The sequence below is a fragment of the Apium graveolens genome, chromosome 9 (assembly GCF_009905375.1).
Source record: "Apium graveolens cultivar Ventura chromosome 9, ASM990537v1, whole genome shotgun sequence".
Taxonomy (NCBI): domain Eukaryota; kingdom Viridiplantae; phylum Streptophyta; class Magnoliopsida; order Apiales; family Apiaceae; genus Apium; species Apium graveolens.
The window spans coordinates 266,975,171-267,047,259 of NC_133655.1; the positions used below are offsets into that span (position 1 = coordinate 266,975,171).

The following is a 72,089-nucleotide window of genomic DNA, read 5'->3' on the forward strand; positions in this document are numbered from 1 at the left end:
CTAGTTGTTGCTAATCACATGCATCACTCTGATGTTTGGATTCTTGACTCTAGAACGTCTTAACATATATGTCCGCGTAGGGAGTGGTTCACAACCTACGAGCAAGTAGATGGTGGAAAAATTTCTATGGCTAACAGTTTTGTTTGTGAGACGGTTGGAATAGGCCCGGTTAAACTTTGGACACATGATGTTAATTTCTGCACATTGAATGATGTTAGGCATGTCCGATCAATGACAAAGAATCCAATATCTTTGAGTATGTTAGACAATAAGGATTTCAGTTTTAAAGCTGAACGTGGAGTCCTATATTGTCTACAAAGGTTCTGATGTGATTCTGAAAGGTGTTAAACATAGTACCTTGTATCTTCTTCAAGGTCCTACATTAACAGGTTCTGTTAATGTTGTGTCCTCTAAGATTAAAAGGAAAACATGAACATGTTATGGCACATGAGGCTCGGTCACATGAGTGAAATGGGGATGAAAATTCTGTCAAAAGCTGATCTTCTTTGTTTTCATAAGGTCACAAGTCTTGAATTTTGTGAACATATGTTTTTGGAAAGCTACAGCGTAACAAGTTTCCTAATGCAACACACAAAACAAAAGGCTAAGTTGATTACATCCATTCTAATTGTTGGGGTCCTTCCCCGGTGGAGTATTTAGGTGGTCACAGATATTTTGTGTAAATTATTGATTATTTCCCAAGGATGACTTGGGAAGAATCAAACAGGGAAGAATATTAAGCAATGTAAGACGCTAGTGAAGAATCAAACAGGGAAGAATATTAAGAGGTTGTGAACTGATAATGGCTTGGAATTATGCTCATCTGATTTTAATGAATCCTGCAGAAAAAGGGGATTTCTAGGCATCATACAGTCAAGGATACACCACAATAGAGTGATGTAGCAGAACGTATGAATCGGACATTTTGGGAGAGAACTAGATGCATGCTCTCTAATGTTGGACTAACCAGAAGATTCTGGGAAAAAGTGGTTAGTACAGCGCGTTATCTGAAAAATCGTGGACCTTACTCAGGTATTCATCTCATAACTCCTACTGAGAAATGGCTTGGTAAGCCTGCTGATTACTCCAATTTAAATTTTTTTGGTTGTACTATTTATCATCGTGTAAATGAAGGTAAATTGGATCCACGAGCTAAAAAGGAGTATTTTAGGCTATGGGGATGAGGGTTAAAGGTTATTAAATCTGGTCTCTATCTGAAAATAGGTTTATACTAAGTAGAAATGTAGTCTTTGATGAAAATTATATGTTTAACTCTACTGTGAAGTCTACTGTTGTTTTAGAAATTGGTGGTGTTGAGAAACAGGTGGAGCAGGGAGTCACTCAAGATGAGAGTGAACCACAGCAGGAAGTTCAACAACCACAGTCAGAATCAGAATCATCATTTTCATCATTATCAGTAGTGAATCAGCACAGTTTGGCTCTTGATCGATCGAGGAGAGCTAATTATGGGGTACCTCCAAAGAAATATGGTTTTGAAGATATGGTGGCATATGTACTACAGGTTGCTGAAGAGGTAGATCCTAACTCTGATGAGCCATCCAATTACAAAGAAGCAATTACATGTACCGAGTCTACAAAATGGTTTACTGCAATGGGAGATGAAGTTGAGTCACCTCAAAAGAATAATACTTGGGAATTGGTCAAGCGGCCTCGAGACAGAAAGATTGTCACTTGTAAATGGATCTACAAGAAAAAGAAAGGAGAAACATTTGTTGAGGGTATCAAATATAAAGCTCGGGTTCACTCAAAAAGAGGGAGTAGACTACAATGAATTTTTTTGCCAGTGGTCATACATACTTCCATCAGGGTGCTACTAGAAATAGTTACACATCAGAATCTGGAGCTTGAACAACTCGACGTGAAGACAGCTTTTCTACATGTAGAGCTGGAAGAGGAGATGTACATGACTCAGCCAGATGGTTTTCAAGATCCTGATAAAGAAGACTATGTTTGTAAGTAGTTGAAATCCTTGTATGGACTAAAACAGTCTCTGAGACAGTGGTACAAGAAATACGACAGCTATATGATATGTATTGGCTGCACCAAGAGTCCGTATGATTGTTGTGTTTATTATAGTAAGACAACAAATGATTCTTTGATCTATTTGGTCCTGTATGTAGATGATATGTTGATAGATGTAGAGAACAAGTCTGATATTCAGAAGTTGAAAGGTCTTCTTAGTGCTGAGTTTGAAATAAAAGATCCGGGTGTGACTCGAAAAATTTTGGGAATAAAGATTTATATGGATAGAAGCAAAAGAAGACTCTTCTTGTCATAGAAGGGATACATTCAGAAGATTTTGTCAAGGTTTGGCATGTCTACAGCAAAGCCATATATACTTCTATTACTGCAAATGTACATTTATCCGTCGCTTATGCACCTAAGTCTGCAGAGAAGGAGGAGTGCATGTCTCGAGTTCCCTATGCTAGTGCAGTATGAAGCATGATGTATGCAATGGTCTGCACTAGACCCAATCATGCATAATTTGTCAATGTTGTTAGCAGGTTTATGGGTGATCCAGGTTGGGAGCATTGGCAAGCTGTGAAGAGATTTTTTGGTAATTAAAAGGTACGTCTGATGTTGGTCTCATTTATTGAGGTGATACAGAGTGTTTGGTGACAGGCTTTTCATACTCTGATTATGCTGGAGATGTTGACGGTAGAAGATCTATGACTGGTTATGCTTTCACTATGGATGGTTCAATTGTCAGCTAGAAAGCTACTCTGCAACCTAAGGTGAATTTGTCTTACATAAGCATAGCACATGGCATGGCAATAGTCGCAAAAGAAGGAATCTGGTTGAAAGGTTCGGTCAGTGATTTGGGTCTATATCATGATCAGGCTACAGTATATTGTGACAGTCTCAGTGCAATCTATTTAGCCAAGGATCAGGTCCATCATGATCAGACTAAGCACATAGATGTAAGATATCATTTTATAAGAAGTGAGAGAAAAATCCAAGTTGAGCAAAGTGGGTAATGCTGATAACCCAGCTGATATGCTCACCAAGCCGGTTCCACATAGCAAGTTTGAACTTGCTAAATGTTTGGAGTTGTTGATTGCCCTTTTTAGGGAAAAATCTGAGGCATAAGAGTTTTCTGGTACATCTAGCATTATTATGGTACATCTGTTTTGTAAGAGGGTTCAAGTGGGGATTTGTTAGAATATGTCTTGAATCCGTTTTGAATATGTTTTTAGGGTGTTATCTGTTTTGGACCTATTTTTCTGGGCGTTTCTGTAACTGCTTAAAGAATATTTTTAGTGCATAACATAAACGAGTAATCTGTAATTTGTATCGGCATAACCTAAACATATGTTATAATCTTTATTTCTCGAGATCAATAAAAAAAATTATTTATGTTCTTTTTTTACGTTTATTATAATATTTATTGTTTCCGTTACAACATTAAGATACTTAATTTGTAATGAAGATAAAATTTAATATATAAAATATATATGAATAGATGAGATCAAAAATTATTTAATTTATTGAAAAAGTTAGGTATGGAAAATTATTATGTATGTTATTCGGAATGATTCTCGTTATTAGAATTAAGAAAGATAATACTTGCACAGTAAATTAGTCTAATAGTTTTAATGCAATTGTTGAAGTCAAATCTCGGAACTTGTATAAGAAATTGATAAATTCAAAAATTCGATAAAATTTCAGTAAGCTCGAAAGCTTGATAACCAAGTGATATTTTCTCCAATATATTTTGAGTTCAATTTTGTATTCATTTCATTGGCAAGTATATCACGTTTTTTTCTTCGCTTCGACAATTTCAAACTAAAAATGAACGTAAAATACTGTATCACAAGAAAGAAGATTCAAAATAAACAGATATTTGTTATTTAAAAAAAAAGGACAGATATTTGATAGACATCTTAATGACCATATCTGCGAGACGTGAACGGTCATGATTGATGAATAGATGATAAGAAATGAGTGCACAAAATTCCACAGCTAATTTATATATCTTCAATATTAGTGTTCATTTCATCACCAACCAAACCATAATATTTCAATGGCTGCATCATTATCTGGCGTTAGCCTTTCATCTCCAACACTCTTATCCAACATTTCTGATGCACCAGCCATCAAGTCCCCATGGGTAAAACTAAGCCAACCATGGAGCAACAAGTCGAACCAATACGGTTCAGGTCGAATGGTGGTCCGAACCCTGGCAACCAAACCAGACCTGACAGGGAAGGTGGCAGAGAGCATCAAGAGCGCAGAGGAGGCGTGTGCAGGAGACCCCGTAAGCGGAGAGTGCGCGGCTGCATGGGACGAGGTGGAGGAGTTGGCTGCAGCAGTTAGCCATGCAAAAGACAAGGCCAAAGATTCTGACCCCTTGGAGGAGTACTGCAAGGATAACCCTGAGACCAATGAGTGCCGCACTTATGATGATTGATTTACACAATTTGTTCGAATATTTTCGGGTTACAACTTCTCTATATCAACTTTGAAATACTGTTAGATGCTGTTAAGTTAATATTTTTTATTTGAAGTTTACCAGGTATGTGAGATTAATTATAATTATGAATACATACTTAATTACTTAAATAGTAACACATACATCCACAGTTACTGTATCTAATCATCAGTATTTTCTTATAATGTCGAATCTGATTATATTTTAATACAAGCAAGGATGTATTCATTAATCTCTCAACACACACTTGTGGTCTGTGGATTAAGAGCGATGTTAAACCGTATGAAGGACTGCAGGCGCAGAGCAAACTAATATGAGTTAAGGAAATGTTCGATTCATTGTTTTTTTGCAAGTACGAAGCTCAAATGCATAATTTTCGCCGCACACTAGAGTAGTTTTCATTTATTTGTAGTAGACAACACTTGGGTGTTTGGTTCATAGTTAATGAATTTGATTAAGGGGTAGGGGTGGACCATGGGCTGTGTTAAGGTCGACTCCAGCCAAGGTCAATTTTTCCCGGCCCATTTGATATTTAGTATAGGTTCCGGCCAGTTGTACATCCTCCTTGTAAGCCCAGTTACTCTACATGTTAAGCCCATTAATTTTAAAGACTCTAGCCTCGTAGATTTGAGCAGCCCATTAAACATAGGAAATTAAAATAACGTAAGAAGAAAGACGTGTGTTGCCTGCTACTTGCAGGAAAGAAAAAAAAACAATCCCCAAATTTGTTATAAACCTTGAATTGAAAATATTAGTTATGTTTAATGTAGAGGAAGTACAGAACAATAGAAGATGGAGAGAAAAGTTATATTTTATTTCATTAGCTAAATGAGCTATTTATAGTATTTGGTTAACAAGCTTTACTAAGTAAGCTATTCAATTCTTTATTAAGTATTACAAAACTTCCTCAATAAATTTTACAAGTCTTACTTGATAAGGTTTACAAGTCTTCCTCGATAAAATTTGAGAGACTTCCTCGATACATTTTGACAATCACTTTATATTTATTCAAATATTTTAACACTCCCCCTTGATTGTCAAATGCGAATTATTGCAAAGATTGACTGCCTTGTTAAAACCTTGCAAGGAAAAACCCAGTGGGATAAAAACCTTAACGAAGGAAAAAGAGTACAGCCTCCCCCTGAATAAAATGTCTCACATTCTGACATTTTGATGTAGCAAACTTTTTAACCTCCGCATACCCATATTATTTCTCAGCTTCTCAAATGTTGATGTAGGTAGTGACTTTGTAAGTATATCCGCCAGATTATCGCATGAGCGAATTTGTTGAACATTAATATCACCATTTTCTTGAAGTTCATGAGTGTAGAAGAATTTTGGCAATATGTGTTTATATTCTTCCTTAAGTTGTTTGATACAGGCCGAGTTATCCTCGAATAGAACAGTAGGACTGTCTGAAATACTTGATAATCCACATGATTCTCGAATATGTTGAATGACCGACCTTAGCCAAATACATTCTCTGCTTGCTTCATGAATTGCTAGTAATTCTTCGTGGTTTGATGAAGTTGCAGCCATAGTCTGTTTTGTAGACTTCCAAGAGATAGCAGTATCACAATATGTAAATAGGTAACCTATTTGTGATCGCCCAAAATGAGGATCTGACATGTATCCAGCATCTGCGTATCCAACTAGCCGTGATCTTGAATTGTTTGGGAAGAATAGTCCAAGATCGATTGTCCCTCGAAGATATCTGAATATATGTTTTATTCCATCCCAATGCCTTTTAGTAGGGTCAGAACTAAATCTTGCCAACAGGTTCACTGCAAATGCAATATCAGGCCGTGTGTTGTTTGCAAGATACATGAGAGCGCCAATTGCACTGAGATATGGAACTTCAGGTCCAAGAGTCTCTTCATCTTGTTTTCTAGGACGGAAAGGATCCTTTTCAACCTCGAGTGATCGAACAACCATTGGTGTGGTTAGTGGATGAGCTTTGTCCATGTAGAACCGATCAAGAATCTTTTCAGTGTAGTTTAATTGATGAACAAATATTCCTGAAGATAAGTGCTCCACCTATATACCTAAACAAAATTTTGTCCTTCCAAGATCTTTCATTTCAAACTCATTTTTCAAATAGTTAGCAGCATTAGTAATATCTTCAGTAGTACCGATAATATTCAAATCATCCACATATACAACAAAAATAACAAAATCAGTTGATGATCGTTTAATAAAAATGCAAGGACACACTTGATTATTAACATATCCATCATTCAATAAATATTCACTAAGCCTGTTGTACCACATACGACCAGATTGTTTCAAACCATACAATGATCGTTGTAATTTAACAGAATATAAATGTCGAGGCTTAGTGTCCTCAATATTTAATCCTTCAGGAATTTTCATATAAATATCACTATCAAGTGATCCATATAGGTATGCTATCACAACGTCCATCAAACGTGTTTCCAGTTTTTCCATACAAGCCATACCCATTAGAAAACGAAAAGTAACTCCATCCATCACAGGAGAGTATGTTTCCTGGTAATCAAAACCAGGTCTTTGAGAGAATCCCTGGGCTACTAGCCGGGCCTTATATCTCACAATTTCATTTCTCTCATTTCGTTTTTGTACAAACACCCATTTATTCCCGACAGGGACTACACCAGCTGGTGTTTGGACTGCAGGTCCAAATACATTTCTCTTGCGCAAGGATTGCAATTCTTCTTGAATCGCAATTTTCCATTTTGGCCAATCATCTCGGTGTCGACACTCTTCCACACTTTGTGGTTCAGGATCGGAGTTCATAATAATATCAGATGCCACGGAAAAAGCATATACATCATCAACCTCAATACTTCCACGATCCAGTAATTTCGCGTTATGGACATAATTCATTGAGATCTCATAATTTCCAGGTACATTTGCTTCTGTGGAAGCATTTGCCACTTCTGGGGCATGTGCCACTTCTGGGGCAACATTCTCTTCTGGAGGGAATCCCACGTCTGGGAGTTTTGTTACAGCCACTTCAGGAGCTTGAACCTCTTCAGGAGGCAATACCACTTCTGGGGTATTTTCAGAAACTTTTGCCACTTCTGGGGCAATTTCAATCAATTTCCGTTTTTGTGGTACAATATATTTTGCACTAATAGGTCTACCACGCTTCTGGCGTGGCTTTGAATCACCAATCAATTATTCAGGAATTAATTTCTTAGTAGGGATTTCAACTCGTGCCGGAGCATTAATAGCAGGTATTTGTGACCTTATAATATGTCTAGAGTCACTAAAGACATCCGGCATTTGATTAGCAATATTTTGCATATGAATTATTCTTTGAACTTCAGATTCACATTGATTAGTACGTGAATCAATAGAATTTAATCCTGACGCATTCCATGATATTTCGGAATTTAATTTATGCAAATCATTATCTTCCCCTAATTTAGGGAACATGGACTCATCAAAATGACAATCAGCATAGCGAGCAGTAAAAACATCACCAGTTAATGGTTCCAGATACCGTATAATAGACGGAGAATCAAAACCAACATATATACCAATTCTTCTTTGAGGTCCCATTTTATTTTTTGTGGTGGTGATATAGGAACATACACAGCACAACCAAATACTTTTAAATGAGATATATTAGGTACTTGACCAAGAACTAATTCTTGAGGGGATTGTTTGTGGTAAGCAGAAGGCCTTATTCTAATTATATTTGCAGCATGAAGTATTGCATAACCCCAAACAGATATAGGTAACTTTGCCCTTAGGAGTAAGGGACGGGTAATAAGTTGAAGTATTTTAATTAAGGATTCTGTTAAACCATTTTGTGTATGTACGTGAGCAACCGAGTGTTCGACTGAGATTCCTACTGACATACAATAATCATTAAAAGTTGCAGATGTGAATTTAGCAGCATTATCTAGTCGGATTGATTTAATGGGATGGTCAGGAAATTGAGCTCGGAGTTTAATTATTTGGGCAAGTAATTTGGCAAAGGCTGTATTTCGGGTTGTAAGTAGACATACATGAGACCATCTAGTTGACGCATCAATTAAAACCATAAAGTACCTAAATGGGCCAGAAGATGGATGAATAGGACCACAAATGTCACCTTGAATTCTTTCTAAGAATTTCGGGGACTCGGTTTGAAGCTTAACTGGGGATGGTCGGATAATCAGTTTTCCTAAGGAACATGCTGAACAATGAAGTTCATCTTGAGATATTATCTTTTGAGTTTTAAGAGGATGTCCCACAGAATTTTCAACGATACGACGCATCATAGATACTCCTGGATGACCGAGTCTTTCATGCCAAAGGGAAAGTAGTTTCGGGTTTATGACTTTGGGGATGTTGACATTATGAGATTCAAGAACTCGTATACTCGTAACATATAATCCTGAAGAAACCGAGTGGAATTTTTCTAGGACCCTTTTATTGTCAACGGTGTTTGAGGTGATGAGAAGGTATTCTTTTTCATTCTCATTAGTAGTTTCAACGTGAAACCCGTTAAGACGGATATCTTTAAAACTCAGTAGGTTTCTAGTTGACTTGCTAGAGTATAGAGCCTCTTGTATGAGTATGTGTGTCTTGTTTGGTAGAAGAAAACTAGCTTTCCCAAAACCTTCTATTATATTTGATGTACCCGATACCGTCCAGACATGTGAGTTGGTTTTAGTTAATTGTGAGAAGTATTTCTGACTCTGTAAAATAGTGTGTGTGGTTGCGCAGTCAACAATGCATATATCTTCCATCTCTATACATATATAAACGAAAAACATCTTTATTAAAAACACACCGAGTACATAGAACAACAACATGAAATAAGTACATAAAATGAGTACATAATGGAAATAAGTAAAACATAAAGGAAATAAGTAAAGCAAGACAATACATATGAAGTCTAGTCGTCTAAACCATAATAAAGATTAGCACCAGTGTCTATTTCATTTGAGGCCTTATTGACTGGTTCATTAACTAGATTATAATTAGCGAAGTTGGTTTCCAGTCTCTTTCCATTATTCCTTTTGGATGACTCATAGAGATCAACAAGATGTTTGGGTGTGCGACAAGTACGTTGCCAGTGCCCCTCAGATCCGCACCTATGACAGATGCCTCGGTTCTCTCCTTCTTGGGGTGCCTTTCTTTTATTTGGCACTTCACGTTGCCATTTCTGGTGGCCAGAGTTATAACCATCACGTTGCCACTTCAGGTGGCCAGAATGATATTGATTGTGAAATCGACCACGGAAATTTCCACATCCACGGTTTCGTCCATAACCCCGTCCTCCTCTATGCCCTTTCCCACGTTCATTCTTCAGGAATGACGTGTTATGTACTTCATGTAACTGGGTAGAGCCTATGGGACGTATCTGATGATTTTTCAGTAGCAACTCATTATTCTTTTCAGCCACAAGAAGGAGAGATATCAGCTCGCCATATTTCTGAAAATTACGCTCCCTATATTGTTGAGCCAGGATCATAGTGTTGGGGTGAAAGGTTGAAAGGGTCTTGTCAATCATTTCAGCATCAGTAATATTTTCACCACATAAAATTAATTTTGAGCTTAACTTGAAAAGAGCAGAATTATATTCAGCTACAGATTTGAAATCTTGTAATCTCAAATTAATCCAGTCATATCGGGCAGATGGCAAGTGAACAAGTTTCTGGTGATCAAATCTATCCTTGAGATTATTCCAAAGGGTGAGTGGATTTTTTATAGTGAGGTATTCAGATTTTAGATCTTCATGGATGTGATGCCTAAGAAAGATAATCGCTTTTGCATTTTGTTCAACGGTTGAGATTTTTTCCGGGTCAATAGTATCTTTTAGGCCATTAGCACTAAGGTGTAATTCCGCATCAAGGACCCATGACAAATAATTATTCCCCGAAACATCCAAGGCAACAAACTCTAATTTTGCAAGATTCGCCATTCTGAATAGATTTTAAATAAGATATAATGTCACATAATATTTAAACAGGCAAGTTGAAATAATAACTTTATACAAAAGTTACGACGGCATAGCCGGCCAGAAAACTTTTGATAATTACTTGACGGCAGCGCCATTTTTATAGTAGAATTACTTGAAGTATTATTTGACGGCATAGCCATCTTTATAGATTTCAATCAGTAACATAAATATGTAGTGATATTTAGAATAAAATGAGGAAAAGAAAACGTACCTCTTTTATGAAATAGTTTTAGTTGATAGGGACTCGTTGGTCAGAATAAGTCATAGCTCTTTCGAGAATAAAGCTTTAGTTGGCAGAGACTCGTGCCGATAACGTGTTATAAACCTTGAATTGAAAATATTAGTTATGTTTAATGTAGAGGAAGTACAGGAGAATAGAAGATTGAGAGAAAAGTTATATTTTATTTCATTAGCTAAATGAGCTATTTATATTAGTTGGTAGGCTTACTAAGTAAGCTATTCAAATCTTCTTTATTAAGTATTACAAAACTTCCTCAATAAGCTTTACAAGTCTTCCTTGATAAGGTTTACAAATCTTCCTCGATAAGATTTGAGAGATTTCCTCGATACACTTTGACAATCACTTTATATTTATTCAAATATTTTAATAAAATTAAAATATTACTTAGGTCATCCTATTTTTAGCCTTTCACGGAAGACATTGTCCCATCTTTGATTCACCTTTTCTTTACCGTTATCATCAATGTAAATTTATTAATTATGTTATTTGTTTAATTAGGTTGATTAGTTTATTTTTATGTATCAAGCTCTCATTTTGTTTTAAAGTATATAGGATATAAATTCAGTATAAGTAGTTAATTGTGATTGCTAATAAGTAATTAAATTAAATATGTCAATAATTTAAAATTGCTACATTTTTTTTAATAATTTAGATATAGTGTTTGTGTTTGGAACGAGTGATAGCCTTTAGGTAAAAAAAATTAGCTCTTAGTCCTCTTTAAAATCTAAATTTGATAGAAGACTAAAACCCCATAATTTCATAATGAATATATATTTTTTAGTTTTATGTGTTGATTAACAAAAAAATTTGATTTTACATGTATATACTAGTTTACTAACATCCTTCCATTAAGTTTTTTTTTTGGGAATTTGTTAAAATTACCAGATTTGAGGTATTTATTTACAAAAATACTAACATTTCAAAGTTGTTGCAAATTTACTATTTTAAAAAAACTAAATAATTTAAATTGCAACGTTGCACTCCTTTTCTAATACGCGACCCATTTTCCTCATCCTCCTCTTTATTCATTCTCTGTTTTTCTCTTCTTCTCTTTTACATAAATCCCTCTTTCTCTTACTTTTTCTCTCTTTTTTTCTCGATTAAGTTTTTTCGATCTGCTTGTATTACTTGTTTGAAACTCGCATAAATTGTCACTTTTGTTCCTTCCTCACCTCATCTTCCTCCACCACAACCTCCTCCTCAACCCTCTCCTCTTCCTTCATAACCACAACCTTCCTCCGCCGCCTCATTCCACCTCGTCCTTTCGGATTCACCACATACGGCGACACCGATTCCGACGACGAGTAGACAATCGGCATCGGCTCCGGCATTATATACAACGCCAGTGAGATATTTTGTTATTCTTGTTTTTGCAATTTGGCACATTTGTTGTTCTTTTAGTCTACTAAATTTGTTGTTCTTTTAGTCTACTAAATTATCTTCATGAAAATTAAATAGGCATAATAAAACAGAATTGAAATTAACATAAAAAGAGGCATTCAGATATTAATAGCAGAATTGTATTGATACAAAGGGAGATGGAGATTCAAATCGATACCTCTGCCGGTGGACAGGACAGGGTCGGAGCAGAGGAGTAATAACAAACTTAAGTATAATTTGCTTTGCTTTTAGTTGATTTCATGGTTACTTTTGTGATATTAGTATTGATCCCGCAGGAGCACTCATTTTTGTCATTTGCAACCACTTGGGCAACTTATTTTGCAACTAAATATAATTTGAACAGATTTTTTCAAATTTGCATTTGTGGTTGCATATATGGTTACTAGCAATTACAGATATTGTTGCAAATGTAACCTCCGTATTTTTGCAAATATTTTTTGAAAGATAGTATTTTTACAATTTGTTTTAAAAAATGACAGTATTTTTACAAATTTTTTTGTAAAACTTGCATATTTATGAAAAAAACCCTTTTTTTTACTTCAACCGCATGTGAATTTGGAATCATGAGTCCGCCCCTATTAACAGGAATAGAAATCTCAATCTCATTTGGATTAGTTATTAGAGACCATGGAATAGAACCTCATTTACTCAAGTGGGTAAATCATATACTCCACACCCAAACACCTCTCTAAGTGTTTTAGCAAAGTTCCATAATTTTTCACAATGTTCAGATCCCAAGTTTCTTAATATTCGTTACAAATAACAATTCATTTGGCCAAAATGAAGTTGAATTTGCGGGTAGTATATGCTGAAACGAGAAGACAGGTGCAGTTTCTTCCTGGCAGATAGATCCATTTTTTCGGGTACTAAATGTTGTAAAACTCACTAACAAGTATAGCAAAATAGAGGCAAGTGTATAAAGAATTTAACAAGTTTAGGCCAAGACCACAGTTAACAAAACAAAACATGCAGGTAAACAAAATCAGTAACTGAAATAACGAAGAGAGAAAGAAAGATGTACCCGAAACCATAGCTTTCAACAGTGACTGAAATAAAGGTTTACAGATACAAAATGCCAAGAAAATAATCACAGCTGAGTCACCAGGCCTTGCTCGAAGTCCTGGCTGCTCTTGAAGAGATTATTGTCCCCTACCTGCTGCGTTTGGGATGTGCGCAATATCTCCACCAGGATAAAACAGCTCGGAGTTTATGTTAACAGCAGCAACAAAACCTCCACTTCGACCAGCACCTCAGTCGCCGGAAAATATCAGCACTTCAGGACTTATGGGAGAGAAATGCAGAGAGGTTGAAGAGAAGAGATGAGAATGTAGTGTGTTATATTCATTCAGTTTAGCCTCTATTTATAGGAGAGGAAAAATGAAACTGTCCACACACTTAATGTCTGAATTAAACTGCTCCATTAATGAAAAAATCAAAACTGATCAGATTTTGAATTCATAAATGAAAAAATCAAAACTGAACAGCTTTTGAATTTAAATTATTTGTAACAGCTTTTCACATTAACACCCACATTATTATCAGAACTTAAGTTAAGTTCTGATTCGACTCATCAGTACTTAAGTTCTGATTCGACTCATCAGTACTTAAGTTCTGATTCTGATATCAGAACTTGTTAAGTTCTGATTTTATTCATCAGTTCTTAAGTTCTGATTCTTATATCAGAACTTGTTACAGATCAGATTATTTGCAGGTTCAATATATTTAGACTACTTAGCCTATTTCAGAACCCAGCCCAATAATCCAATCACCGATAAATAAATTCGAATTAAAATAATTCTCAAATAAATAAAATCCTCGCCCAGGTCGCCTCGCGTACGCGAGACGCCGAGACATTCGCCCAAATCGCCCTTCGACCCGGTCCGGTCCGGTGCGGTGCGTGGCGGGGCGGGGCGCGCGTGTGTGTGTGTGTGCGCGTGAAGCACACAACAACACAATGGACCATCACACACCTTAGTAGTTGTATACTACTCATGTGGGTAATACCATATAAAGCACACAACCCCCTTTATTTATTTCAATGTGGGACAAATATTCTCAAATTTTCCAAGCTTTTCCAAGCTACTTTCATCTCTCATTTCATATGGATTTCATTAAGAAAATTCTTAAAACCATACATGAAAATTTAAGTTCAAATATCATTGAACAATTTCCAATCATTAGATTTTAGGATTAACATCAAGAACATAATTAAATTAAGCTCTAAAATCCTAATTTTCTAACAATCCCCCACAAATTCATACAGAAATGTGATCAATTTCCCATCATGACTTGTTTTTCAGAGTCGGTACCCTTCCGGGTTTGAACCCTCCTAATTCCTCTACTTCAATGGCTATCGGACTCAGATGGAATGTTTCACCTTGAATCTTAATCCGTTTAGTATAACCATATTCCATAGACGACGACAAGTCAAAGGTTATGGTGCCAATCTACGGCTTTGAGACATTAATGGTCATGTCTTGATCCTGTTCGTCGAATGCTTCAAGGATTAACCCTATCCTCTAATTGCGACCACACAATTACATTCGCTTAGCTGGGCATCTCCAGAGATATACTGCCTCTATCTCGTCAAATGACTTGATCCCATTCAGAGTTTTAACACTCTTGCTTTTCTGGCAGTGTCAGTACCTTCTAGGTTTACAGGGGATAGATTCAGATACTGTAGTATCATCTATGTAGCAAAGGTACTACCAACTCATCCTTACAGCTTGTTATTACCCATTGAATACACTTCAAGGGATCTCCTCTCATGTGTATTGGGTTCCCACTGTTGATGAATTATGATGGGTTGACAATCCCATCCCCAACCTTGACTTAAGGACCACTGCAGGTTCCAGTCCTTTAGTAAGAGGATCAGCTATATTATTCTGAGTTCCTATGAACTGTATAGCTATGATCCTATCAGTCACTAAACCCCTTATAGACTTGAGTCTAACTTGGATGTGTCTCTTAGTTTTAGCATTATGTTTTTTACTGCTAATCTTGTCGATAGTTGTTCGACTATCACAGTGAATAGCAATAGCAGGAAGCGGTCTGCTTACTACAGGTATTGCAGACATAAGTCTGTGTAACCATTCAGCCTCCGTCCCTGTGGCATCAAGTGCACACAACTCAGTCTCAAAAGTAGATCGAGTAACTATAGTCTGTCTGCTTGACTTCCAGGATATTGCTCCACCAGCCAAGGTGAACACGTATCCAGTCACTCCATTGGAACCAGACTTCTTAGCTATCCAACTTGCATCACTGTACCCTTCAAGCACACCAGGAAATCTCCTGTAGTGTAAACTAAGGTACATTGTGCCTTTTAGATATCTAAGTACTCTATCAAGAGCATCCCAATGAGTTCTGTTTGGACAGCTTGTATATCTAGCCAATTTAGACACAGAATATGAAATATCTGGTCTAGTGCAGTTAGCAAGATATTGCAAGCTCCCAATAATCTGAGAATACCTTAACTGAGACACAGGCACTCCTGAAGTATTCTTGACAAGGGAAACTTTCGAATCATAAGGTGTACTAGCGATTCTACACTGTGAATAACCATATTTCTCAAGTATAGATTTCTCTATATAATGAGATTGAGTCAAGGTTATTCCTTCAGTGGACTGAACCAGTTTGATTCCAAGAATCACACTTGCCTCACCCATATCCTTCATTTCAAAATGTCTTTTCAAGAATTTTTTAGTCTCGTTAATAATCTCAATATTAGTTCCAAACAATAAAATGTCATCCACATATAGGCACAAAATAACACACTCATTACCTTTAACTTTAGTGTAGACACACTTATCACTTTCATTAATCTTATAACTGAAAGGCAATATAGTTTCATCAAACTTTTTATGCCAATCTCTGGGAGCTTGTTTCAAGCCATAGATGGACTTGATCAACTTACATACTTTCCTTTCATTGCCTGATGCAACAAATCCATCAGGCTGATCCATATAAATCTCTTCCTCAAGTTCACCATGAAGAAAAGCCGTCTTTACATCCATCTGATGGATGATAAGACCATGGACTGAAGCCAATGCTATAAGCATTCGGATTGTTACCATTCTTGCAACTGGAGAGTATGTATCAAAATAATCAATTCCTTCCTTTTGCTTAAAACCCTTAGCTACCAGTCTAGCTTTGTACTTATCTATTGAGCCGTCAGGGTTCAACTTCCTTTTAAAGACCCATTTGCACCCAATAGTAGAACACCCAGGAGGGAGGTCAACCAACTCCCATGTTCCATTGGAAACAATAGAGTCAATTTCACTCTTGACAGCGCCCTTCCAGTGCCTTGACTCAGAAGAATCCATAGCTTGCCGGAAAGTTAAAGGTTCGTCCTCGATATTGTAAGTGATGAAATCACCTCCAAAATCCTTGACTACTTTTGCACGCTTACTTCTCCTTGGTTCCTCTAATTCCTTAGGAATAGAGCTACTACTAGGTTCCGCCCCCACATTTGTCATCTTTTCCACATGATCAGGAATAGAACTTGATGTGTGAGTAGGATCTTCCTCAGAAGTCATTTCAGGTATTCCAGTCTTCATAGGGTAGACATCCTCAAAGAATGTCGCATCTCGAAATTCAACTATCGTGTTTGCCACTATACCATCTATGTCAGATTTTAACACTAAAAATCTCATAGCTGTAGTGGTTTCAAGATAGCCCAGAAAGATACAGTCAACAGTCTTTGGACCTAGTTTCTTTCTCTTGTGTTCAGGAACAAGCACCTTAGCAAGGCACCCCCACACACGAAGATACTTAAGACTAGTCATCCTGCCTTTCCATAACTCCAAGGGTGTTTTATCCATGTGTTTCAGAGGGAGTCTATTCAAAATATGGCAAGCCGTATTTAGAGCCTCTCCCCACATGTATTTAGGCAACCCAGAGTTAATAAGCATACTATTAATCATATCTTTAAATGTTCTGTTCTTTCGCTCAGCAACCCCATTAGACTCAGGTGTGTATGGTGGAGTAACTTCATGAACTATACCATTGTTTGCACAAAATTCATTAAAAGCATTACTCGTATACTCACCACCTCTATCAGATCTCAACCTTTTAAGTAACTTACTAGTTTGTTTTTCTACTTCAGTTTTATATATAATGAATTTACTAAGTGCTTCATCCTTATGTCTAAGTAAATAAACATAACAATATCTACTACTATCATCTATAAAAGTAATGAAGTATCTAAACTGGTCCTTGGTCAACACACCACCAAATTCACAAATATCAGTGTGTACTAAATCTAACAAGTCTGAATCCCTAACAACGTTATGAAAAGGTTTCCTTATCTGTTTAGCAGACACACATACTTGACATTTAGAATTCTTTTCTATGGTATATTTTGGAATCAACTCTAAGTTCATCATGTTCTTAAGAGCACCAAAGTTTAAATGACCTAGTCTATCATGCCATATATTTGAGGATTCAATACAATTAACAGTAGGAATAACATTATTAATCAAATTTCCCAAAACGGGATCCGCATTAATAACAAATAAACCATTTGACAAGTAACCCTTGCCAAAGAATGTACCAGTGTGAATAAGAACTACTTTATTACACTTAAACGAAATTTCAAAACCACTAGAAACTAAACAGCTTCCACTTATTATATTTCTACGCATGTTGGGAACATGATGCACTCTCGTCAGAGATAGAATACGTCCTGAAGGGAACTTCAGATCCACGTTTCCAACTCCATGTACTTGAGCAACACTAGCATTCCCCATCTTCACAGTCAAGCTATGACTCTGTTGATAAGATACAAATAAACTAATATTAGCACAAATATGTACATTAGCTCCAGTATCTATCAACCATTCATTTGACAGATAGGTAGAAAATATCACAGGGTTGTAGGATACATACCGGTCAACGTCGGTTTCAGAAGCCGTAGCCTCACCAACAACCATGTTCACTACAGGCCCACTTGCGGTTCCAAGCACAACATTTGCTTGTGCTACCTCGGTTTTCTTTGCTTTCTTCGTAGGGCAGTCCTTACTCCAGTGCCCAACCTGCCCACAAGACCAGCATGGTTTGTTTGCCTTGGGTTTCTTGGCCTTGTCCTTGTCACTCTTAGGTTTATTACTATTAGCTTTCTTAGCAAAAGCCTTCCTCTTTTGTCCTACAGTTGCTATGTTTACCTTCGAGGTACCTTGTTCAGTTGGCATCACATGTCCCTGTTTGGACTTGTGTTGTTCTTGCACCGAGATGTCCAGCATAAGGTTGGTCCAGGTGATCTCTCCTTTTTGTCTTTTCAGGGAGAGAGAGAACTCTTCCCAAGACTTCGGGAGTTTTTCAATCACACTCATCACCTTGAACTTCTCCGGGAGATTCATTCCAAACTCCTTCAAAGCATGCACTATCATCTCGAACTCATGCACCTGCTCAGTCATGGACTTATTGTCCACCAGCTTGAACTCGAGGAACCTTGCCACAGAATACTTTTCTAGACCTTGTGAGTCAGTATTATGTGTCTGGTCCAGCTTCTCCCATAAGAGTTTTGCAGAGTAGGCATCAGAAGAATAGACATCAAACAAAGTGTTTGTTAGTGCCGCCAGAATGGCCGCTCTAGCCACTCCATCCTTCTCAGCCCACTTCGCAAAAGCCTTAACTGTGTCAGCCTTCTCTTGATCCACTACTGGTTTCTCATATTCCACAACCGGCCACAGACCCTTTATAGTCAACCACAACTTCATCCTTTTCTGCCAGCGAGAAAAGCCAATGCCACCGTTGAATTTCTCCGGTAAACCGGTTAGTTCAACAGCCTGTGGAAAACTATAGGTGGTCCAATCAATGGCCCCAGCAGTTACACCCGAACTGCTACCACCACCAACGATAACCTCACTTTCGTTAACCATTATGCTAAATTCTATATAACTAATAATCTCTTCAAGAATGTTGTAAAACTCACTAACAAGTATAGCAACATAGAGGCAAGTGTATAAAGAATTTAACAAGTTTAGGCCAAGACCACAGTTAACAAAACAAAACATGCAGGTAAACAAAATCAGTAACTGAAATAACGAAGAGAGAAAGAAAGATGTACCCGAAACCATAGCTTTCAACAGTGACTGAAATAAAGGTTTACAGATACAAAATGCCAAGAAAATAATCACAGCTGAGTCACCAGGCCTTGCTCGAAGTCCTAGCTGCTCTTGAAGAGATTATTGCCCCCTACCTGCTGCGTTTGGGATGTGCGCAATATCTCCACCAGGATAAAACAGCTCGGAGTTTATGTTAACAGCAGCAACAAAACCTCCACTTCGACCAGCACCTCAATCGCCGGAAAATATCAGCACTTCAGGACTTATGGGAGAGAAATGCAGAGAGGTTGAAGAGAAGAGATGAGAATGTAGTGTGTTATATTCATTCAGTTTAGCCTCTATTTATAGGAGAGGAAAAATGTAACTGTCCACACACTTAATGTCTGAATTAAACTGCTCCATTAATGAAAAAATCAAAACTGATCAGATTTTGAATTCATAAATGAAAAAATCAAAACTGAACAGCTTTTGAATTTAAATTATTTGTAACAGCTTTTCACATTAACACCCACATTATTATCAGAACTTAAGTTAAGTTCTGATTCGACTCATCAGTACTTAAGTTCTGATTCGACTCATCAGTACTTAAGTTCTGATTCTGATATCAGAACTTGTTAAGTTCTGATTTTATTCATCAGTTCTTAAGTTCTGATTCTTATATCAGAACTTGTTACAGATCAGATTATTTGCAGGTTCAATATATTTAGACTACTTAGCCTATTTCAGAACCCAGCCCAATAATTCAATCACCGATAAATAAATTCGAATTAAAATAATTCTCAAATAAATAAAATCCTCGCCCAGGTCGCCTCGCGTACGCGAGACGCCGAGACATTCGCCCAAATCGCCCTTCGACCCGGTCCGGTCCGGTGCGGGGCGCGCGTGTGTGTGTGCGCGCGCGTGAAGCACACAACAACACAATGGACCATCACACACCTCAGTAGTTGTATACTACTCATGTGGGTAATACCATATAAAGCACACAACCCCCTTTATTTATTTCAATGTGGGACAAACATTCTCAAATTTTCCAAGCTTTTCCAAGCTTTTCCAAGCTACTTTCATCTCTCATTTCATATGGATTTCATTAAGAAAATTCTTAAAACCATACATGAAAATTTAAGTTCAAATATCATTGAACAATTTCCAATCATTAGATTTTAGGATTAACATCAAGAACATAATTAAATTAAGCTCTAAAATCCTAATTTTCTAACACTAAATAGACATATGGCAGTGAAAATTTCAAATTTCTTAATAAATGTGATTTTGTGAGCGAGTCCTGCACAGATAGTTTGTAACTGAAGCTGATCAAAATTCAGGATCAATGCCTGTAATGCTCAAACAAGATTAACAATAACCAGTAGCTACGGCATTACAAACTGACTGAAATAAATAAATTATCAATTTCATTATTCAAGAGTTTGACGAATGAATCAAGCAAAGGCCAAAACCTAACCTGCAAATCTTATTTCACATACATATATGATCAGAACTCAGCGCCATACATGCACGTACAATTAACACGAAACAATGACTAGGTCTTATTCATCGACAACAACACTGATTTCGCCATTATCAAGCATGTCATAGAAATGTCGTCTACTCTTCTTCTCTTCCAAGTGTTTCATCTTCCAGCAACTAGCTGCGCCTAATCCCAAGAGAGTTGCCACTACTAGCTCCTTTATCAGACTAGGTCCCCTTAATGTTTCATGAACAATCCTTGGTCCTCCCCCCATACTACGCGTTTCTCAAATTCGATTTCTATAGCTTATATGCAACTTTAATCCAACCCCTGCAATTAATCAAATTATCGAAAAATCAGTGATCAGTACTCTCTCGAATATCAACAGAACAAACAACAGAGAGGCATATAACATAAAAAGATGACAGACATTGTATACGAAATCACATTGTTAAAGATCTGAAACATTCTAAGCATAGTAGATAATGAAACAATGAAAATGCAGGAGATTAAGGTGAGAGAGTGACCTGAAAAAAGTACAGGAATGTAAATTACATGTAAAATGTGTGAAAATGTGAAGCTTAAAGTTTCATGGATTAGGATTTTAATTTCAAGTGTTTGACTGATTCTTGTAACATATACATATTTATGTGTAAGTGTTGGTTGAGACGAAATAGCAGGGATAGAACAAGTACTGGTGGAGTAAATTTCTACGGATGTAAAGTAACTGTACGAATTGGTCCAACAAACTACTTTTTTTTGTTAAAATTATTTTGTATTTTATATCCTGAAATTCAAATAAATTTACTATTAGTTATATATAGAATATAAATTGTTTTATATTTGAGGCAAATGTGTTATTTAAACTATAGGTTTAAATCTCAAAGTAGTCACTGAAGTGAATGTCATATATCAAAAAACTCACTCTAATTATCGGGGACTCGGTCGTACCACTTTAGTTGACGATAATGACAGCCCCGTTAGTCAGCTTATTTGACTTGACGGAAAATGACAGATTTTAACGGAAGTAAGCTGGAAAGATGTATACACCGTGTAATGATGTTTCACAAAAGTCTAATAACTGTTTTCAAACTTTTAAAATCAAATCATGTGTATTTATTTAAATATCGAAATCTTAAAATTTAATTTTGTAAAAAATATATTACATGTTAAATTTTTTTAAAAATTCTCGATTTAATTTTATAAATTAGTCACCAATTTCCTTCATCTTATATTTTTGAGAGATTCAAATTTTACATTAAATGGAAAACTTTACTTATAAATCTTAATCTTATTTAATAATTTTTTTTATTTTGAAATCAATCAAGATATAAATTTTAATTTTACAAATTTTCTTTTTAATGTTAAAAAAATTGCATTTCAACTTAGAATCTTTTAAATTTAAATTAAAAAATAAGTAAATTAAAATATAAAAAACTAGTAATATAAGAATAGGCATTGTTCTTTTAAAATTGAACATTCATTTTTTAATTTTAAATCTCGAACTATTTCCTTTTAACTTATAAAAAAATCAAAAAAAAAGTTGAAACTTTATAAAAGAAACAAAACATTTATGTGCAATTTTTTAAATTTGACAATTTAAGGACTAACAATAATATCTAACTTTTGTGATTATGTAACTGGAGATCAATAATTTTTTTAAAAAATAATAATTTCATAGAATTTTAAAAAATAAAAAATCACAGATCACGAATACTATATACTACGTATGCAACAGTGCAAAACACCACAAATGTATTTGCAACTCATAATTGATAATTATATGTACAACAACATATATTACTATCATCTCTTTATATTTCAAATACAAGATTCATTAATCAAACCCACTTCTCGGGCTGAGTATACAAAACTTAAACTTGTAAGTGTATAATTGTTGCATTAGTAAAAGATGTTTAGTTTGATTCCGAGTGTGTGTTCTTCATTTTAGGGTTTATAATTTTAAAAATTGGGGAAAGTTTTAATATGTAAATACGTACGGTATGTGTATATATGTATATATGATGTTGTATTAGTTGAGTTACTTATATATTTTAGACTGACTTAGTTGGATTTCACATAGCATTTCACGTCTTGCCAGGTTGTTAATTTTTTAACATCAAAATATTTTCAGTCAAGTCAAAGGTTTTAATTAACGACATTATCGTTACTGTCAACTAGAGTGGTTTAACTGAATTCCCGATAATTAGAATGAGTTTTTTGATATATGTCTCTCTTTTCAGTGACTACTTTGATATTTAAGCCTTAAACTATAAAGACCAGTTGATAACCCCCGATAAATATGAACTGGACGAGAGGAAAAATGTTTGTTCATGTTATTTGTTTGTTTTTTTCTGAGCAACTCTAAATTCATGTGTGAACGATTGGGTCAAAAAAGTTAGCACGAACCATTCCTTCAATACTGAGAGACTACTACATGTGTCTTTTACTAAATTTTGGTGCTTTTTTTACATTAATTACATTCTTGCTCCTTTTTTATATTCTAAAAGTAATTATCATTTTCGAAATTTATCTACTCATTGACTTCTTAATTTATGTAACAAAACTCATACTACATTTTAATTCAGATAAGTATAAATATGAAATTATTAGTAAATATGAGTGTCATTTTTTTAAGTTTTTAATTATTATTAATGTTGTTCTGTTTATGTAACTTTTAATTTAATGAACATTTTGGCATTTTTAATGTCTTATTTTCTTTACTTGTTTACTACATATAAAGGTTTTTATGAATTCGTATAAATAATCATAAGGTCTTCCAATAATTACGAATGTAGGTCATGTAGAATTATTTTCTATTTAATAAAAAATATTAAAATAAATATCTTATATATTTATGATATATGTCAAGAAATATTCATTCAAAAATATGATTCAGATTTATCAAATAAGTTACAAATGATATTCGTCCACAACTTTTAACTATGATTCAGATTTATTAAATATATAACCCCTTTAAATCTTAAAAGTTCCGGATAGTTGATGCAATATAATACGATAATATTATACTGAAATACAAGTGGTCTAAGGTATACAATTTAAATAGTTTACATTAAATACAACTCTTGTTTATATCCAAATTTCAAATAATTTTACTTTAGTCTATTTTTCTTCCTTAGATATGTGCATGTCTATTTTCCATTGTTATATTGTGCTCAGCAGTTTGAAGTTTTCAAAATTTTATTTTGGGTGTATCGTAGGGGTGAGTGTCGGGCGGATCTATTCAGTTTTTTACTAAAATCGAAATCGCGTATCCTCGATTTTTTAAATCGAGAACCTTAACCGCAATCGTCAGTTCAATTGCGATTAAAAAATCTCGGTTCGATTATAATCAGATCGGTTTCGGATTTAAAACCACATCATATAAAATTAATAAAATAAATATGACTTGTAAACTAAAGTCTACCCATTGCTAATAGGATTTACAAAACATTAAAGTGTCAAATACAATTGATAGCAGGCCTGTTGAACATCAACAAACCATGGAAACAAGTAGCACGGATGACAAATTTTGATTAATGCACTAGAGCTATACAATATATACTATAGTCTACAACTTTTAACAAAAACATCAATCTACTAGCTTAATGTGCTGCTTACTTTCTTTTAATATTAAACATGATTACTTATTAATTTAAAGTTTATATATAATAATAATAATAACAATAATAATAATAATAATAATAATAATAATAATAATTTATTACTCCCTCCATCCCGTTGATTTCACTACGATTACTATTTGCACGCATTTCGAGACCTCTATAAAATATAATTTCGTAATGTTTTTTTAAATTATTTTTTTTGAATAAAAGTTTAAACATAGAACTTTTATACAGAAAATAAAAATAAAAAAATATAATGCAATTATACTTTAAATGAGCATTGAAAAGCGTGTCAAAAAGTGATGTACAGAACTCAATGGGACAGAGGAGTAATTTATTTTAAATAATCGGTTTGGATCGGATTTTTATGGTTCGGTTTCAATTTTTAATTTATCGGTTTCGGATCGTTTACGGTTCGGTTTTTAGCGGTTTCGGTTTCAAATTTAGATATTTTCGATTTTTTGCTCAGCCCTAATATACTGTATGATGAAACGAATGGTGCTTAAACTTACTAACTACTAGTAATTAAAAAGTTAATCATGCAACTTGTTATGCCCAAAATTTGGTACGAATAATATTCATGTCAAATTCGAGTCAATTGGACAAAATTAGGATAAAATTATGAAGATCAAGTCAAATTAGAGCGTATCCCCTTTCTGAGAAAGGACACGCCCTCCGGGGCAAAGAGAACAGGGGCGCCCTAAAATATATGGATGTTAGGGCGCGCCCTATTATTTTGCTGACAGCAGATGAATTTTAGGAAGATTATTCGAAACTTCTTGAGGATAGGAACACGATGGATGATTATTACTAACATATTTTCTGCAGGTACTCTATTGAATAACTCCTTCCTATAATGCAACCACAGCAAGGCGGTGTCCATGGTCAGAGACCTTCAGGGGTATGCCTGGACGGAAGACCTCCTTCTGTAGTCAATATGTGTCTTCATTGGGGATGTGGGGTAAACTCTGGTATGTGCTTTGGGGGCTCTGTCTCTGTAGTCAACGGGTGTTTTCGTTGAGAAACTTCGGAATATTCTGTACTTTGCACCCAAAAGTTTGGGATCAATTATCCTGTAATCTGGTAGGGGCTCTTTATTCGGGGATAAGGATGCGTCCAATATTTGGAGTAAACCATGGTTATACCTGCATTCACGGACTAGAGAAACTGACGAGTCCTGGGTCTTTGTGCCTCATCGGCGAACATTCCTAAAACTAGGAGAAAAAGATTTCCAGTAGGTTTCCTACTGGGCCTTTGGGATGAGAAATCTAAGTCCATTAGATTTTTTGTTCCCAACAACTACGTTGGCTTAATTCTCTATAAATACGTAAGCAACTTGGAAGGAGTCAAAAGCAAGAGCTTTAAGAAGGTACCACCAATCCTAAGCAATCTCAGTCCCAATTCATCAAAATTATCTAGTGGGATGCTGTATTTCCAGGATTGGATTTCATATTCGAACAAACCTCGTAATCGTAAGAAAGTGGGTTTTTTAGCTATGGGCCTAGCAAAAGAAAAATTGGGATAGGATCCTCTATAGGATACCCCCTCAAAACGGGACGTGAAAGTTTTCTTTCATCCGGCTCAAGTAGGTACATCAAAAAAAGATAAGGAGTTCGAACTTTTAAATTGCAGAGCCCCCCAAAAAGTAGTTCTCGAACGAGCAATCGAAAAAATTCTGGAGCATCCTGAGGATTAGGTATTGCTCCTCCAATGATAGTAGTACCAAGTATTTCCTGGCGAGCTCTAATATGATCCGATTTATAAGTAAGCATCTCTTGTAAAATATAAGTAACACCAAATCCTTCTAGAGCCCAAACCTCCATCTCTCATACCCGTTGCCCGCCTTGCTTGGCCCTTCCACTAAGGGGTTGTTGTGTAACAAGTGCATTATATCCGTTGGACCATTCATGGATTTTATCATCAATTTGATGAATTAATTTCAAGATATAAGGCTTTCCTATTATAACAGGTTGTTCAAAAGGATCTCCCGTTCTTCCATCAAAAATTCTGTTTTTTCCCAGATACTCGGGTTCAAATACCCACGGAGCCACCGTTTGTTTACTGGCTTAATATAATTCAGAAAACACTAGTTTTCTCGAAGCTTCCGCTCACTTTTCGGGCAAAAAACCACCATTATAGATCTTGATTTCGATGACAAAACTCAAATTTTGTTGTTACTAAATTCCTCGGTCAACGCAACCACCTGCAAATGACAATCTTTTAAGCATACAGAAGCTACATAAGCACAGAAAAGATAAAAAGCACACACCAAAGTTCAAAAGTTCTTTTGCTGTCTTATTACTGATAGATATGCATCATCATAGAGCAATTGTTCTACATCTTATTCTGTAACATACCACGGTTTTAGGCTTTTCGCTTCACAAGAGTCTTAAAGGAGGGGAAAAAGAAATAGGGGGGAAAATGTGCCATGGGTATATGTTCTACATTACAGTTGAAATGAATTAGCAATAAGCCTATAAGCTATAATGCATGATATATTTGTGTTTAAATTGTGTATGAATCTGGTAAAAATCAATGAGACTGGTGTTTCTTGGCCCGGCCTTGAGAAACTGACGCATCATCTCCCTTCCAACCCTCAGGTCTACGAGCCCATTCTGGTGCTTGATCAGGTCCATAACGATAATCATAGAATAGCTCTTCGCTCGCTTCAATACGCTCATTCGCAAAAATGCCAACTCGATGATCACCTGCCACAAGCATAACCTGAAGATGGACTTTCTTAGATCAGCTTTATCGTAACAAATACACAAATACTTGGACATGATTATTAGTTTAAGTTCAATACCTTTGCGTAGCAGTTGGGATTTGATGAGTGGTTCGCGAATTTCAGTTTGTCTCCTTTGCGGTAAGCATCAAGGACATACTGCAGAAAAAAAAAGGCTGCATAAAGATTTTGGATAATACAGTACATACACTACAGTTTCATTGCTTGCAGTGTTTTGATTTCCTAATTAATGCAAGTTTTTGCAACTGTGAACATAATGGAACTTGGAAGTCGAAGAGGATTCACAAAAAAAATGTAATTAAGGCTGTAGAGTTGGTTATTTAAAAAGATCCTGTTGATGTTTTCCCGCTACTTCTTTCCACCATATATGTTTATTATGTTCTTTGCAACATAAGAACACAAAAAAATACAGAGTTGGATGGAAAATGCTGCACTCCTGTTCATATATACAACAAAATATATGCAACCATTTTCCTTGATTTATATACGACAACTTCTGTTCATATATCACAATATTTTGTTCAAACACTTGGTTCCAAGGTTAAAAACATAAAATATACAACTATGCAAGCTACACAATATTGAGCAACGGTGGATCCCAGGTTAAAATATAATACTATGCAAGATACAAAATATTTAGCAGTGGTAACTTGCCTGTTCATTTAAATCGAAAAGGAATGATGAGTTTGCACGGTCATAGATTTTCCCTCGCTTATCAGCTTCTCGGTGTGAGATCAATTCACCAGTATATTCCCCAAGATAATCATTCTTGTTGACGGAATTCTGTAACCAAGTGGATAAGTGATACATCCTGGAAAAAGAAAAAAAAATCCCAACTACTGAGAAACCACGAGATAAGTGTGCTTTCCTACCTTCAGAAAGGCTCCCCATCCGGCAACATCAGATTTCGCCAAGAGGATCTAAAAGACAAAAAAGAAAATATTAATATGTACAAAGCTTTTTACAGTGGTTGTTCATGTTGAAAATTCTATAAAATGGTTACCCGTTGCTGCTGTCGAAGAAGGAGTCTCATATTTCCACAATGGCCATCTCCTCGTCGAGGTGGTTCACCTAATGAGCCATCACCACAACTGCAAAATATACAATTAATTTTTCAGTGACAGAATCCGTATACAGATATATTAATGTGTAGTTGTTAGTCCTGAAATAGAATCAGATAGGCTCCTATAAATTCCAAACAAGTTTTCTTTAGCACATACTAGCATCATATATGCAAGAAACTATTATTCAATCGAAATAATTTACCAAGTGGAGGTTTCAAAACCAAAAGTAGATAAAGAGGAGACTAATTACCTAACCCAGCAATTACGGCATACATCTGGATCACATTCACGTCCAGCAGCAAAGCATGGGCACTGCCGACTTTTGCACTGACTCTTCGCACAGTGGCATCCTCTGAACCTATTTTTGCAGCTCTTTGAGCACCTGAAGATTACATAATAATGATATGTACAAGGCAATAGGAGTTAGTCTGTTTCGGATTATCTAATTAAAAAAGGTAGAAATATAATATAAATCCATCTAGCAGATGGAAGTGTACAAACATGCACTTGTCTATGTTGGCTGGAACTACACAAATCTTACGAGGTTCTTGGTGAACAAAGACGATTACTCAATTGCTTTTGTAAACTTGACTTACCCACAATACTTTTCACAGCAAGTTCCGTTTTGATGACAGGGGCACTGTTTTCCACATATGGTGTCGCATCCACATGGTATATATTGTTTACAAGACTGATTTTTTCCATCTGCAGTCCTTCTCCAAAATGATGGATGGCCAGCAGACTTCCAAGAGTACTTAAGCTTCCGTGTTTTGCCTCTTCTGCGAAATAAACGCGACCTTGCTGGAATACCTTGTTCCTGGGATACACAATAATCACAAACATGCATAACAATATATTAGGCAGATCAATTAATTTTATCAAGAACGTATTTGGTGTGAAGGGCACTGGGCACCAACTTCGACGCTTTGCATAATTGCAAACTAGATTAGTTCCAGGGCAGATGCCAGGATTATTCAAAATTTAATATATATAATTTTAAATATATATATAAATGATGGTATATCATATATATGAAATATGATATACATAGTTAGTCAAATTCTATGAAGACCACGTTTTGGTTGGAGACCATGGAGACCACTTATGTTCTGCAACTAAAATATTGCATAAAAACGTTGCAAAACGTATTATTTTGCGAATAATGTTCTACAAAAATCATTATTTTATTCAAAATCTTGAACATCATACATGTACTGCATGTAGAACATTACAAAATGTTTTATTCTACGAAACATGTTTAGTTTGCAGAACATTTGTTCAAATTGCAGAAGATACACATTATACTTATTACACTTAAATGATCTTTAACAATTTTAATTAATTAGTGATATTCGTAGAACATATTTCACAAAATAATATATTTCATTGTGTTTTGATTGCAGAACATAGGTGATCTCCGTGGTCTTCGATAAAAATGTGGTCTCAATAGAACTATTCTCCATAGTTATATACTAAATGTTATTTATAATTTCACATGATTAACTTATATGCGTTAATAAACGTATTTCATATTTTATTCAAATAGGTTGTAAAGATTTACCAATGATATTGAAAAAAAATAGGACAATGAAAAATCCAAGAGATATATGGTTGTTAACGGAACATACAAAGGAAAGGAAATGAAGAGAAAAGAGAATTAGTGGAAAATAAGATAATTAAGGAGGAGAGAAAATTATTGTATTATTAATTATTAATGGAATATAAAGAAATAAAGAATGAGCAAAAGAATCTAAACTATACTAAAATAAATTACAGCCGATGTCATATATGCTTATGTGTCACTCTATTATTAATTTGATGACATCATGTTCATGTTGTCAAGGTGTCATTATGTCATTTAATCTCATATTTTAATAACTTATATTAACTTCCCACTTCACTCCACTTATTCTCTCTCCTCTCCATTTCTTGTCCCATCTAATTTTCTCTCCTCTTTAAATTTAATTCTTTCACTAATTCTCTCTCCTCCCCATTTCTAACTCTTCCACAAACTATTTCTTCTCCTATTTTTTACTTGATATAGGATATATATACCTAAAATCTTGAATAAATATATTTGAATATTATATATAGGCATTTTTCAAGAGAGAACCCTCTTATATACAGAACCGTAGAGAACCCTTGTTCTATTATAGAATTTCAGCAAATTCATTGCTAATATAGAATAATAATTATATTTAAATATAATAAAACGTTTAACAATTGAAATTTGAAAAAAAAATGATTTTAAATTTGATTCTACTATGGAATAATTTTGGATAAGTGTGATTTTACTGTAATTCTACCACAGAACCACTTTAAACTATATCATAAAATTTCAATGATTTTTTAAATAAAAAATTGTGCAACTTCGTTTTTAATTTGGTAATTAAAATTTGTAACTATATATGATGAAAAATGAAATAAATTATGTATTTATGTTTTTTAAATAATTGTTCCCTACGGACCTTTATCTAAGAGAGCTCTCCATGGATTGCCACCAATATATATATTTATATATATAGCTTTTATTCCGTGGAGAACCATCTTATATGGTGAACCGTGAAGAACCATTGATTTTATATAGAATCTCATCACAAATTGTAAAATTTTATTTCAAAAAATATAAAATTCGATGCTAATCTATAATAATAATTATATTTGAATATAATAAAAAATTTAACAATTAAAATTTGATAATATTACTTGATTTTAAATTTGATTCTAAACTGGAATAAATTTTAATAAGTGTGATTCTACTATAGAACCAATTTAAACTTTTTCATTAATTTCAATGATTTTTTAAATAAAAAAATTGTGTAACTTCGATTTTTAACTTGATAATTAATTTTTTAACTATATATGATAAAAATAAAATAAATTATATAATTTTATATTTTTTAAATAACGGTTCTCCACGATTCTTTATATAACTTATATATATATAATTTATTATACATTTTTTAGCGAAACTTAAAAGGTTAAACAGTAGTATATATACATAATACTATATCAAACTATAATAACCGGAATGGGATATAATTTGGTTCTAACGGTTTATCCCATATTTTATTTACTAGAAATAAAAAAATATTAAATAAATAGTGTTATATACATCTACTAAACTACTCCCTCCGTCCCTTTGTTAACATTTGAAATAGAGTGACCAACACGTATTTTAAGACTCTTATCTAGTATAGTTGCATAAATTATTTTTAAAAAAATTCTTCTGAATATATATTAAATGTTTAAACTTTTATTAAAAAAAGAAAATTTTCAAAATAAGTTATGGAGCCTTAAAATATGTGTTGAACCCTCTATTTCAAATGTTAATAACCTATTGGGACGGAGGGAGTACTAAATACTAGTCTTCTAACTACGACAATAACTTCTTCAAATTATCTTATTATTTATGATTTAGTACTTTACAATAGTGAATATATACAAAAAAATTCAACCATCATTCTATCTTTTACATTTATGAAAATTATACACATATAAACGAAAATACAAAAATATTAACGGAACCCGTCTATCGCACGGGGTTTAAGCTAGTTAGTTGAGAAAGAAAAGATAAATTAAGAAGAGAGAGAAATAGTGGAGAATTATTTTTATTTTAATATAATAAGTTAGTGGAAGGTTGTTATGCAAGCAACTACTTTTAAGAAGAGGAAGACATGTGTCCAATTTAATGAGAAAGAGAGTAACACATGTGTAGGTTGTAATTTGTTGTATATGGAATCTAAGGAAACGTGAATATACTTGTCCTTTCTATCTTAACCAGTCAAGCTACATTGGTGCTACTTTAGAATTTTTGAATCCAACTCAAACATATTGCTCTACCCGAGACAGCTATTAAGTATATTCACTGGATGAATGAGTAACCCCCCTTGATGATTTACAAATATTTCTCTTAATAAAAAAATTTGCACAAATTTTTGTGCTGTAGCCCAGGAAAATATATTATACTGTAGATAATCGTCCACTTCTACTCTAACTTGAGCTATTAATTTTAATATTATTCTTCTTTTTAGCATAAGTTGCAACACTTATTCAATAAACATTGGATAGCAATATTTATCAGACCTTATGCTCAGACACTCTCTTCTTAACCATTAACACTGTTTCAAAATCTTAGATTAATAATTTAATACTGATTATGGATCAGAGAATCTGAGATTTTGAAACAACTATTTTGACTTTTTTTATGTACGGAATGACTTCAATCGTGGGACAATGTAATGTGAAACTGAAATATGAAGGAGATTCCCTCTAGTTTATGAGGAATATCTGATGGGTCATCCAAGTCGCATTCTTCCTATTATTACTTTCTAGTGAGCAAATGGAGAGGAGAAAGTGGGGTTTAAAGCCAGAATACACTTACCAGTTTATTTGCATCAATGCTACCATCGCCATCAAAGAACGAATTTGATGCATTAGTGGATCCTTGAGACATTGCTGCTACATCATGATTCATATATGTAAACACCTCTAAGCAAGTCTTCAGGCCAGGAAGTAAATTCCTTGCTATTAGGCAACTGTGAAGATGTGAAACCTCAACATCATAAGCCAGTATAATATTCCTTATACAGAATACAGAAAATTAATTATAAACTTTTGTATTTTTATATATGTAAATTCAACATAATATAATAAGATGTGTTGGGTGGAACATAAGTAATATTGCACATCTACAAAGAACGCACATTTGTTATGTTTTCGTTAGCCGAATTTTCGCTTGAAAGTGTATCACGGGTGGTAGTAACATAAGTTCAATTTATTTTAGATAAACAGCAACAGAGCTTGAAATTACACACATATTGACTTGGTCAATTCTATAGAAATAATACAGCGACAAATATATTCCAAAAAGTATAAATTTACCTGTTTCTTCCAAAAATTTCTATACCCTTTAAATATAACTCTTTTTCAAGGAGTTTCCACTCACTGCTACTAACTATCCCTTTTGTCTGAGAACCTACACGTTCAGATGCCTGCATCATCACAACAAATAGAGTTAAGCAACTTCTTAAGTTATATAACTACTGCCTGCATCCTGATTCTGAAGTCAGTTTAACATTAACAATGAGCAGCTAACCTCGTCTAAATCATAGCTAGATGATGTACTGTCTGTGTTTTTGGTGGATGAACCGAAATCATCTTTTTCGATTTCCATAATGTCCGGATCTGCTATTTTGATACTAGACCTGTCATCCTCAGCTGAACATGTTTTGGCTTCCGTAGCAATTTCACTAGGATCTGATAACATTTTTTGTTTCTTATTATAACCTTGATAATCATTAGAAGAATTTGTCAAACTCTCTTCAAACTCGGGTGTTTGCCTTGAAGACTTGCGTTTTCCTGTATCCATACTTTAAGTTAGCACTAAATTTTTTGGGTACCAACAAAAAGAAAGAAATAAAAAATCTATATATACACAAGCAGGTATCCGAAGGGGGTCTGTTCCCCACCTGATTCACCAGCATTTAAGGAAATTGGATCTGAGCATTCGTCTTCTTTACTTCCAATCTTAGCAGAGGAATTGACGAGTGAACTATCAGGCAAGTCTTTGGCAATTCTTAACTGCATAATCAAAATGAGAAAAAAACATACAACACAACACACCTTTACTCAGAAAAGCCATATAAAACGGTAATAAAAATTATGATGGAAGCAGAATAATAGGTAATTATGTACAATTGAGGATACAAGGAAGGGTGACGTAACACACAACTTCAAGAGTAAAAAAATTAATGATATGCCGCTTGTCACGTCTTGTGTGCCGCAGAAACTGTTATCATGAAGGCTACCTACTATTGTATCAGAGTCTAGAGACGATATTAGCAACTTAATTGTTAAATAACGCTCTATGATCAACATATCTGAATGCTTTGATCATGCAAATGAATGGTGATACTAAGGCAGAAAACTGTCCCAGAAAATCATATATGAATGTATCAGATCGTAATTTCTTCATATTTATCATACTATACTCTTGATTCGAAGACAACAGAAATTATATTACAGCAGAATAGGGGTGTGACCAGGAAATAGCTAATACATCAGAGCACAGCCCCACAGACAAAAGACTAGATCAAGCATACAACATAAAGTAGGGAACTAGACCTTAATTCCCACATACTGCACAAGTCAAGCATAAGATTCCATAAAACTTGGGGCTCACTCCATTATTACATTTCCGATAAAGGACCTGGTGCCATTTCCAGACCATTATATGTAAATATGTACTGTGTCAACCATTTTAGCGTACTTCTTTATTACTATGGCATCCTCTCTCCCAGAGAGATGGTCGCATATGTAACTTCTCAGATCATTATTAAAGGCCGGATCATCCCAATATATTCCTAATTTTTTCGTTTTAAAAAATTTAATGCTTACAGTTATATCCTCCCAAACAATATTTAAGGGTGGCTCTCATACTAGCCCCATACCATCCTCGGAATTTCCACCCCTTAATTACCCCAATTCTAGCACAACAGGTCTCGCTTTCCCTAAAAACATGATATGAGCTTAAGCTTCTACTTGCACTCGCAGAGGGGTCAGCTTCTGGAAGTGTGACACATTTCAATCTCTATCCCTCAAGTTCCCTACTTAGGGATGACTATTTAAACTGCTAACAGAAAGCACATTACAAAATCTAATTCATGAATGATAGGACTGATTTAATTTGGTAAAAGAATTTCATCCATATAAGTATCCAAAGGAAAAGACCTACCTGGAGATAACACTGGCCACTGCATGGTTTACCATCATCTTCAGATTCAGCTACATATGGCTGTTTTTCACTCTGTCCAATTGTTTTTAAAGACTTAACAGATGAACACACAATTTAACTTGAATTAGAAAAGAATGCATCACTTACAGAATTTACTAGACCTTGAGAACAACCGTGCAGTCGACAATCAAATACCTGTTTTAACGACATACAAAACTTAATATTCAATAAAAGTATCCATATGCATATTGAAACTGTTGAATATGAAACTGAACATAGTTAAGGTGAAGTACCAAACAACGACGACAGAAAAGATTATCCATCGAATCCAAATTAGCAGCAAGACTTTTTTCTAGAAACATGCTTGTCACAGGCCTTGTTTTCTCAGAACTGGAATTCGGTCTTTGTTTTTCCTCGTTCAGCACGCCGTAGCGTTCCTGCTTATCACATATATAACATCTTTTAGCAGTGAACATGATGAATCAACAGAAACTTCAAAATTTAAACCGAAAATGCTAAACGGTACCAGAGACGGTGTAAAAAACTTTTACTTGTATTATCCAATATCTAGCATAATTTGGCATACTAAAAGCATCATTAGTACAGTGCATTATTGCGTGTACCAGAATTTCTGAAGAGCTTCCACTAATGAATTGTGCCAAGACATTCAGCACTTCCTCACTTAGTCCATGTTCTTCAGCAATTGTCCTATAATATTTAGCAAAACATATCAATTGCTTAGAAAGCTTCCTAGGATGCAGAAAATTGTTCACGAAGTAAACAGAGATAATTAAAATTGCAAACCAGGATAGTTTCCTGGTCAACTTATCTGACACTTTCATTTTGCACAGTTTAAACAATTAAAAGTATGGTGCCAATTTATATTCAGCAAATTATTATAACATAGTGAGTGCAATGCAACAGAACATAATCTAAATTTCCCTGGAAATTGGTTCCCATATCAACAATGTTGTGAACTCATTCTATTACAGTAGTTCATGAGAATTCTTTTTATACATCCCATTTCCTCCCTATAGCATTTGGATGATAATCACTTGCCGCAACTTTGGAAACTTCATTCCTTGCGTATTGTTCCAATTCATCTAGAAGGAAGACCATTTCAAGAAATTTCATTTTCTTTCCCCAGAATTCTACTGACCTATGCCATCTTTATCAGCATTCTTTTTCTTTTCTACTTCCGGTATTAAGAGTTATGGTGATTTTCTACAATTATGGTATTCCTGTTTGTTCTCCAAATGATATGTTATGGTCAGAAGCACACCAAAACAATGACTATTTTACCTTCCTGTTCTCACGTGTCTCATATATTAAAAATATAACGTAAAGGTGAAGGCCAATCAAATGCATGTGTAGGCATAGTTTAGAGCATTACAAGCTTCTTTTTTGTCTATTTTATTAACACATAACCAAAAAATACCAATCAATATATTTTACTATATATAATTCAGACTAGCTCCTACATAACCTTACCATATAATATGATCTTCCGCCTGAGAAAATTCATGTTTCTCTTCATCAGGTTCCGGTGTATCTTCCTCACTGTCACTACACAGCAGTGCTTCACTTCCATTTTGATCGTAGTAAATACGTCTCCTCCCAACAACTGATTGGTCTTCAGCCATCCTCTGATTCCTGCGCTGTGGAAACAATATTAAAAGAAGTAGAGAAAGATATTTTAAACTGCACTACTCGATTTTCAAACCAAACGTATCGAGCAGTCTGCAGACAGTAAAATTTATGGTCGTAACCAAACCGTAGTTAAGAAGCTGATTTTGTAAAGCGCACTCCGGTAAATTCTCCATATCATGTGGAAGGTTTTTTTTTAAATCAAGGGGGTAAAATCTTCACACAATAACCAAATATACTCATTTATTCTTTTTTCTGGTTATACTTTTATCTACAATCTTTTGATCAACTATCATTAGCACTTCCATCAAACAATCGGATAAATTGATACAGATGAAAGCAGACAAGTAGGATATATGTATGCTTACTTAACAAAAAGGTAAAAGTGCACAGAGTAGCATTAGATCACTATGTGTCAAGGCCAACAGGAAAAAAGTTGTATCTCAAAGCAAAAAAAGCCTGAACATTTACCCATGTATAGTAGTATAATAGCTAGTCAATTAGTTCAAGGCAGGAATGGAAGATAGAATAATCCTTGATAAAACCACATAAGAAAATGAAGCAATATATACTAATTCTATTTAAGATCCTAGATTCCCAACCAGTATTAACTAAGAAAAAAAAAACAAAATTGGGAGGAGAATTTTTTTTCTTGAATTCTCCCTTTATCTATGCCCGGTTGAAATTTGAAGTAACTTAAGACTTTGGTATAGATATGCTATAATAGTGATTTTACTAGGGGAGTTCTGATTTGCATGTGTTTACATATTTCCATATTAATTGAGCACTACGTTTCACTTTGTTGCATGTAGATAATTTGAGAATTTTATCTGAATTTTTTCTCAAAACTGACAGCAAAAGAAAGACAGAATTTCACAGCAACGTACCTGTCCAAAAATATCCACGTAGTATAGGATGGTATCTTTTCAACAAGTGGTAGCTTGGCACTTGTTAAATATGTAGCATCATGACAACTAAAAATGTCCTTGTCTCCCAGTCCCTGAGCAAATCCATCATATATATGGAGAGGGTTTTCCATTCTTTCATTAAGCATATTTCCTAAATCACTTTTTTCTGCCAATGAAATATCATAGTTGGATCCATTTGCTGTCACAGGAGATACATGACTGTCGAGCTTCTGCCTGTTTGTTTGAAACAGTTCCTGCGATACAAACAAGGCTGCATGAATCTCACTTCACAAAAAAATGCATCTCTAAGCATTGTTGACCAAGAGATAAAACATTAAAACAACAAATCAACTTACTTTGACATATTGATTCCTATCTTCTTGAATCTGCTTTTCCAATTTAAGTATTTTGTGTTTCACAGATGCTACTACATCGCTAACCTGTTTCAAAATTAAGAGTACCACAGTCATTTCTGATAAAATTATATATGAAGTATGAATCTATGGAATTGAATGGAACTCCAAAATTGTGAGTTGTAAAAGAGGATGGAATTTAATAACAAAAAGGAACTTCTAAACTTCCAATTTAAATACATGTGCGTTCATTTAGAGGGTCGGATATTTATCCTATAATTTGTACCCTTTTCTTCTTTGAAAATTACGAACTCCGAAGTGACAAAGATTCATTATTGGCTGTAAATCTATAACAAGGTAGCAGTCTATTATTACACTATTAATTCTATATTAGAGATCTATCTTGATCTCAGATATACGGATTATTTTGATGATCAAAAACCCAATTTTCAGTCTTTCCAATTGTAAAATGATAACATAGAAATGCCCAATACATTGAAAAATAAAAAACTTCTATTCACTTCAACAAATCAAGATTCTCTTCTAGATTAAACAGAGGAATTGAAGTTCAGTTTTAAATCTTCTACAAATCTTGTACAGGGAAGACACTAAACCTTCACAAATTAATCAAAAGATGCAGATGAGCATTACTTGCACGCAATAGGAAATACCAGTGTTTGAGTCAAATATACGATTGTTGTTTATAAAAATAATTCCTCAGAAAAAAGGAACTAACAACTCGAAAACCCTAATCACCGTCAACATAAAAAATCAATTTTGAAATTTATTGGCTTGTTTGGGAACAGAAATTCATTTAAAATTCTTAATCTGGATAACATGGAATTCAGATATAAATTAGATTCAATTTCAAGACAGTCAATATAAGCATAGATTATAGAATTTCACGTGACAGCTCCATTAATGTCATAAAAATGAATTTCATGTTTCCAAACACAACCACACATTCGGTTCAATGACATTCCAGCCAATACAGTATAATCGGATTCGAATTTCTTTTCACATACATTCTAAATCTAGAACCCAACAACCACTAACCCAAGAATCATTTTCAAAAAGCTCAGAACAACGAAACATTTCGAGTAATCTATTAAAAAACAAGGGGAAATCAAGAATCAAGAAAAGTTAGCATCTTAATCACTCAAAAAACAAAGATGGTAAAACAATCTATAAACAATTTCAAAATCAAAAATGGGATGTCAAGCAATTCAAATCACACCTAAAAAACACAAACGTAAAATCAACAATACAATCAAGATTATATATGCAAACAGTACAATATAGCCTAAATTTATAAAATTTCACATGACAACCACATTCATGTCATACGAAATGAATTTCATGTTTCCAAACACAATCAGACATTCGGTTCAATTACATAAATTTCAGCCAATACAGGGTAATCGGATTCGAATCTCCTTTCACAGACATTCTAAATCAAGAACCCAACAACAATTAAACCCAAGAATCATTTCAAAAAGCTCAAAACAACGAATGTTTCGAGTAATCTATTAAAAAAACAAGGGGCAATCAAGAATCAAGAAAAGTTAACATCTTTACCACTCAAAAAAAACAAGGGGCAATCTAGAATCAGGAAAAGTTAACATCTTTATCACTCAAAAACACAAAGATGGCAACACAATCTGTAAACAATTTCAAAATCAAAAATGGGATGTCTAGCAATTCAAATCATACATAAAACCCAAAATTAAAATCAACAATACAATCAAACATATAAATGCAAACAGTGAAACAAAGATAATAATAATTAAAAGGAGATAAAAGATGATAAAGGAAAAAGATACAAACTTTGGGTTTAGATGAAGCATCAGAGGTTGATTTAGAGACCATGGCTGCAAATTTGATCAAGACAGGAGGGGACGTCGTACCGTTAACGCATACTATCACTATGTTATGATACTAGGTGTAGTTTCTGAGGTTTGATGTTCCTATTTATTATTGCTGGGGCATGGTGTGCGTTATGTACATACGTTTATACTGCATAACGTTTGTACTTGGTGGGGTCGGTTACTGCGGTAATAATTGGGGTTGTGTCAGATGCTCAGGTGAAAACCGATGATTTACTACTGTAGTGTAGCAGTAATATTTTAATCAAGTACACTACTTTTTTTATTCCTTCGGTAAATTTTGTTAAATTAAATATAAAAGGTTAACAAATGAGAAATAAAAAAGTTATAAAAAATACCCCTTTAAAAAGGAAAAAAATCTCAAAAAATACTAAATTATAGTACTATGTATTTCCTAAAAAGAAACTATCCATATACATCGATCCAAAAAATGTAGATACACAAAATCATAGCGTGTGATCTACTTAGTTTATTATTTTAGGAAAATTAAAAAATCTTCTAATTATTATTTTATTAATAGAGATTCTTGGACTACTTTTACCTTTTTTTATTTATTTTATGTTCGCTTGGTAAATACGTGTATATGAATTTCGTTTATCAATTTGATTCATCAGTTTAAGCAATTTTGATATCATCACAAATATTGATTAAATTTGTTTGTGGTAACTTATTTTTCATTACTTCGTTAACTAATATATGCCTTCAAAATGAACGACAACAGATGTAAATATAGTATTATTTTATTTTATATAAAAAAATATCAACCAATTATTATGACATGACAGTATCAGTTTACTCTTGTATAAATATGCACACATATTTGATAATTATTTAAATTATTTTACTAAGCCGCGTTTTACATTTTCTTCTAAAAAAGTTCTTTTTTATCTTTTGTTGCAATTTTTATTTTGATATTAATCATTCTGAAATTATGAATAAATATAATAAATAAAGAAGTTTAAAATCGTTTTCTCATTAAAACATGTTTACTATCATGAGTAATTTGAATTAATAAATAAGTAAGTATAAAAAATTGCTCTCTCGTTAAAACATGCTTTGGTGGGGGTAATGTGAGTTAAGACGATTATTTAGGAGAAAATGAGGTAGTTAACACGAAAGTTTATTTATATTAGCAGAAAAAAATTTAGGAGAAAAATAAGATGATAATTTAATAAGAAAAAAATTTATTTGTATGGTAGATATTTTTTAGGACAATAATAAGATGGTAATTTGAGTACATTGGAAAATTTACTTTTTGGAGAATAATAAGATTGTAATTTATTACGAGAAAATTTTATAAATATGGTAGAGACAATTTAGGGTGTGTTTGGTATTGCTGTTGCTGTCAGCAACAGCAGTTTTTCGCTGAAAAGCAGTTAAAAAACTGTTTGGTAAAATTTAAAAGCTGCTTTTCTGAAAAGTGTTTTTGGCTTAAAAGCTGCTGTTAGAGAAAGCAAGTCCCCCCATGCTTTTAGAAAAAGCTGATTTTCAGCTGTTGCGGGAAGCAGATGCTGATTTCACCATCAAACCTTACCAAAAACATCATTATTTTTAATTTTTTGCATCAAAACATATACGAATCAAAAAAATTACCAAACAGTCATCTGATTTTTACAACAGCACTTTTTCCAGCAGCACTTTTTCTAACAGTACAGCAATTTTTAACAGCAATCCCAAACAGAGCCTTAGTTAGTAGAATAATAAAATGGTAATTTTAGTTGTACGCAGAGACCTTCTAAAATAATGTTCATAATTTGATATTCGAAAATAAAATAAATTTGTATTCGAGTTGTAATCAATCCAACACGTATACAATAATGCAGAAGACGTTTGAACAGAACACATATGAACAATATAATTGGACTCGAAATTTTCTAAATATATATTCAATTATAATAATTTAGGGTTGAATGGAACAAACGTAGTTCTTATCCCGAAAAAGAAATGCCCATTTGAAATAGGAGATTTGAGGCCTATATCTCGTCACAATGTGTTGATAAAGGTAATAACGACGGTGATGACAAACCGGATATAAGAGTACTTGAAGGATGTTGTGGCAGAAAATCAGAGCGTTTTTATTTCATGGAGGTTGATCTCGGATAATGTCTTGATTAGTTATGAGGTAATGCACTTTTTAAAACAAATGAGGAGTAAGGATGATTTATGGTGCTAAAACTGGACATGAGTAAGGCGTGATGAGGTGGAGTGAAATTATTTGCGAGCAATTTTGCACAAAATGGGGTTCCACAATTGATGGGTTCATTTAATAATGCAATGTGTAAGTTCAGTTTCATATCAAGTAGCTCATAGTGCAAAGAAAATGGGACCAATTTTTTCAAGTCGTGGAATCCGTCAAAGGGATCCCCTTTCCTCATAGTGTACTTTATTTTATGAGCAGAGGGTTTATCGGCTATTTTTCGTCAATACGAAATGCAGAAACAGATTCATGGAGTCATAATTTGTAGGCAGACGCCGGTTGTCACTCATATGCTTTTCGAGGACGATAGCTATATTTATTGCAAGGCGGCTATAGAGGAAGCAACGAATATAATGAGTTTCTTCAATTTTTTGAACAAGCCACATGACGAAAAGTGAATAAATAAATACTCTGTGTTTTTTAGCTCGAATAGACACGCTTCAAACAGAGAGGAATTTTTTTAAATTCTGCATATGAATGAAGCAAGGGAGAGAAGTATGTGTCTGGGCCGGAACAAATCTGCAATTTTGGGTTATCTTAAGGAGAGGGTGAAAAATAGGGTATGCAGTTGGGATGAGAGATGGATTTTGAAGGCAGGCAAGGAGATATTGATAAAAATGGTGGCTCAAACTTTACCTAGCTATGCTATATGTGTGTTTCTATTACCGTGGGGAGTCATAAAAAATTTTGAGAGAGTGTTGGTACATTATTGGTGGAACTCAACGTCAAATCAGAAGTTAGTCATTCACTGGATGAACTGGACTAGATTGAGTAAGCATAAGTCCACAGGAGGATTATGCTTTCGTTATTTTTGGGGTTTTAATTTGGCGATGGTAGGCAAATAAGGATGGCAAATCCTTACAAAACCAGACAACATGGTAAGTTATTTAAAGCTCAATATTTTTCATATGGTGATTTTCTCTCAGTTTCTATTGTTAATAACCCAAGCTACATTTGACGAATCATATGGAAAGTTATACCATTACTAAAAGCTGGTGTAAGGTGGATGATAGGAGCAGGAAACCAAATAAATATCAACTTCAGTCGTGGTTAAATGATGACGATAACCCCTACATCTTAATCCCAAACAATCTAACAATTAGAATTACGGAAGGGGGTTGAATGTAATTCTTGGTTTCTTTTTTAATTTTAAGAACTTCTCACAAATATAAATATATCAGTTTTGAATACACAAAAGTGCGGAATGAAAATAAAGAAGTATTTAAACACAAAGTAGTTAAACACAACGATTAAAAACTTTCTGGTGGATTGAACTTACCCACCAGAGATATAGATTGATGAGAACTCTGTGATGCAAAATGCACACAACTACTTATGTTAGTGTTTGTGCCCTAAAAACAACACTATGATGTTTTAGTTTAAGACATTAGAATTATTAATGTTTATGTTCTATCAATTATTCTCTTTATAATTTATTAATATTTAATTTACTGCGATATAAATGTTAGATTAATAAATGTCCTTGGAATATGATATGCAATTTTATATCTCTAAGTACGTGACTTAGAAATGAGATTATGAGAATAGTATCAATATTCCTAAAGGTCCCTAGTCGAGTATTATTATTAAGGGACAATAATAATGCATTAAGACTGGTGTGTCTGTTGACTGATGATCACATCTCATTGATCATAGATATAGTCATACTAAAGTCAAAAACACAGACATATGTATATGTACATGGTGCTGGACAGACCTAATGTGAGATTCTACATGTCTGTTATGTCATAAGTAATTCTCACAGTGATAATGATGTAATGGTCCTTAGACCTGAAGTCATTATATTTCTATACGAGAATTAATATACATTGATTCCATTAAAAGTTATCCTTGACCGGGTAATGATAAAAGTGGACATTGGGTATATTATGAATCGTATGAGAAATATGAATGATCTAGATGGGATTTAACCCTCCTATTTTAGGAGTGATATTATTGGCCTCTTGTGTGAGCTAGACTATGAAATGTGTGGTCACACTCAAATGTTAATTTGATATGATAGTCTACTCATTGATCAAGGAAACTTGGATTGAACTATGATGAGGATGACACATTACATGCCTCTAGTTTAATTTATAATATTTGGTTAAAGGGATTATATTACATTTTACATTATTCACAAAAGGTTTAATCGATTACTGATTCAATTATTATTACTTGGGTAGCAATGATGTATTACTAGATGTCACTCATTGTTTATGATTTTAAATTAGATTTAAAATTTTTTGCCAATGTAATAATAACATATAGGGTCACACACAAAGAATGCTTGAAGGATTATTTAATTTAAATTGGATTTAAATTAAATTAAAGTAATTTAAATTATTTATAATATTAATTAAGTTTGACTTAATTAATTAGATAAATAATGATATTCAAATTTACTAATATTAATTATGAAATTTATTTGTTAAATAATTAAGTGAGACTTAATTATAATACAAATATGAATTTCGAATTAATAATAACTCCTAATTAGTTAAGAATTATAATTCGTTTTTCTACTCTCTATATAATATCTCTATATAATATCTCTTGTGTGGCTGATTTTTGGTGCGCAAGACTTTTACTAAAATACGAGCCACCAAGAGAGAAGATGGAGAGATCAAGAAGAAACGAGTGTGTGCTAGTATACATCAAATCCTTGAGTTCAAGCATTCGTGTGGATACCGATAGAGCGTAGATCGCGAGAGCGGGATGCGTGGTGATTGTACAAGCTTTGGATCTCCATTAGTCAACCAATTGGTAAAGCTTCTTAAGGTAAACAATATGATCTACGAATTAAATATATGTTTTTCACATGGATCCTGCGGTGGGTTTCGAAAATTCTGGGTTTTTTTACGTTTTTAATTACTGTTTTCTTAGCGATAATGTGCTCTAAACCCAACAATGGTATCAGAGCTACTTGTGAAAAGTGTTTAATTCGTTTATGTGTTTACTGGTTTTATGATGATAACATGTAAACAATATTTCATGACTGTTATGTATGCGATTTTGTATGTTTTACATGTTGTTATATTTATATATGCGTATGTATATATATGTTTTGAATATATGATATTCATGAGAGTTGTATAATCATATAATGATTATATAATCTGTATATATACTGATATATACATGTTTTGTGTTTGTTCTTATTATAAGAATCATATTTGATACGATTTTGAATCGGATGCAGTGGATTTGTTGAAATCTGTGTCTGGTGTCCGATTTTGGCAAACGAATACGTTATTTCATATGGAATCGAGCGTCTGAATGTAACTGATAGATGATGCTATCATCGGCTGATCTGTAAGGTGTTTGACGTCGCTTAGGCCCCGTAATCTGCGATTTAATGTTATCAGATTTAATTTCGAATTTTCTGATTTTTCAATATTTGGTTTTTATGATTAGATCATGATGGGTATGATATGTTAAGATCAGATTATGTATTTTAACATGTTATTTTGTGTGTATCCCTAACCCCTTTGGCATGTGCTCTTGGTTGAGAGCCTGTTTCAATAGTCACATCCTTTTGGGAGGATGCAACTAGTAATGAGCTTAAATCCTTATTAAGCATTACAGCCTGTTGGGAGACTACAATATGGCCGGTTTGGAGTTTACTTACCTCACTCTCCTTATCCTTAGGGTTTCTTTAATTTTCACCTTGTCCCTCACATATCTCACCACCCTGCACACTCCCCTCTTGGTGTTTGGTAGATTTTAAAACTAGTTTCTTTCGAGAGGAACTAGAGTGGGTTTTATTTGACTTGGATTTAGAGATTTCTGATTTTGTGGCTTGGGTAGGCACCTGTTTGGTCACGGTCACAGATGTCATAGCCACAGTTGTTTGCAAAGAAGTTTATGGTTAGGTAGAGATTGGAGCAGAAGAAATTACCTCATTTACTTGTTGTGCCTCAAAGATTGGAAGATAGTTGAGAGGCACTCTATTATTGAGATTATTCCTGCTCAAATCTACAAGAAATCTCTTTTCTTGAACCCAACAATCAAGCTTGTTGGTTGGGTTCTCAATTATAAGATCCTCAAACACAAAATTAGCTAGTAACATAAAGAATCTAACATAATATATGTTCTTAGACCTTTTCTTAATATCTCCTAGGTTGTACCCTAGCTCATACAATACAGAATTACTGAAATTGAAATACTTATCACTCAAAAGCATGTAAAGCATGTTAACAATAGAATAGCTAACAACATCAAAATTACTAATCTTGCCAGAAAATGCCTTAACAAAAGAATCACAAAGAAAGCTCCACTTTTTCCTAAGGCCCATTCTCCTAACCTCGCCTAATTTTACGGGATTAAGAGAATAACCCATAGAAGTAAGTATGTTGCTCACCTCACTGTCTGTGTGTGGAACAAGAATGTTGTTTTCAGGCAGTTTAAAGCATGCTTGTAGTGTATCACAGTTAATATCACAGTTAATGCAGTGGTCCTTACCTTTGAGAGAGAAGGCAATGGTCTTATCTTTTGAATTGAACACAACAATAGTCCAAATCTCCTCAACAACTTCACAAAAGATGATCGGAGATTCAAGCATAGCATAACACAGTTTGCAGCTTTGAATGAAGTCCATTATTTTGTGATAGTCCTCAGAAGCAGCAATCTCCTTGTTCACCAATACTACAAAGTTGTTCTTTTCATATACAAATCCAGTTCGAGACATGATTTTGACTACTGGTGTCATCGCTTTGATTGAAAGTAGTTACAGAAAAGGGATTTTTGCTTTGGAGACGAAGAAAGTTAAAATGCTTTGAGAAAGATAAAAAGTAAAATAGAAAATGAAAGTGGGGTTTTATACTTTCTCAGAAATAAGCAAGTAAAAATTAAAAAGTAAAATAAAGTACCCAATGAAATTTTCCCAAAATAGCCGTTTAAAAATAATAAATTGTAGAAATTCTAAAAGATATCCATCGAAATATACTTATAGACTGTAAGTAAATTCGACGGATAAGGAATAAAATTAACGGCTGTGATGAAAGCAATTCGACGAATATAGATTAAATAGACATTCTTCGAGTTATAAAGTACCCAGTAATATTTTTTATTTTTAACAGATAATGAAATTCAACGGCTATTCATTTTCGACGGATAATGAACATCCGTCGATATGTTAATTTTGACTTAGCCAAAATTTCATCTTAATAAGAAAAATCATATTTGATTCTGGCTGCAATACAAGTTGCTTAGACGTCAAGAAAATTCAGGAGTAATTAAGCATAACTAACTCACTTACCAACCTAGTGAAGGTGGACTCATCAAGTGGCTTGGTAAAGATGTTTGCAAGTTGCTTCTCACTTGGAACAAAATAAAGTTCCACGGTACCATAAATGACATGTTCTTTAATGAAATGGTACCATATGTCAATATGCTTTGTCCTTGAATGTTGCACAGGATTTTCAGTTATGGCAGTGGCACTTGTGTTGTCTTGTCTACATGTAGACCATAGTCCAATAGTTGATTTTTCATCCATAAAATATGTGCACAACAACTGCCAAGAGCAATATATTCAGCCTCAACTGTAGAAGTAGAGACTGAATTTTGTTTCTTACTAAACCAAGACACTAGCTTGTTTCCCAGAAATTGACAGGTTCCTGTTGTACTTTTTCTATCAATCTTACAACCTGCATAATCTGCATCTGAATAACCAATTAGATCACAACCAAAATCTTTAGGATACCAAATGCCAAGTTTTGGTGTTCTCTTGAGATATCTTAAAATTCTCTTTATGGCTACTAAATGAGATTCTCTAGAATCAGCTTGAAATCTAGCACAAAGAAAGTAGAAAACATTATATCTGGCCTACTAGCTATTAAATATAAAAGTGAGCAAATCATGCCTCTATAGCTTGAAATATCCACAAACTTTTCAGTTGTGTTTAATTCAAGTTTAGTTGCAGTGGTCATGGGAGTTTTTACAGATGTGTAATATATTAGATCAAACTTCTTCAAAAGATCATAAATATATTTAGTTTGACTAATGAATATTCCATCACTAACTTGTTTAACTTGTAAACCAAGAAAGTAAGTTAGTTCTCCCATCATGCTCATTTCATATTTACTTTGCATCAATTTGGAAAACTTTTTGCAAAGTTTTTCATCTGTAGAGCCAAATATTATATCATCTACATAAATTTGAACAAGTATACTAGAGCCATTAAAATTTCTAAAGAATAAGGTTTTGTCAACAGTATCTCTAGTGAAGTGATTTTCTAAGAGAAACTTTGACAAAGTATCATACCATGCTCTAGGTGCTTGCTTCAATCCATAAAGTGCTTTCAAAAGATAGTAGACATATTCTGGAAAATTTGGGTCTTCAAAACTAGGAGGCTGACTGACATACACTTCCTCCTCCAAATCTCCGTTCAGAAAAGGACTTTTGACATCCATTTGATAGACTTTGAAATTGGCATGGGCTGCATAGGCTAGAAAGATTCTGATGGTTCAAGTCTTGCAACATGAGCAAATATCTCATCAAACTCTATTCCTTCTTGTTGACAATAATCCTTAGCAACCAATCTAGCTTTATTCCTGACCACTATGCCATTTTTATTCATCTTGTTTCAGAATACCCACTTGTTGTCAACAGGATTTTTGCCTTTAGGTTTGGATACCAGCTTCCATACCTTATTCCTTTCAAATTGGCTTAGCTCTTCCTGCATAGCTAAAACCCAATCAAGATCCAACAAAGCTTCTTCTATCTTTTCTGGTTCTTCTTGAGATAGGAAGCTGTTGTATAAGCATTCTTCTTGAGTTGTTTTCCTAGTCTGCACTCTTGAAGTTTCATCACTAATAATAAGTTCAAGTGGGTAATCTCTAGTCCATTTTCTCTGTTATAGTAGATTGGCTCTAGATGAAGAGGCCTCATATTTGTCTTGATGTGTGATTGACTTGTGATTAGAATAAACTCCCCCTGAGTTTGTGGATCTTTGACTTGAAGTTGGGGTCCTTTCTGGGTGTGATCTATAATGACTTTCAACTCTTATTGATGGTTCAACGGATGATGATATTTTCCTTTCGATGGATGATGTAGTTTGTCTCTCAACGGATGATGCACTTAGTCTCTTGACGGATGTTGAATTATGTGCTTCATTTGTTGCTGACTTTTCTGCATTATCCTTAGAGATTATTTCTTGATCATTTTTATCTTCGCTATCATCACAAATCATCTCAACATTTTAAAATTTGAGGCTTTCATGGAAACCTTCATCTTACAGTCCTTCAATCTTCTTATCATCAAACACAACATGTACAGATTCCATAACAATGTTGGTTCTGAGATTGTAGACTCTGTATGCTTTTCCAACTGCATACCCAACAAAAATTCCTTCATATGCTTTGGCATCAAACTTTCCATGCTGCTCAGTTTAATTTCTTAGAATATAACATTTACAGCCAAAGACATGAAAAAAGTTTAGTGTTGGCTTCGTATCCTTGAATAATTAGTAGGGAGTCATGCATTTTGCTTGATTGACCAAAGAAATATTCTGAGTGTAGCATGCAGTATTTACAACTTCAACCCAAAAGTAAGTTGGTAGCTTTGATTCTTCTAACATTGTCCTTGCAGCTTCAATAAGGGATCTGTTCTTCCTTTCCACCACTCCATTTTTTTGTGGAGTTCTGGCTGCTGAGAATACATGCATGATCCCATTTTCTTCACAAAACAACCTCATAACAGAATTCTTGAACTTAGTTCTATTGTCACTCCTGATTCTTCTAACTTTGAGATGAGGATGGTTGTTGACTTGCCTTATATGATTGATAATGATTTCACTAGCTTCATCCTTAGATTTGAGAAAATATGTCCAACTGATCTTTAAGAAATCATCAATAATCACCAGAAAGTATCTCTTCTTTGAGATTGACAATACATTGACTGGTCCAAACAAGTCTATGTGCAGTAGTTGTAGAGGTTCATCAATTGTAGATTCAAGCTTCTTTTTGAATGATGCCTTGATCTGTTTTCCTTTATGTCAGGCATCACACAAATCATCCTTTGATAACTCAACTTGAGGAATGCCTCTTACAAGATATTTCCTGACTAATTCATTCATAGTCTTGAAGTTTAGATGGGACAGTTTCTTGTGCCATAGCCAACTTTCATCTTGACTTGCTTTGCTGAAAAGACAAGCAATAGAATTTGCATTTGATGAGTTTAAGTCAGCTAAATACACATTTCCTTTTCTCACTCCAGTGAGAACCACTTTGTTGTCCTTCTTGTTTGTAACAACACAGGCTTCAGAATTGAATGTTACTGAGTTGCCTTTTTCACAAAGCTTGCTGACACTCAAAAGATTATGTTTGACTCCATCCACTAGAGCAACTTCTATAATGATGACATTTTCTTTGGGAATCAATCCATATCCCACAGTATACCTTTTTTTGTCATCTCCAAAAGTAATACTTGGGCCAGCTCTTTCCTTGAACTCAGTGAGCAGGGTAGAATCTCCAGTCATGTGCCTTGGGCAACCATTATCCAAATACCAAAGATTATTTCTGTATATATATCAAAACCAAATCAAGTTGATTTTGGTACCCAAGTTTCCTTGGGTCCTGCCTTGTTAGCCTTCTTTAGGTTTCTTAGGCTTGTCCACATTTGACTCAGGTGATTTAGATTCAACCTTGGTCAATAGAGTAGGGCTTTGAAAACCATTCATAATTGCAGAATTATCATGCACAGTTTGATTAATATGAAATGGCATATTATGTGCAAATATGTTATTCCAGTATGGCATGCTAAAAGGCATTTGAGGCATCCTAAATGCAACATAGTAAGGATTTTGTGCAAATGACATATTAGCAAATTGTGCATTCAAATTTTGTGCAGGCATAACATTCACAGGCATTATGGGCATGCTAGGAAATGAGGGAGGTGCAAACATAGGTGTAGGCATAGCAGATTTGCAATTAACAGACTGATAATTAACACTACCACATTTAAAACAGATTTTTCTAGGTGCGTATTTATCAGGTGTGTAGTTGTTATGTTTGTTAATTCCTACTTTTCCATTCCTGTTATTTTTCCTTTTAGATTCTTCCTTAACCTCGATTTTCTCCAATCTATCATTTAGTTGCTTCATTGATAGATGCCCCACATTGACTCTTTTGTTCTCCTTGATTTGACTTGTTTCTCCTGTAACAAAGTTCTTGGAAACTGATCCATATTTTTCATTTAACTTAGCTAGCTTGACTTTGCTAACTGGTTCTCTTTCACTCGACGGATGTGGTTCTTTGTCTTTCGACGGATAATCTTCATTATTTGTTGAATCCACATTTGTTGAAATTCCTTCAACCAAGTTAGGATCCAGTTTCTCTTTACCCTTTTTTCAGGCTTCCTCACAGAAAGACTCTATTCCTTGAACTTTGGTAATTTGAGTATGGACATCTCTAGATTATTTCCAAGCCTTAATTACCTCATGTTATCATTCAAGTTGCTTTCTTAAAATCTCCTCTTTCTTTAAAGATTCAGTCAGTTCTTCCTGGCAATTCTACACTCTATTTTCAGTTTCTCAAACTCAACAAATTGAGTTTTTAACACATAATTTCTTTCACTTGAAAATAAATTATTTTCCTTAATTTTTGTGTTTTCCTTAGTGAGAGATTTGAGTGTAACACACAAGTGATATAATTCTGTAGACATGTCATTTATAGCATCATTACACTCATCTTTAGAAATATGTGCTAGGTTAGTGGTGATTACCTGATTGCTTGAAGAACTAATTTCTGCTTCATCTGATTTGGCCATCAGGGCTAGGTTGACATAGCTGGTTTCTTCATCTTCATCTAGTCTATCAACAACCCAGTCATTTTCCTGAGTCAATAAACCCCTTTCATTTTGTTTAAGCAATTCAAGGTATTTCTTTTTTTAATCCACATGCTCAAGCTTCTTTTTCTCAGAATCAGACTTTCTGCATTCACTTGCAAAATGACCACTCAAGCCACATTTGAAACATTTAAATTTGGATTTATCCACCATGTTTCTATTTGGCTTGGTTGCTCCAAAATTCTTTTTAAATTTGATCTTGGCAAACCTTCTTGACAGGAAAGCTAGATGTTCATCTACATCTTCAATTTTATCTTGACTAAGATGATCTTCATGCTCAGCTACTAGCCCCTTACTTTGCCTTCACAAACCCTTGAGTTTGGTGCAGATTCCACAGCTTCAACATTCATTTCTTTCACTCTCTCTTGTTCAGCCACCAAAGTTTTAGATCCTATCTTCTTTCTTCCTTTCTCCATATGCTCATCTTGTTCCAATTCAAGCTCATAAGTTTTTAGAATGCCATACTGTTAGATAAGAATACAACACAGGGGGGTGAATGTGTTTTGGCTTAAATGTTTACTTTTTGATCGACTTTGGGTTTAGCAGTTGGTTGTTATCAATGATTTTGTAGAATAGATGTTAAACATGAATAACAATGCAAATATGTAAAACACAGATCTTCAAAACTCACTTAATTTTATATTAAAAATCAAGCAGTGTTTTGCTACAAAATCTCTAAGTTCTTGGTTTAGAACTTAGCTTCTTTCTTGAGAGAGAATACAATTTCTAATCTATTCAGTCCTCTCTTAAACAAAGGACCTCAGTTAACTTTATATGATAGTTAACTTTGGTTTACACAGTAAACAATAAGAAGTGCTAAGCACTTTTCTAACTTGTCACTAATCACTTCTATTTAAAGGAAAAGTGAGATTTCCATATCTAGATTAGCATATCTTCATCCACTGTGTATTGGTTGATCCTCCTTTGTCAGTTAATCTTCATCATTAATCTTGCACATCTCTCAAGCTGCTTTTTGTAGACTTGTCAATCCAGCTGTGTGAATTGTTTGTTGATTTGCAACCTTGGATATTGAACTGTTCTGCAATTCTGTACTTAGAGAAATTTCCTCACTTCGAGATCTCCAATTAATCTGTAGAGAACTCGACATCTCGATAGGCATGTTGGCTTGTCGATATCTCTGAAACTTCATTATTGACTTGACTTATCGACAACTCTGAGTTCTCTAGTGAATTTTGGTTTATCGATAACTCAAAGTTCTCTAATGGACTTTGGCTTATCGATAACTCAGAGTTCTCTAATGAATGTATACTTGTCAATATCTCTGAGTTCTCGAATGAGTATCTGACTTATCGATATCTCCAATAGCATTTCCTGAGTTCTCAATAGACAATTCCTGAGTTCTCGATAGGTCTTTCTGAGTTCTCGAATGACTTCTCTATAACACTAATTCTGTGACTTGTAGAGATTTTGACTTAGAATATTTTTCACCAAACAGAATTATTCAACTCCAAGCTTCTTCATAATTCTTCTGAGGCATGACCTTCTTGATCTTCTTCCAGATAGAATTCTTAGGATTGACACTGTTTAGGGAAAAATGCTCCAGTCTGCTCCATTTATATTTTACAGACATTAAGTGTTACAGGTATAAATTACAGATTAAGGTTACAATACAACTAATCTTAGGGTTGTCAATATGACTTAGTCTTGTTATGATACAGGCATGTCTTGCACAACAATCTCCCCCAATTTGTGAGAAGATTGTTTATCACAAATTCATGCCTGTTAACAAGACTAACCCCAAGTTAAAGAATGAAAATAAAACAATACAAAAGCTAATACAACACTTGTACGTTGAATATTTGACAGTTTATAATATTTAAGTAAAGACTGAGCTTTCTGATCCTTTCTCAATTATGTTCTTAATCTGTACAAGTATTTCTAATTCTTCTAGGATGGGGGTGTCAGTTAGAGCCTCCATTAGTTTCAGCAAATCTGGCTTAGGATAACTGGCTAACATCCCTATCCTATATCTTGACAAAGAGCCAGCTTTTACATTCAGAAATTTTCCATCCTTTGATATTCTGCTCTTGCCTGCTGCCTTCAACTCTTCCGATCTTCTAATATACTCATCAATGTCATGCTCATACTTTTTCCTCTTTTCAGCTAGCAAAGCTCTATGCTCATCTCTCATCTCCTCTCTGTTAACCACAAACACTGCCAATATTGTTCTCCATGCCTTAGTGGCTGAATCTTTACCATTCATCAAGCTTATCACCCTTTTCAGTTCAACAATTGAGAGAGAATCCATTAGTCTATTTCCAAGTTGTTCAAAGGACCCATCACTGTAGTAGATTCTAACTTCTTTGATGTTAACAACCCAAACTCTGACCATTCTTTCAGCTAGCTGTTGGAAGTAGTCTTCATCTGAATCCAAAACATTTAGAGGTTGGAAATCATCTTGATCATATCTGTTCCAAATGGCATTTTCACCAAATCCATGATCATTGAGAAATTCAGCTATCAGTTGTCTTCTTCTTTGTCTTCTTTGTCTTCTGAATCTTCTCTTGACCTTGGCTTCTTTTGGAACTATTCCAACTGTTTTGAAGTGTGTTTTATGGGGTGGCTTGAATGAAGGTACAGTTTTTAGTCTTTTCAGAGAAGTATGGTTGTGAGTGATTTGAGTTTTGAGGAGAGAGTTTGCAGTGAGCTTGTAGAAATATTTAGACTTAGAGGTTTGAGGTTGAGCAGTTTTTGATGAGGTTGAATGTGAAGGTTTAGCAATTGGTATTTGGATAATTAGGGTTTGTAGGGGTTGTGAGATATCATTCTTTTGTCTTTGTCTCCTTCCATCCCTCCTTTGAGTCTCAGATCCACTTTTCTTCTCCTTCTCTTTCTCACTATCACTTTTTCCACCAATTGTCTTGCTAGATTGACTTGAGTTTGAGCCAGAAGGGTTTTGACCATCTTTAATCTGCTCATCATCACCCAAGTCATCTTTGTTAATTTGAGTTTTAGGCAAATTGGCTTCAGGGTTATCAATGTATCTCCTCAGAATCTTGATCATAGCTTCATCTTCACTAGTCTTCAATTTCTTACTTTTCAGCCCAGACTTAAGCACCATTATCAGTCTTTTGTTGGCCATGACACAGTTTTTAGGTACTTGGAAATGTTTCAGTTGCTTGGTTGTAGAGCAGATATAGTGCACCCCTTTGCTTGAATGTAGATAGGCTTCTGGGAATGTAGCTTCTTGAGTCTTCTTCAACTCTGCTAGTAGCATTTTCTCTTCATTGGTGATTATCCTGACCTTGTTAATCAAAATATCCACCTCAGATGCTCTTCTAGAAATTAGATAATTGATATTGACTTGCATACATCTGTCTACACCAGAATCATTAAGATTGATCACTATCCTTTTCTCTAAGAACTGGTCCTTGACTGGGATCTGCAGCACCCTGATGTAATTGATAGTCTTTTCCAAGGTCTTTTTGTAAGTGAAGAAGTTGTTGTTGAGAGAGTTCCTTAGTCCAGTGAGCAAATTGTCAAACTCTTGTGTCATTCCTGGACCTTGGGCAGCCATAAGGAGCCTATCTTGTTCTAGACCTTGTACTTGACTTTTGAGTTTTGATTGTGCTAGCCTTGCATCTATCTCCCCCTTAGTCTTGGTGACAGGCATGAGTAGGGGAGTAGGAATCTCAGGTCTTACAGCTTCAGGCAATGCTGACAGTGGTATGTTGAGTTTTCCCATAATGGCTCCCAAAGTAACCGTATTCTGCATTTGTAAATGCTTATGGGACTCCACTAGGGCCTGAATATCATGATGTTGACTCTCAACCAATGTGGTTAGAGCTCTGACTTGTGAAGATAAATTTGAGTTGGAAGCTTGAAGTGAAGAAATTTGATCTTGAAGTTCTTTTATTTGAGGAGTAGAGGTAGTGGAGACTGTTGTAGCTGAGAAGGACCCAAAGTGTTCATCAACAGCTTTTCTGACACCCTCCATGAGAAGAAATGAAGGCTCATACCTAGCAGTATGCATTTGATTTAGCTTGACCCTGGTATCATTTGAATTTGTGATATGAGCTTGAACTTGATCAAACAGGGCCTTGAAAGAACTCTTCATATTTGACACTTCCTTCTCCATGGAGGCCAGATTCATCCTTGACATTTGCTCAGTGAAAAACTGGAATTTATCCTTGATGTCCTTTTGAGAAGGCACAATGTCATCCATCTTTTCCATGATCAGCTTCCTGATTTTATCTTCATGTCCAGTCAATTTTACTTCAAGGGCCTTTCCAAAGAGATGGAAAGCCTTGAGTTGAGGTTTGTGCACATCCATGATGGCATCATAGACTTCAGGAGGAGTGAGAGATTTAGCATTGCTTCCCATGATAGTTATGTACTCCCTCCTGAATCTAGCCAAAACTTCATCCATTTCTGCCACATGGTCATCAAACAACCAGGCATCTACATTGCCATCCTCTTCAGCCTCATCTACTATCTTCTCCTTCTGTTGTTCAACCTCTTCATTGAAGCATAGCAGTATAGCTTGATAGTCCTGGTTCCCCATGTCTGAAGTGAGCAATTGTTGAGAGAGATTGGCCAAGCCTGAGATTTGATCTACCAACATGTCATCAACTGTAGAAGGATGAGCTTCTATATCTTGTAGTCATTGAGCCATGATATGTGGTTGGCTGGATTGAGATGTGGATGGTTGTTGAGAAATGTCTAGATTACCACCTGTGACTGAAGTCACAGTTTGACTCATAGATAAATATGTGGTTTTGACAGTTTATTGTTCACCACATGTAGTGGGAACCTCCATTGGAATTGGAGATGATTTCACTGGGTTACTGTCATGTACACCAGCCTCAAACCTTTGTGCACCTTGCAGAGCACTGTCACATAAATGTGATGAACTTGCCTATTCCATAACAGGGTCATTAGCAATTGTACTCCTAGCTTCAACTGCCAAGGCAATTTCAGCTAGGTTTTTTAGGGGAGTTGTTCCTTCTAGAGGAACCTCTAATTGAATTGGAGAGGATTTAGATAGCTCTTCCTCAAGAGTACTACCCTCAAACCTATTCATCTGTGAAGATGATTGTGCACATAAAGGTGCAAGAGTGACCATGGGGTCTTCAGTAAAAACTGATGAAACCCCATATTTTTTATGGTGTCATCAAGGTCTACCCTAGCTAGTAGCCTCTCACCATCTAAATGTTGGTTCTGGGTGGTGATCACAGTTTCATGAACCATGTCACTTGAGTGTTAGTGCACTTGAGAATCAGATTCAAGTGCTCTATATGATGAAGAAATTTGAGAGATTAGAGAAGTTTGCTCAGTTGTGAGTGTTGGCAGCTCCCCCTGAATGGATGAGGGAGCTTCAAATGATGTGCCCTCAATGTGTGTGCCATCCTTATTTCTTCTACCATACACTCTAGGTGCAGGTTGTGCTGACTCGGTACATGATGCATGGGGTGAATGCTATTTTCAATAGATACACCCTGTTGAGAGGATGCATCTAGTAACTGTTTACTCCCCATTTGTTCAATTGTGCCCTTTTGGGAGGACACAGAGGTGTTTTGAGTGGTCAACTCAGGTATCTTACTCTTCTTTGGTCTCTTGACCAAGGGTGACTCTGGTTCAGTTTGAACTATTTCACTCTCATTTACAACATCAAGGATTGGTTCCTTTCTCTTCTTTTTACTCACTTCAGTCTTTTGAGAGACTAAAGTGGTTGGTTTGCTAACATCTAGTAGTTTTGAAGAAAGGGTTGCAGCTTTGGAAGGTCCCTGTTGGTGTACTTGTGTTTGTACTTCCACAGGCTTAGGAACCATAGTTGAACTAGCAAATTGAGGAGCCCTCATGTCTGGCATAGGGTAAGGATAAGTCCTGAATCTCTCCAACATAAATGGAGTGATTCTAAGACTTACACTCACCTTATTCTTTGTAGTAAGTGAGCCAAATATTATTTTGGACACTTGCTTACAATTGCCAATTCTACTACTATCAATACCAGCTAACAAATGTATGTCATTTACTTTATGAGCTAAAGTAGACATAATAAACCTTGGCAAAATGATTTCTTTACCTCTATTCTTCAAAGGCATAGTAAGCCTGGTAGCCAGCTCCTCCAGAATTAGAGCCCCAACATTCAGATGCCTGTTATGAGCTATTGAGAACACCAGCTTCTGCATCACACTTGAGATATTGTCAAAGCCAGTTTTTCTGCAGGTGAAAGCCCTCACTACAGAATCAAACACAAAGGACCATTCCTTCCTAAGGTTTGTCCTGTTCAGGCTTGCCAAGTTGATTGAGCCACTGTAGTTGATGAAGTCCATGAATTCACTCAGCTCATCTGCAGTTGGCATCTCTCCATAGTTCTCAGTTGGCAATCCCAGGGCTGTATTCACATCAGCAGCTGAAAACTCAATTTCTTGGCCTCCAATTGTACAGGTGACCACCATAGAAGTGACATTCTCTAGAACAATTGTCATAGTTATAGCTGATGTCCAAAATTCATGTAGAACATCCAAATACAGCATAGGACTTGCAGTTAAAGCACCTGCAATATAGGATTCAGAAAAAAAACTTCACAAACCCCTTGAAACTATCAGGGGCTTGGTTAGCATCAAGAAAAGCAATAAAGTTGGTTCCCTTCTCTGGAATGATAGCTCTAAAAATGTTTTGTGCCATTTTAGTGTGTAGAAGTAGTGGGTAAGAAAAAGTTTTGAGAAAGGAGCAAAAACGAGAGAGAAATCGTCTTTTGTCTGAAAGCTAGTTCACTTGAGATCTCGAAAAAGTGTAAGTACAGTGTATGTATCGAGAAGTCTGGGTATTTATAGAAAAAGTAAAAGACTTATCGAGAAGTCAAATAAACGTTTGATATTAAACTTATCGAGAAGTAATTTTGAATTTGAAAAAGGTACATTCGATAAGTCATTTTATTAATTCTTTTCGAGAACTAAGAAATGATTTATCGAGAACTTTGATAAATACCCAGTTTGTCCGAAAATGGACTAAAAATGATTCTAATTTATTTGAATTGAATCAAATTAAAATCAGAATAAATTTTCCAAAAGTATTTGTCTAAAATAATTCATTGAATTAAATTATTTTAGTTCTGAGTTATTGATAAGTCTCAAAATATCCTTGTCGAGAACTCTGTGAATCAACACTATTAGAGAACTCTACATGGTCTTATCGATAAGTCATAATAGAGCTTATCGAGAAGTCATTCAAGAAGTCTGTAAATAGACTTATCGAGGACTTACTCGAGAACTCTAGAATGACTTGTCGATAAGTCATTTTGACTTATCGAGAACTCAGTTCTTTATACCTTTGAGTACTGTTATTCTGCCTTGTGTTAATTTTACACATTTAAGATGTAAATTAACAACTAAGCAGTTTACTTAGAATTTGAAATATTCTAAGTTAATTTTTGAGTTTAAAAAAAATAAATATACAGAGATTCTGAAATATTTATAATTCATATTTAAGTTAATTTCTAATTAAATCAAACTAGGTTGATTTATTAGAAATTAATCTGCTGCAACACATTAGCTGAGTTCTTGCCTTAGGATGAAGAATTGAGGATACCAATTTCACTCACAAGTCTAGTGAAGGTTGCTTCATCCAAAGGTTTAGTAAAAATGTCAGCTAATTGTTTCTCTGTTGGAACAAAAATGAGCTCAATGGTACCATTTGCAGCATGTTCCCTGATAAAATGGTACCTAACATCAATATGCTTTGTTCTAGAATGATTAACTATATTAGCTACTATAGATATGGAACTAGTATTGTCACACATAATAGGAATTTTGTGTAACACTAGACCATAGTCCATTAGCTGATTTCTAATCCAAAGCACCTGAGCACAACAACTTCCAGCAGCTATATATTCAGCCTCAGCTGTGGAAGTTGACACAGATTGTTGTTTCTTACTATACCAGAATACAAGTCTTTGACCAAGACATTGACAGCTTCCACTAGTACTTTTCCTATCAACCCTGCATCCAGCAAAATCTGCATCTGTGTATCCAACAGCTTCAAAATCAGTTCCCTTAGGATACCATAATCCCAAGTTTGGAGTTCCCTTTAAGTATCTGAAAATCCTTTTCACAGCCATCAAATGTGATTCCTTTGGATTGGCTTGAAATCTAGCACATAGACAAGTAGCAAACATGATGTCCGGTCTACTAGCAGTCAAATAAAGCAATGATCCAATCATCCCTCTGTAGCTTGAAATATCCACACTTTTGCCTTTCTTGTCTTCATCCAACTTGGTTGCAGTAGACATTGGTGTAGATGCAGGTGAGCTATCCACCATACCAAATTTCTTCAATAAGTCATTCACATATTTGGTTTGGCTGATGAAAATACCATCACTTCTTTGACTAACTTGAAGGCCAAAGAAGTAACTCAATTCTCCCATCATGCTCATTTCATACTCACTCTACATTAGCCTAGAGAATCTTTGACAAAGCTTTTCATTTGTGGATCCAAAGATGATATCATCCACATAGATTTGAACTAGGATCATATCTTCACCATGCTTCTTGTAGAAGAGAGTCTTATCAATAGTACCTCTGGTAAAACCATGTTTGAGTAGAAATTCTGACAGTGTGTCATACTAGGCTCTAGGTGCCTGTTTCAATCCATATAGAGCCTTGAGTAATTTGTAAACAAAGTTAGGAAATTCTATATCTTCAAAGCCAGGTGGTTGTTGCACATAAACTTCTTCTTCTAGTTCACCATTAAGAAAAACACTCTTGACATCCATTTGATACACCTTGAAATTTGAGTGTGCAGCAAATGCCAGAAAAATTCTTATTGCTTCTAGTCTTACAACAGGAGCAAAAGTCTCATCATAGTCAATTCCCTCTTCTTGTGAGTAGCCTTCAGCAACCAGCCTTGCTTTGTTTCTAGTAACAATTCCATTTTCATCCATTTTATTCCTGTACACCCACTTAGTTCCAATTATGCTTCTGTTCTTTGGTGCAGGGACTAATTTCCAAACTTTGTTCCTCTCAAACTGATTCAGCTCCTCCTGCATAACACATATCCAATCAGGATCCACTAGGGCTTCTTCAGTTTTCTTGGGCTCTACTTGAGATAGAAAACATGCATGTAGGCATTCATTAGCAGTTGTACTTCTAGTTCTCACACCAGTTGAGGGATCACCAATAATAGCTTCTACTGTATGACTCCTATCCCACTTTCTATTGTGTGTCTGTTGACTAGTGCCTTCATCATTTTCTTCAGTATTACCATGACTGTCATTTCCATTCTCTCCTTCTCCCCCTGAGTTTGTGCCATCAAATTCAGGTGTCTGAAGAGAGCTTTCATTCCCATGATTTTGTTCAGAGGTCTCTTTATTTGTCATTTGTTGTGCCACAACTTTATCTTCCTCATCAGAATCACTATCAATGGTTAGATTCTCAAATGCAAGGGCTTTAGCATCATTTACATCAAGACATTCCAAGCCTGGACACTTGTCATCATCAAAAGTCACATATGTGCTTTCCATAATTTTCTTTTGATCATTCACATAAACTTTGTAGGCTGTTCTTTCCGATGAATATCCCAGAAAAATTACTTCAAAAACTTTAGAGTCAAATTTTCCCACATATTCAGGGTTGTCTTTTAGAATATAACACTTGCTTTCAAACACATGTAGATGCTTCACTGTAGGTTTCCTGTCAGACATAATTGAGTAAGGTGATTTTCCATGAGCTTTGTTGATGAGATATCTGTTTTGAGTGTAGCATGCAGTATTAACAGCCTCTTCCCAAAAACTAGTTGGCAACTGAGCATCTTGTAGCAAGGTTCTAGCAGCTTCAACCAATGTTCTATTTTTCCTCTCAATTACTCCATTCTGTTGAGGTGTTCTAGCTGCTAAAAATTCTTGAACAATGCCTTTGCTTTTGCAGAATTCACTTAATGTTGAGTTTCTGAATTATGTTCCATTATCACTCCTTAATCTTTTCACACTAACTTTTCCTTCAGCTTGCTTCTCAATTTTCTTGATGTGCTCAATTATAATGTTTGGAGTTTCATCTTTAGAGTACATGAACTCAACCCAAGTGTATCTTGAAAAATCATCAACCATGACAAGGGCATATTTGTTCCTTGAAATGGACAAGACATTTACTGGCCCAAACAAGTCCATGTGAATAAGTTACAGAGGTGCACTTATGAAATTCACAGATTTTAACTTGTGACTTGATCTTTTCATTTTTTATTTCTGACAAGCTTCACAAACTTCCAGTTGAGCAAATTCCAAACTGGGCATGTCTCTCACAAGCTCCTTCTTGACTAAGGTTTTGATTGCTTTGAAATTCAATTGAGATAGCTTCTTATGCCACAATTTGCTTTGCTCTTCTGATGCCTTGGTATAGAAACAACACACTCCATCCTTATTTGTTGAGTCTAAGTCTGAAACAAACAAGCTTCCATTCCTTACTCCTTTAAGAGCAATTTCACCAGTCTTTTTGCTAATAAAAGTACAATCTTCTCTGTTGAAAACAACTTGAAAACCTCTGTCTGCAAATTGACTAACACTTAGAAGATTTACTTCTAATCCAACAACTAGTGCTACACTTTTAATGACAACATTTCCATAAACAATCTTGCCATATCCCATTGTGAATCCTTTGCTGTTGTCTCCAAAGGTCACCAAAGAGCCAGCCATCTCCTCAAATTGTGATAGCAGGGCCTTATCACCTGTCATATGCCTGGAACATCCACTATCAATGATCCATATGACCTTCTTTCCTTTGCCCTGCACACAATGAGGATTAAGTGTGTTTAGCTACCCAAGCTGTTTTGGGCACTTTCTTCTTGTTAACTGATTTTGCAGAAGTAGAATGAGAAATTTCAGATAAAATAAAATTCATAGACTGTTGAGCATTTTCCCTTTCAGATATAGAACAACCTTTTCTAGCTATGAGATCAATTCTCAATTTGTGGCAACTCTTCATCACTTTCATGTTGCAGGGAATGCAGTCAAACTTGTCACAGAATGAATAGGGATCATTAGCCTTAGCTTCATTGTACTTGTAGACTCCTTCAGGTGGATTGCTAATAATCTTTTTACAAATGTGAGTTAGGTGATTCATTGATCCACAATTCTCACACCTCTTTCTAGGAGCATCTGCAACATAAGCAAAATTATTGCTTTTGTTTATCCCAATCTTTCCATTTCTATTCTTCTTTTTCTTTTTGACCTCTTCAGCTTTAATCTCCTTCACATGATCATTAGTTTCTTGATTGGCTTTTAGTGTTTCAACAGAGATGGAAGACTGAGTTGTCTCATCATTTTTTTTTCCTTGTCCTCATAAGCTATCTCCTGTTTGATGATCAACTCTTCTTCACTGAAGTTCACCTCACATACCTTGAACAAAGGTGATTCAACTTTCTTCAAAATAATTGGAACATTCTCAGTTTCAGTTGATTTTCCTTTGTCACTGACAGACTTCTTTTTGTTGTTCAAACCCTCATAATCAAGACCAATGGCAAGTTTACACATGGCTTGTTCTTTTCATTATATTGGCCAATCAACTCAGAAGCATTTTTGAAGGATTTCAGCTTCACTTCATTCTTCTCCGGCCTTTCTCTCAATACTGCTTCAATTTCACTTGCACACTTTACTTTGTTCTTTAAGTATGCATTTTCTTGCTTAGCAGCATCAAGCTCAACCAGCAATAAATCAGTCTCTTGTTTTTCGCTCTCAAGTTTTTTATTGATCTTTTTCAATCTACTAACTTTCTCATTTGCAACAACCATGCTTGTATGAATGTGGAACATTTCTGTGCTCATCTTTGCAACAGTTTTCTTATATTAACTCACATTTAAATCAATTGTGGTAAGAGTTGGTACCTGTGATTTAGATGATGAAGAATCTCCTTGCTCCAAGGCCATGAGTGCATAGTTTTCAACTTCTTCATCTTCATCATTATCTGAATCATCCCAGCTTTTGCCCTCAGCAATATAAGCTTTCCCTTGTTGTTTCTTTAGAAGAGCATCATACTTTGCTTCCAATTCAAGATAAGCTTTGTCTTTCTTTGCCTTCTTGGGTTTCCTACATTCTGTAGCAAAATGGCCCAACTCATCACAGTTAAAGCACCTTATGTTTGATCTATCAACAGATCCAGTTTTGTAGCCAGTTTTGCTATCATGAGTGTACTTCCCTTTTCCTTTCCAGTTGTTGTCTTTGTTGAAGGACTGTCCTTTGCTCTTGAGAAATCTTGGTTTCTTCACTCTAATGTTAGAGAATTTTCTAGCCAAGTAAGCCATTGATTTTTCTAGCTCATCAAGCTCATCAAGAGTGTAGAACTCATCTTCTTCATCCAATTCCAGTATGACTTGCTCTTTAGTGTCATTGACTCTTTTCTCACTTGTAGAAATTTCTGGAGTTTGGGATCTTTGTTCATCATTAGAGGTCTGGCCATCATTCACAATCAGTGCACTTGAGCCATCCATTACATATCCTTGACCAGCCCTTAATGATTTCTTTTGAATCATTTCAAGTTCATAAGTTTTCAGAACCCCATAGAGCACTTCCAGTGTGATTCTACTCAAATCCCTTCCTTCTCTGATTGCAGAGATCTTTTGTTCTAAATGATCAGGGAGAGTAAGCAAGAACTTCAAATTCACTTCTTTAACATCATAAAATTTATCATGAAGCTGCAAGTCATTTATCAGCTTATTAAACCTTTCAAACACATCAGTAATACCTTCCTTTGGTTTAGCCATAAAACCCTTATATTGAGAAATCAATATCCTTCTTTGATTTGACCTAACCTCCTCAGTTCCTTCACAGAGTATCTCAATCTTTTCCTAGATCTGTTTAGCAGTGTCACAGTTGACAATGTTATTATACATTACATTGTCAAGTGACTCAATTAGTATCAGTTGCAAAACATTGTCTAGGGAAACTTTCTCTATTTCAGTTTCAGTATACTCAGAGGCATCCTTGGGAGCATAATGAGCTGAAATAACCATGTCTCCATATGTGGTTTCCTCAACTCTAACCATAGGAGTGAAGGGCCCATTCTTGAGGATCTGAATGTAAAGGTGATTGGCCATTCTTATAAACAGCAACATTTTCTTTTTCCATAAAGTGTAGTTGGCCTTATCAAAGGGAGGAATCTTGATACTACTGATTTTCTGTGTATTCATTTTTCCAAGATCTAATCTGTTTCCTTTCAGATTTTGCTCTGATACCACTTGTTAGATATGAATACAACACAGAGGGGGGGGTGAATGTGTTTTTGCTTAAATGTTTACTTTTTGATCGACTTTGGGTTTAGCAGTTGGTTGTTATCAATGATTTTGTAGAATAGATGTTAAACATGAATAACAATGCAAATATTTAAAACAAAGATCTTCAAAACTCACTTAATTTTATATTAAAAATCAAGCAGTATTTTGCTACAAAATCTCTAAGTTCTTGGTTTAGAACTTAGCTTCTTTCTTGAGAGAGAATACAATTTCTAATCTATTCAGTCATCTCTTAACCAAAGGACCTCAGTTAACTTTATATGATAGTTAACTTTGGTTTACACAGTGAACAATAAGAAGTGCTAATCACTTTTCTAACCTGTCACTAATCACTTCTATTTAAAGGAAAAAAGAGATTTCCATATCTAGATTAGCATACCTTCATCCACTGTGTATTGGTTGATCCTCCTTTGTCAGTTAATCTTCACCATTAATCTTGCACATCTCTCAAGCTGCTTTTTGTAGAATTGTCAATCCAGCTGTATGAATTGTTTGTTGATTTGCAACCTTGGATATTGAACTGTTCTGCAATTCTGTACTTAGAGAAATTTCTTCACTTCGAGATCTCCAATTAAGCTGTAGAGAACTCGACATCTCGATAGACATGTTGGCTTGTCGATATCTCTGAAACTTCATTGTTGACTTGACTTATCGACAACTCTGAGTTCTCTAGTGAATTTTAGTTTATCGATAACTCAGAATTCTCTAATGGACTTTGGCTTATCGATAACTCAGAGTTCTCTAATGAATGTATACTTGTCGATATCTCTGAGTTCTCGAATGGGTATCTGACTTATTGATATCTCCAATAGCATTTCCCGAGTTCACGATAGACAATTCCTGAGTTCTCGATAGGTCTTTCTGAGTTCTCGAATGACTTCTCTATAACACTAATTCTGTGACTTGTAGAGATCTTGACTTAGAATGTTTTTTACCAAACAGAATTATTCAACTCCAAGATTCTTCATAATTCTTCTGAGGCATGACCTTCTTGATCTTCTTCCAGATAGAATTCTTAGGATTGACACTGTTTAGGGAAAAATGCCCCAGTCTGCTCCATTTACATTTTACAGACATTAAGTATTACAAGTATAAATTACAGATTAAGGTTACAATATAACTAATTTTAGGGTTATCAATATGACTTAGTCTTGTTATGATACAGGCATGTCTTGCACAACACATACAGTCTCTCCAAAGTAAATTCCTTATAATCTTGAGAATTTCTGAGAGATACAGTCATAGGCTTCCACTCTTTTGGTAGGGATCTAAGGAATTTCAGGTTTGAATCTTTTGTTTGATAGAATCTTCCATGCAGTTTTAGTGCATTTAGTAGTTTTTGAAATCTACTAAAGATGTCACTTAGAGATTCACTATATTCACAATAAAAGTGCTCAAGCTGCTGAATTAGAAGTTGCATTTTATTTTTCCTCACTTGTTCAGTTCCATCACATATGATTTGAATTGTATCCCATATATCTATAGCAGTCTTGCAGTTGATGACATTGTCAAACATATCTCCATCAAGACCATTGAACAAAATGTTCATAGGCTTCTTGTCTTTGTGTACTTGTTCAATGTCTTCATATGTCCATTCTGCTTGTGTTCTTTGGAACAGTTTTCTCATCACCTACAGCTCCTTCAGTGTCTGTAGCAGCTTTTCTAGGAACATGAGGGCTTTCTCAATGCAATCAATATACCTTTCATCTTGAGAGAGAAAATGGAGGTGCATTTTCACCTTCCAATGGTGATAGTTGTCTTTATCCAAGAACGGGATCTTTACTCCAACATCCTTCTTGCTCATGTTGTTAGTTTCTTTGATCTTTGAAACTCTTGGTGTGTCAAGAGCTTACTCTGATACCAATTGTTAATCCCAAATAATCTAACAATTAGAATTATAGAAGGGGGTTGAATGTAATTCTTGGTTTCTTTTTAATTTTAAGAAATTCTCACAAATATAAATATATCAGTGTAGAATATGCAGAAGTGCGGAATGAAAATAAGTATTCAAACACAAAGTAGTTAAGCACAAAGATTAAAAACTTTCTGGTGGATTGAACTTACCCACCAGAGATATAGATTGATGAGAACTCTGTGATGTAAAATACACACAGCTGCTTACAAGTATGAAATATTTAGAACAGAGAAATTCTTAACAGATACAGCTTTTTCTATTTCTCAGTTCTTGTTTACTTACTTTTCAACTTGCTACACTTGGTTTATATATCACCAAGTTACATGATAAAAATGACAAACTAATTAGACAAAGGTGTCTTGATCTAATTTCATGCTACTAAATTTCTCCATCCAACATCTTTGAATATCTTCAAGTTTGCATAGAAATGGAAATGCTTCTTTGTTCTCTAAAACCTGTTAATAGGCTGCCACATTCCACTTGCATACAATCAACCCATGTGACTATCAAGTCACTATCAACTGCTTTTTGAATTTGATCATCTGTTGAGACTTTGCTGGATCATCCGTTGAGAGTCTGGTTGATCACCCGTTGAAACTCTAGTTGATCATCCGTTGAAATCTTGTGGAACATCCGTTGAGAGTATCTTCATAGCAGTTAACTCTATTTCACTTATGCAAGATTACAAAGCATCTAATATTTACAATTAGCCAACCCATCTTGTATATCAATCTAGTAGTCAACATGACTTAGAAAATCCTAAAACTTCTAGTTCTCTAAGACATTACAATATGCAGGAATGTGCTACCAAAACTTATTTAAATATAAGTTACTCTTTTAACGGATGACGGAGTATATTATCCGTTAAAAGCTACAAAGACACTTAATCAAATCTATTAAGGTGTTTTTATAGCATATCATCAAGTCTACAACATATTCCTTACACTACATAATATCGGAATCGCCAATACTGGCTGAAAATAATGTTGCAACGGTAATGAGTATCAACAAAAGAGAGTGGGATGAAGATATGGTTAAGGACTTATTTAATGAAAAGGATCAGTATTGTATATTCAGAACACCACTTAGAGATGGTGTGGTAGATGGTCGCATTTACTGATGCAAGAAGACTTCAGGCCAATACACGTATCAAGTGCATTTAGATTATTATAGTTTCAAAAAGGGTTGTAGAGTACGGTTGATAATGGCAGCCTTTGGCGCAAGATGTGGAAGATAAAGCTCCACCAAAATTCCTAAATGTAGTTTGGGGAGCATTATCGTATTGTTTGCCAACAGTGACGATGGTTTCCCAGAAACACGTTCATATGACTATTACTTGTCCGGTTTGTAATGGTAATGATGAGCCGATATTATTATTTTTTAGTCACATGAGTCAATGTTAATAAAGGTTGATCCCGGAGGTGCAGTAAGAAGTGGGAAGAGACTTTTATGACTGGCTGGAGAAGGTTTTACAAACTGTAAGTGGGGATTGAAGTGTTGTGGTGATCACAGTTTGTTGGGCTATTTGAAAAGCCCGTAACGACAAAAATTGGAACAACAAACAAGCTTCCACTAATGATGTGTTGGCATAGACAAAACAATATCTTGTACAATGGAAGGAAGCCCAAGGTCGATCAATAGAGGCTTTTATTCAATCAACCTAAGCAGGTGACAAAGCTATTTCTTGGGTTAAATCACAAATAGAAATTATCAAGATTATAGTTGATGCAACATTTTTTGAGGAGCAATCACTTTTTGGAATGGGTCTGGTGGCAAGTGATCACATGGGTGAACTGGTGTAATCCAAAACCTCATACCAAACTGGGGTGGTATCGCGGGAACTAGCTGTAACAATGGTTGTCAAGGAGGCCCTTAGTTAAATAAAGATGAATGATTGGGAGTTAGTCGAGCTCGAGTTAGGTTGCCTAGTCGTTGTTCAGGCCATTTAAAGAAAGGTCCTAATGCTTTCACTGTTTGATTTTGTAAGAAAGGAGTGTCGTAGTTAGCTCTTCGACTTAAACAAAGTGTCTTTATTTTTTATTCGATGATTTGCTAATATAGCCTACATTGGTTAGCAAAGGGGTTATGTTCTTTCCCAGGTGGAATTATTGACGGGAGTGATGTTTCTCTTGATTTTCAGAATATTTTGTTAGGTGATTTGGTTGATTAATGAAATCTTCTATTTTCATAAAAAATAATAATATTTCACAGCGGTTCACCGATATCTGACAAGAAAAATGGTTCATAAATATTGCTCGGAATGTGATTTTTTATATTTTAGGATTTGGAGATGGAAAAAATAAGAGATTAGGGCAATATAGTTGGACTCAAAATTTTGTAAATAGCTCCAATTATATTATTTGCAAATCATATCATAAATATCACGAGTTTTATATATTTAAAATTAGAGCTGGAAAAAATATTACATTTAACTTTTTATTTTACATTAAAACTTAATATTTATTTAATTTGCATCTTTTTAACAATATTTATGTACTGATATTCTGTTTATTAAATGAAAAAAAAATCATGAAAGTATTTGTTAGTTGTTCTTGAAATTTAAGTCTGTAAGTTAAGTTAAGTTGTCCCTGAATTACATTTAAATATATTGTTTATGAGCAAAATTTTGTGCGATAATTCATGAATTTTTATTTTTGGTAAATGAGTCAAATTTAAACAAGAATTTCAGCCGATTAAATATTTATGTTCTTGTTCAATATATTTTAAAGAAACTTGAATGATATTTTAAAGAAATTTAATGATTTTGGCTCACTTGGATTTATTTATAGTATTGTTGGGCTATTTTTTAACGAGTTGTTTGGGAATAAGATTAGTCGAACTTGACCTCGACCTTGAACTCGAAAATAAAAAAGGAGAAAATAAGCTCGATCCGAACTACTAGTATGTGCGATTTGAACTCGATTCGAATTTGTTCAGCTCGATTCATTAAAATTTGAAAAAGATGAAATATATATTAAATATTTTCAAGTATTTACTATAACTTATAGTATTTTAAGAGTAAATTTACAATCTATATATGAAATATCAAATTACACATGTTAACATGAGTTGGTTGGATTAAAAAAGGATTTTATGAGTTTAACAAAAAGAAATTGGACTTTTTTCCGTCTGGTCGGCGCGACACATTTTTGTTCAATAAATGCTATTAGTGAACTTGTTAATTAACAAGTTCGAATTCGACACTAAATTTATGCAATAAGAAAACTCGGTTAGGTTCGGACTAGATTTAGCTTGTGTGAAATAAAAACAAAGCTGGACCCCTTTATCATCAAAAACTCAGGTTTGTAAAAGGCTGTCTACACATCACTGCATCAATTGAAAAGAGCAAGCTACCCTCCTCTCCTCGATTGTCAAAAAAATAAAACAATAATTTTGTGAGAGAATAAGGATAAAGAATAAGTTTAACCTATTTTTATATAAAATTAATGAAAATGATATTTTTCTGAAAAGTTGGTAAACCTTAGTTGATGTATACCCAAATGTTAATAAAATATTGATTATATATGAGATATACATCTGTCACCGGAGTAAATAAAATATTCAATTATCAGTGAAATATCTTATACAAATTGGAATACCTAAATATTCAATGGGCTAAAATTGGTCAATTTTTTCGAAATAGTTGTTATGTTTAATTTTTTTAAAACAATTGGATATTTTTGTAATTTTTTCGAAAATGTAAGGAAAAGTATATAATGCAGTGGGGAAGATGGAGCGGAAGAATATAGAAGGCAAAAAAAAACAGAGAGTAAAGTTTGGGCAGACAGCAATACTCTGCAGCCTGCAAAGAATCCCAGAAAAAAAGATAAACGGAGGAGTACTCGGGGCTCCACTCGAATCAATTACCTCTGACCACACACATACATGATTCATGCGCCTGTATGTGTGTTCCTGTGCAGTGAAGAGGGTTATTATATGTAATCTGTTGTATACTTGTATCTACATTTTTGATAATTTTAGGCCCATAACTTTTTATTTTATTTTTTCATTTGGTAGATTTTGAAGCAATCATATGACTGTAACATGCCAACATGCATGTATGTAATTTGTAAACATCAAGTTCTAATCCACATTCTAATTTTATTGTACGTAAATAGAGCATGCACAATCAATCCAGTTTTTCAAATGCATTTGCACAACATTTGTAGAATAACTTATTACTCACTGCATTCAAGAATCACACGACTGGTAAAGCATTCATATTGTAAAAGGTTCCAACTCAGGAGATGTGTCCGGTTTAAAACTTGACTTGGGGTTCTTTTCATCCAGAATCCAACAATTAGACATTGCCCATTTATATTGCTACTGCAGTCTGCAGTAACTCCCACAAAAAAATTGCTAGTGGCGGACTATCTTGCAAACAGTAAGTCTCTGTACAGTTTACACAATGATCTTTGCACTTCAAAAAATCCCTTTATCGAATTATCTACATGAAGCGATAAGCTGTTTCACGTTGCTTTTTAAAGATGGTTTAGTTCCAGATGTCTTCTATGGAAACTGTCCCCAACCATGCAACCTTCAGGCAATCAAAAAATGCACTATTGAAGAGAATTATGATCTTCTTGGATATTTGTTTGTGCTTTATTGGTGAGTTTGGAATTAAAGCATGCTTTTCAGTTTCTACAAAGTAGAGTTTCTTTAGGATTTAGTATGCTTTGTTGCCATCAAAATGCCAATTGCAAGCAAACAAACAATGGATTACTACTATATCTACTAATAGCAAAAGAAGTTGGCTCAGGTCTCCTGAAAGATCTCTCATATTAAAGTTGGCGATTTCAAGGGCAATAATTATCCAAAGGTTGTGCCAACATACAAATTTTTGAAATATGAACTTGATGATATCATATTTTTCTGTTTTAATTATTTGCCATATTGTTTGTCAAATGCGACTGGATGTGGAAAACATTGTGAAAACTATCATCTGTCGAACGTCAGGGAGTGTAGATAAAAACAAAACGCAAGCTAGCTGATTGATTTTATGCCAAAGATTTGGAACTCAAAAGTTTGTAATAGGAAATCCCCCAGGTTCTTCTAATCTCATTGTTTAGCTTGATGCTTCTCCCTTGACTGTATTTGTCTCTATATTTGAGTAGAATTAAGAAGAGGTTTTCTGTGTGCAGGAAACTGTAATCGTAGTTTTTGTGGTGTTCATACGTAATTGTGCCTGGCTTTTGTTGAAAGAGAGAGTGGTCAGGATTTAATGTACTGCTCTAGAGATGCAAGCTGGTCTATGGTCTAGAACCATGGTATACTCTTAGTTTGTGATGTTAGAAATACAGCAACCAAACCCTGCATCATGCAGTTGCGGTTAATTTAGAGATACTTCAAGTTGTGCTGATC

At 34.6% G+C, this 72,089-nt stretch overlaps 3 protein-coding genes across 4 annotated transcripts; 1 reads left to right on the forward strand and 2 right to left on the reverse strand.

Moving 5' to 3' along the window:
- The first annotated feature begins 4,007 nt into the window (after nucleotides 1-4,007).
- LOC141684308 (calvin cycle protein CP12-1, chloroplastic-like) lies at nucleotides 4,008-4,578 on the forward strand. Its single transcript, XM_074489222.1, has one exon. It carries the CDS (start codon nucleotides 4,046-4,048, stop codon nucleotides 4,430-4,432), a length of 387 nt encoding a protein of 128 aa, XP_074345323.1. The 5' UTR covers nucleotides 4,008-4,045; the 3' UTR covers nucleotides 4,433-4,578.
- A 4,748-nt stretch (nucleotides 4,579-9,326) lies between these two features.
- On the reverse strand, nucleotides 9,327-10,355 carry LOC141686293 (uncharacterized). The gene has a single exon (XM_074491336.1). The coding sequence runs from the start codon at nucleotides 10,353-10,355 to the stop codon at nucleotides 9,327-9,329; it is 1,029 nt and encodes a 342-aa protein (XP_074347437.1).
- Nucleotides 10,356-26,464: 16,109 nt separating this feature from the next.
- Nucleotides 26,465-39,629, reverse strand: LOC141683902 (histone-lysine N-methyltransferase EZA1). Of its 2 annotated transcripts, none has more exons than XM_074488703.1 (19): nucleotides 39,473-39,629; nucleotides 37,649-37,732; nucleotides 37,272-37,546; nucleotides 36,229-36,390; nucleotides 35,361-35,445; nucleotides 35,031-35,174; nucleotides 34,885-34,932; nucleotides 34,738-34,809; nucleotides 33,473-33,584; nucleotides 33,100-33,362; nucleotides 32,886-32,995; nucleotides 32,386-32,539; nucleotides 28,598-28,818; nucleotides 28,252-28,383; nucleotides 27,941-28,028; nucleotides 27,810-27,857; nucleotides 27,592-27,720; nucleotides 26,998-27,075; nucleotides 26,465-26,915 (listed from the first exon to the last, which is right to left on the reverse strand). In XM_074488703.1, exons 1-19 carry the CDS (start codon nucleotides 39,512-39,514, stop codon nucleotides 26,724-26,726), a joined length of 2,439 nt encoding a protein of 812 aa, XP_074344804.1. In that variant the 5' UTR covers nucleotides 39,515-39,629; the 3' UTR covers nucleotides 26,465-26,723. The 2 variants fall into 2 exon arrangements, with proteins under 2 accessions (XP_074344804.1, XP_074344803.1); XM_074488702.1 differs by having other exon boundaries at nucleotides 35,031-35,177.
- Nucleotides 39,630-72,089: the final 32,460 nt, after the last annotated feature.

Bases quoted from the DNA above. Each gene is read 5' to 3' on its own strand.
- LOC141684308 (XM_074489222.1), top strand. From the start codon at position 4,046: ATGGCTGCATCATTATCTGGCGTTAGCCTTTCATCTCCAACACTCTTA.
- LOC141686293 (XM_074491336.1), bottom strand. From the start codon at position 10,355: ATGGCGAATCTTGCAAAATTAGAGTTTGTTGCCTTGGATGTTTCGGGG.
- LOC141683902 (XM_074488702.1), bottom strand. From the start codon at position 39,514: ATGGTCTCTAAATCAACCTCTGATGCTTCATCTAAACCCAAA. The intron at 37,547-37,648 runs GTAAGTTGATTT...TTTGTATCGCAG, and splicing joins ATAGGAATCAATATGTCAAA to GAACTGTTTCAAACAAACAG. The intron at 28,819-32,385 runs GTAAGTGTATTC...TGTGTATCCCAG, and splicing joins GCATTGATGCAAATAAACTG to GAACAAGGTATTCCAGCAAG.